General features: G+C 42.5%; 2 protein-coding genes and 1 long non-coding RNA gene across 7 annotated transcripts; all 3 read right to left on the reverse strand.

The window, feature by feature from the left end:
* Nucleotides 1-16,254: 16,254 nt before the first annotated feature.
* MEX3D (mex-3 RNA binding family member D) lies at nucleotides 16,255-30,465 on the reverse strand. The gene is made up of 2 exons (XM_081341316.1): nucleotides 29,646-30,465; nucleotides 16,255-19,225 (listed from the first exon to the last, which is right to left on the reverse strand). Exons 1-2 carry the CDS (start codon nucleotides 30,367-30,369, stop codon nucleotides 17,931-17,933), a joined length of 2,019 nt encoding a protein of 672 aa, XP_081197442.1. The 5' UTR covers nucleotides 30,370-30,465; the 3' UTR covers nucleotides 16,255-17,930.
* Nucleotides 30,466-39,359: 8,894 nt separating this feature from the next.
* On the reverse strand, nucleotides 39,360-60,149 carry MBD3 (methyl-CpG binding domain protein 3). 5 transcript variants are annotated; one of them, XM_081314981.1, is made up of 7 exons: nucleotides 57,901-58,338; nucleotides 50,055-50,214; nucleotides 46,744-46,881; nucleotides 44,095-44,185; nucleotides 42,776-42,953; nucleotides 41,088-41,273; nucleotides 39,360-39,645 (listed from the first exon to the last, which is right to left on the reverse strand). In XM_081314981.1, exons 1-6 carry the CDS (start codon nucleotides 58,008-58,010, stop codon nucleotides 41,093-41,095), a joined length of 858 nt encoding a protein of 285 aa, XP_081171107.1. In that variant the 5' UTR covers nucleotides 58,011-58,338; the 3' UTR covers nucleotides 39,360-39,645; nucleotides 41,088-41,092. The 5 variants fall into 5 exon arrangements, with proteins under 5 accessions (XP_081171107.1, XP_081171106.1, XP_081171108.1 ...); XM_081314980.1 differs by having other exon boundaries at nucleotides 39,360-40,185; XM_081314982.1 differs by lacking the exon at nucleotides 57,901-58,338 and adding an exon at nucleotides 60,031-60,149 and having other exon boundaries at nucleotides 39,360-41,273.
* A 5,812-nt stretch (nucleotides 60,150-65,961) lies between these two features.
* LOC308672055 lies at nucleotides 65,962-70,400 on the reverse strand. Its single transcript, XR_014027336.1, has 3 exons — nucleotides 70,252-70,400; nucleotides 68,718-68,857; nucleotides 65,962-66,301 (listed from the first exon to the last, which is right to left on the reverse strand). It is a non-coding gene; the product is annotated as an uncharacterized lncRNA (long non-coding RNA).
* Nucleotides 70,401-72,089: the final 1,689 nt, after the last annotated feature.

Consider the following 72,089-nt stretch of genomic DNA (forward strand, 5'->3'; position numbering starts at 1 on the left):
TATTAACCCATCTACTATACACCATCACATCCACACACAGCCGCACACATACACACCTGCAGTTTATCCCTTTTGTTTTGCTTACCAGCTACCCACTCCCCCAATCACATGAAAAGTCCACTGAATGAAACAATTCATGAAAAAAAGCTTTTTTCAGACTTACGTGCCTTTTAAGGACAAAATATTATTATTATTATTATTATTATTATTATTATTATTATTAATAATAATAATAATAATAATAATAATAATAATAATAATAATAATAATAATAATAATAATAATAATAATAATAATAATTTTATTTGTATACCGCCCTTCTCCCGAAGGACTCAGGGCGGTGAACAGGGCAGTGCATGTTAAAAGACAAAATACAAAAATTAAGAGATTAAACAAGATGCCCACAACTCTTACAATAAGTTAAAACACATTAAAAATAAGTTAAAACACATTAATAAAATATGTTACCCCAACTGCTGAAAAACCATTTGAATGGGTTTCGCTATTATGATTGTTGTTTTTTTTTAATCACATCTTTAAGCTGAATAAAAAGCATCCGCCTTTCAGATGAGTAGAAAATGGATCATGGATAAAGGGAGAATTGGAAGGTGAAGCACAAATGTTGGCACAGGATGTTGTACTGACTTTGATATAATAATTGCAGAATGGGGGCTAGATTGCACTATGCAAGCATACCCTTGATTTTTCACCTGCAAAATATCAGTGAAGATTGTTTAATAGCCTTGAATGTGTTACAAAAAGAAATAATCTGATAGAGCTGCGGTGGCTGCTGCTGCAATAGGGAACCCCCCCCCCTTTTCCTACATTCCTCTCAACAAATATGTGCCTTGACCTGATGCTCCACTTTGATTTATCTCGGCACCAATCACATCCTTTTCCTGTTTGCTGAAGATCAGACACTTGCGCCCACCCCAATTCCCATGGCGTTTTATTTATTCATTTATTTGCATACCGTCTTATAAAATCAAACTATACCCAAAGCAGCTTATAGAGGATTCTGAATTATTAAAAAGACGCGGCGATAGGAACAGAACGGGCTCTTCCCTCATGCAATGTTTTAACAGGCTTGAACGGCAGAGCCAGGAGGGCGGGTGGCAAGGAGCTTAGACGGCCTCAGAAGATTACGACCCGTGCTGTATTTCCCCCTGAATATTGCAAGCAGCTCAAGAGCTCTGGCCCGCATCTCCACCCTCATGTTGAGCCTGCAGTGCGGGAACTGGGAATGGTGGAAGGGACGGTGAAGGAAGCTCCTGTCAAAATTCATTAGGGCCTCCTGGCCTGGCACAAAAGCATGGTGCCCCTGCTGCTTTGCTGAGCTGGTTGGAGGGAGGTGGAGGAGCACTCTTCCCCAGCCAGGGCCAGTCAAAAGCAATCAGTTGATGGGAGGGAAAATCCAAAACCAAGCAAGGGCTGCCACCCACAGATCAGGGCAGAGGGCCATGATTGAGTGGGCTTTTCTGCTTGGCCCTGGGTGGAGGGCAGGTTTGGAGGTTGGGCCCCAAGGGAAAAAACAAGAAAGTGGAGACAAGAAATTTCCAACAAAGGCTTAGAAACCCCCTTTTTGGCAGAGCAAAGGGGAAATTTAGAGTAGAGAAATAAATCTCCCCAGGCAAAGGGACGGTTGCTCGGCCACCATCTTGCCAGGCTCCATGTCTCTTGATGGGTTCCTGGCAGCCATTTTCCACCAAAATCAGCAAAAGTTGCGGGGGGGGGGGGGAGAAAGCCAGCTGAAAAATGGGGGATCTGTCTGAAGGGATTTGTCTCCTGTGAACAGTCAGGCATGAACAGCAGAGATGATGAGGAAGTTCAGGTTAGGCCAGGATCTTTCTTCTAAGCATGGTCAGCACAGGGATTTCTAGAGGTTCACCAGCCATCACTGTAGTTGTCTTTCCCACTCTGTCAAAGAAGGTTTACTGCTCTTGAAGATGGAGGTTCCATCCTACTATTACATCTCGGATCTTTCCTTAGGAAGACACATTTATCCATGGAGCATATTTGGACTTTATCCTTAAAGATGTCACCGACAGGATACCGAGAGGACAAGGTCCAATTTGTTCCTGATGTGTGCACTTTCAACGAGGTGGACTGCCACTGAAGAGGGAACTTCCCACAAGGAAAAAACCAACAACCCTTAAAGCTTGTGTTGATTTATTCATTTGGCCTGACACACTTTCTACATGAAAGACATAAAACGTGCTCTACAAATTAAAGAAAAAGCACACTTACAGCATCTAATCCTTGGACCAATAAAAGATGCTGTTTTTGTTCTGCACTGCACTCCAACACTGGTGTGACGTTAAGTATCTGTTTTTCTTCTTCTCTGCAATCCACCCTCCTTCCCTGAGGGGGAAGCGGTACAACGGGGCCCTCATTCAGACCTCTATTATTTGGTTGCAAACTACAATTTCCTGGACAACAACAATGAAATTATATTTTTGTTGCTGTTTCTGTTGTTGCTGATGGCCTTTCCCCTCCCTTCCCCTTTTCTGGTGTGGTACAATCTGGGGGGGTGTGTGCTTCTATTCATCCATTGCCACGGCAACCAGACTCCATCAATGGCCATCAGTGGACAATTAGGGAGCTGCTGTGGAAAAAGGAAGTGGGAGGTGGGAGATGAGCAGCCCCCTCCCTCCATCCCATCTTCAACAAATGACTTCAATTATCCACATTATTTTTTCATTCCCCCTCCTCCCATTGCATTTACTGGCACCCCAGCTGCTTTGCTACTCAGTTTTGTTACATAAATGCACAGCAGGAACAAACACTGGTAGGCCAAGGCTTAACTGGACAACTGGGAGTGACCTCCAGCTGTGGGTGACTTGACAGCCTTTCCTGCCCAAAGCAGGTTACTGGAGCACCAGCAGGAATGGTCATGAAGAGAGGGAACTAGAGATGCCAGCAAGCTGCCATTGAGACCCCAATCCTCTCTCTCCCCACAGCCCTGTTTCCTGTTTTGCTGGAAAAAAAGCTTAACTATGCCCTTGGCTTGATCCTTGCTCTCACTGGAATTCTCTGAGCAGCAGTATGGAATTGATTTATTAGACTGCTTTCCCACTTTTATTTGATACAACTCAATGCCACCTTTATACAGGTAATCCTTGAGTCACGACCACAAATGAACCCCCAAATTCCACCGCTAAGCGAGAGTTCTTAAGTGAATTTTGCCCCATTTTACGACTTTCCTTGCCACAGTTGTTAAGTGAATCACTGCAGTTGTTAAGTTAGTAACGCGGTTGTTGATGGCTTCCCCATTAACTTTGCTGGTCAGAAGGTCACAAAAGGTGATCCCATGACCTGGGACACTGCAACTGTCATGAATACGTGAATACAAGTGGCTAGACTTTGATCACATAATCCCAGAGAAGCTGCAATGGTCCTAAGTGTGGAAAAATGGCCATAAATCACTTTTTCCCAGTGGCATTGTAACTCTGAATGCTCAATAAATGAATTGTTATAGGTTGAGGACTATCTGTAATATTCAGTTCTTACTTTTCCTACAACAACAACCTTGCAAGGTGTATTTTCCCTGCAACAGCTACCTTTCAAGGTGGGCTCAGCTGAGAGGGAGTAACCAGTTCAAAATCACTCAGTCGGCTTTCATGCTTAAGGGAAGACTAGAACTCAGATCTTTGTTCCTGATCCAGGACTTTAAACATTACATCCCACTGATTTGCTATGCCATCTTCTCTATCTTTGTTAAGTTTCCTAGAATTAAAGGAAATTTCTCAAGGCTTGAATGCCAGCTGTGACATTTCCTTGTGGTCTCTCATCCTTGTATTAGGCATCATTTTCAAGATCATGTTTAGTCACCTGTATGCTATCATCTCTCAAAGCTACATCTCCCAAACTGGCAGCAAAGACAAATGCAGGTAAGCAAAGCAATATTTTGTGCCATAAGGAAAGAATAGAGAAGTATCTTCTCTACTTCATCTATGACCACTGTGATGTATATATGCTGTGTGTGTGTGTGTGTGTGTGTGTGTGTGTATAGTAAAGGTAAAGTAAAGGTTCCCCCGCACATGCGTGCTAGTCGTTTCCGACTCTAGGGGCCGGTGCTCATCTCCGTTTCAAAGCCGAAGAGCCAGCGCTTGTCCAAGGACATCTCTGTGGTCATGTGGCCGGCATGACTAGACACCAAAGGCGCATGGAACGCTGTTACCTTCCCACCGTAGTGGTCCCTATTTTCTACTTGCATTTTTACGTGCTTTTGAACTGCTAGGTTGGCAGAAGCTGGGACGAGTAACAGGCGCTCACTCTGTTACACGGCACTCGGCATTCAACCCGCCAAACTGCCGACCTTCTGATCGACAAGCTCAGCCTCCTAACCCACTGAGCCACCGCGTCCCTTTTATGTGTTTGTATATATGTGTGTATATTTACACAATATATATATATGCTAATGAGCATATTTTGTGAATGTTTAATGGTGATGAAAGTGGAACCAAAAGATGGGAGAGGCAAACTGACTCTCTTGTGATGATTACTGTACCATACAGCACTGGAAGTCTTTAAGAAGAGATTGGACAGCCATTTGCCTGAAATGGTATAGGGTTTCCTGCCTGAGCAGGAGGTTGGATTAGATGACCTCCAAGGTCCCTTCCAACTTCTTCTTCTTCTTCTTCTTCTTCTTCTTCTTCTTCTTCTTCTTCTTCTTCTTCTTCTTCTTCTTCTTCTTCTTCTTCTTCTTCTTCTTCTTCTTCTTCTTCTTCTTATTATTATTATTATTATTATTATTATTATTATTATTATTATTATTATTATTATTAAACTTTTATTCATAACATATGAAACTCAGTCAACTGAACACTCAAATTAACTGGCATTAATGGCTGACACGGGTTGCTGCCAGCATCCTAGGTATCAACCAGGTATCTCCTTAAAATGTAAGATGTTCCGAGTAGCGCAGTTTTTTGTAGCTTTGCTGGAGTTATTGCAGGAAGCTGCAATTTCTTGATGTATTTTGCAAAGTTTTTGGACATAGTTCCCAGTGCCCCGGTGACAATGGGTATCACTGTTACACGTTTCATCCATAATCGTGCAGTTTCAATGGCCAGGTCGTGGTATTTCGTAATTTTTTCCAGTTGTTTTTCTTTGACTCTGGCATCTCCTGGTACAGCGATATCAATCAACTGTATGCTTCAGTTCTCTACGACTGCGCTATCTGGTGTGTTGTGTTCCAAATGGCAATCTATCTGTATTCGGAAGTCCCACAAGATCTTCACCCTCTCATTCTCGACAACTTTTTCCACCCTATGTTCCCACGACTTTTTGGACACAGGCAAGTTGTATTTTTTACACAATGCCCAGTGGATTATTAGTTTAGCAACTTGGTCATGTCTAGCTTTGTAATCAGTTTGCGTGATTTTGCTGCATTCACATATTAAATGTGAAACAGTTTCAACTTTGTCGTTGCAAAGTCGGCAATTTGGATTGTCAGTAGATTTTTGTATCTTCGCTTTCATGGCATTAGTCTGTAGTGCTTGTTCTTGAGCAGCCAGTATTAAGTCTTCTGTTTCTTTCTTGATGTTTCCCATCTTAAGCCATGCCCATGTCAAGTTGTTATCACATTTTCCTTCAATGTTTTTCAAATGCTGTCCATGCAAAGCTTTGGTTTTCCATCTATTTAATCTGTCATCCAACCATTTTTCCTTATATTCTGCCTTTGTTTCTGTTATTTTTATAATGCTCTCTGTTTTCACAGCCTGCAGCAATTTTTCTATACTTTGATTTACAGTCATTCAAACTTCTATTATTATTATTATTATTATTATTATTATTATTATTATTATTATTATTATTATTATTGTTGTTGTTGTTGTTGTTGTTGTTGTTGTTGTTGTTGTTGTTGTTGTTGTTGTTATATCTCTTAGTAGATTCTTTGCATTAATATGGCCAATTTATTGTTCTTCTCAAAGCCATTATCTGGATTCTTTTCTTTTTTTGTTTTTAGATTGCAATTTTCTTTGCCTGATCATTCTTGTAAGTGTGAAGTGTCCTAATCTTTCATATCTTGAATTGCGAGCTTAATATGGATTTTAAATTTTCCTTCTGTTGCCAGACAGCTTTATGAAAAGTTGATCGAAGTCCCGTTTGTTGTTGATTATTGCCACCTGCTGGTCAAAAATAAATCAGCTTTATCCTTATTTCCTAGATAAGAATGTACAGTATTGCCATCTCACCTTTTGTAATTCTCCAATTTTCTATCCACATTTTCCTTGTGGCAATATTTAGACACATTGCTTGTGTCAATGAATTTGTGATCTGTAGAAAACTTACAGCCCCAAGCATATTTAAATACCATATAAGACTTTCTTGGACCTCCAGTAATAATGCTTTTAGTATGAATACATACTATAAAAGGTACATGTTGGGCATTATAAGACAAGCTAGAAAGACCTACACATGGATTGGAGAACAAATGAAAGTATACAATATCATCAAAAGAGTAAAAGAATTGAAATGGAAATGGGCTGTTCACACAGCAAGAAGAACTGATGGCAGGTAGACCAAGGCAGTCATAGAATGGATTAATAATAATAATAATAATAATAATAATAATAATAATAATAATAATAATAATAATAATAATAATAATAATAAGAAGAAGAAGAAGAAGAAGAAGAAGAAGAAGAAGAAGTTGGAAGGGACCTTGGAGGTCATCTAGTCCAACCCCCTGCTCAGGCAGGAAACCCTATACCATTTCAGGCAAATGGCTGTCCAGTCTCTTCTTAAAAACTTCCAGTGTTGGAGCATTCACCACTTCTGGAGGCAGGTTGTTCCACTGGTTAATTGTTCTAACTGTCAGGGAGTTTCTCCTTAGTTCTAGGTTGCTTCTCTCCTTGACTAGTTTCCATCCGTTGCTTCTTGTCCTGCTTTAAGGTGCTTTGTAGAATAGCTTGACTCCCTCTTCTTTGTGGCAGCCCCTGAGATATTGGAACACTGCTATCATGTCACCCCTCACCCTTCTCTTTGTTAAACTACACATACCCAATTCCAGCAACCATTCCCTATATGTTTTAGCCTCCAGTCCCCCAATCATATTTGTTGCTCTTCTCTGTACCCTTTCTAGAGTCTCAACATCTTTTTTACATCATGGTGACCAAAACTGGATGCAGTATTCCAGGTGTGGCCTTACCAAAGCATTGTAAAGTGGTATTAGTACTTCACTTGATCTTGATTCTATCCCTCTGTTAATGCAGCCTAGCACTGTGTTGGCTTTTTTGGCAGCTGCAGCGCACTGCTGGCTCATATTGAAGTGATTGTCTACTAGGACTTCGAGATCCCTCTCACAGTTACTACTATTGAGCAAGGTACCACCTATACTATACCTGTGCATTTTATTTTTCCTGCCTAAATGTAGAACCTTACTTTTTTCACCATTCAATTTCATTTTGTTAGATAGCGCCCAGTGTTCGAGTCTGTCCAGATCCTCCTGTATTTTAAGCCTATCTTCTGGAGTATTGGCTATTCCTGCCAGCTTGGTGTCGTCTGCAAATTTGATGAGTTCCCCATCTATCCCCTCATCCAAATCATTAATGAAGATATTGAAGAGCACTGGGCCCAGAACAGAGCCCTGGGGCACCCCACTACACCCTTCCTTCCATGTAGATGCGGTTCCATTGAGGACCACACGCTGAGTACGGCCTGTCAGCCAGCTACGAATCCATCTGGTGGTAATGCTATCTAACCCACATTTTTCTATCTTATCAAGTAGTAGGTTGTGATCTACTTTATCGAATGCCTTACTGAAGTCCAAGTAAATTATATCTACAGCATTCCTCTGGTCCACTAGTTTTGTCACTTGGTCAAAGAATGTAATAAGATTTGTCTGGCATGATCTGTTTTTGACAAACCCATGTTGACTTTTAGTGATGACTTTGTTTGCATCAAGGTGTTCTCTGATTTGTGGTTTGATTATCTTTTCCAGAATCTTCCCAGGTATTGAGGTCAGGCTGATAGGTCTGTAGTTTCCTGGATCTATTTTTCCCCCTTTTTTGAATATGGGAACTACATCAGCTCTCTTCCAGTCCTCTGGTAGTTCCCCAGTGCACCAGGATCTTTGAAAAATATAGTTCAGTGGTTCTGAGATCACGTCTGCCAGTTCCTTGAGAACCTTGGGGTGTAATCCATCTGGTCCTGGTGATTTGAACTCGTCTAGGCTGGACAGGTGCTCACTTACCATTTTCTTGCCTATCTTAACTTGCGTTTCTATTCTGTTTTTTATGGCACTGGTTTTGGTAGGTTGGACTGTTTTTTCCCTTTGTGTAGAGACAGATGCAAAAAACGAGTTAAATAGTTCTGCTTTCTCCCTATTGCTTGTCACCTTCTTGCCACTTTCCCCCACTAATGGACCAATCATTTCCTTAACTTTTTTCTTGTTTTTTATATGTTGAAAGAAGCATTTTTTGTTATTTTTGACTTTGGTCACAAGCCTTAGTTCATTTTGAGCCTTAGCTTTCCTCACTTCCACAAAAGAGACCTAAAACAAGATGGATAGACGACATCAGTAAGTATTGCTGGCCCAATTGGCAAAAGAAAGGACTGTATTGGTTGGAAACATGCGGAAGAGGCCTTCATCCTGCAGTGGATAATGGCTAAAACAACGATGATGAAATGATTAATATATCTTTTTTATTCCTGAAATAGTGTTTCAAAAAGTTGATGCACTTAAAACTAGCTGAATTTCTTTAGCTTCAAAATTGACTGTTCAGTTTACTCCTTTTGTTATTTTTGGCTTTGATTTTCTAGCATCTTCTAAAATTTCACCTGTATTAAGGAGATTGGAGGGTTCACTGATGTACATAAAGTTTTTTTTTGCAATATGACAAAAAATACAAAATAAACTTTAATTTGTGTGACTTTAAACATTGCAGAAAATTGCTTTATTAGCAATGAAACAACTTCATCTGATTTAACTTGAGCTTATACTAGCAGACAGTTTATTTTTCATTAAATGGACACTTCAGATGATGTTTAATAAGGCTTATTACATCTTGCTGAAGATATACATAATTTGGGAGTTGGAAAATACCTCACATCATTTGGGTTTGAACTACAGGTAGTCCTTGACTTACAACCATGCCAGTTGCCAGGCGTTTGAGTTTTAATTACATGACCATGGGGATGCTGCAATGGTCATAAGTGCGAAAAATGGTCATCACTCCCGTTGTAACTTTGAATGATCACTAAATGAATGGTTGTAAGTCTAGGACTACCTGTACTGTAGTTTAAAGCTCATCAAATACAGATAGTCCTCAAACTATGACCATTTGCTTAGTGACTATTTGAAGTTAAGACGGACACCCTCTAAGGGTGGGGTGTCTGTCAACTTCAAATAATGCCCTCTAAAGGTATTTATGACTTGGTTTTGAAATTCCAATGGTGCCCCCCCTCAAAGGTCACATGATTGCATTTCAGGGGCTTGGCATCCAGCCCACATTTATAGCAGTTTGCAGTGTCCCATGGTCACATCATCATAATTTATAATGTTTTTGCTAAAAACCAGCCCTTACTACCAGTTTTCAGAAAAAAACAACCCTAGAGAACAACGGGTTCGCTTAACGACTGCAGCAAAAAATGGATATAAAATTGGGCAGGTCACAGGGTGACTTGCTTCTGCCCATCATGCCTTATGACTGTAATGGGCAGGCTATTTGTGTACAACACAATATTTAACACTTTATTTAAGATATATACACATCCATCATTTTATGCATGATACATTTTAGCTGTTGCGCAAGACCATTTTTGGGTTTGTGTACCTCTGAGTCAGTTTTGATTCCTGTTACAGCCTGGATTGGTCCCTGCAGTTTTCTTGGCACCGTGTTTTGGAAGTGTCTTGGGATTAACTTCCTCCTAGAGTGGAGAGTGAGTGGCCCAAGGTCACATAGCTGGGAGTTTCATGCTCAAGTCAGGACCAGAACTCATGGTCTCCAGTTACTAACCTGGTAGCCTTAGCCCAGTGCTTTTTTTGTAAAAGAAAAAGGTGCCGGAACTCACACATGTCATACAACCCACTTTGCCTACCCTACAAGGTTCCATCCAAAAAAGGTGCCGGAACTCCGTTCTGAGCGTTCTGTGAGGAAAAAAGCCCTGCCTTAGCCACTACGGGAGACGCGGTGGCTCAGTGGGTTAGGACGCTGAGCTTGTCGATTGGAAGGTCGGCAGTTTGGCGGGTCGAATCCCGAGTGCTGTGTAACAGAGTGAGCGCCTGTTACTCGTCCCAGCTTCTGCCAACCTAGCAGTTCGAAAGCACGTAAAAATGCGAGTAGAAAAATAGGGACCACTACGGTGGGAAGGTAACAGCGTTCCGTGCGCCTTTGGCGTCTAGTCATGCCGGCCACATGACCACGGAGACGTCCTCGGACAAGCGCTGGCTCTTCGGCTTTGAAACGGAGATGAGCACCGCCCCCTAGAGTCGGAAACGACTAGCACGCATGTGCGGGGGAACCTTTACCTTTACCTTTTTAGCCACTACACCAAACTGACTGGTGCCACATCATGGCCTCCTTTTATATCCACATTGCATTTTAATTTGGTTTTCTTTTGAATTAGCTTTATTATCTCCACACTGTTTTCTCTAAGCTTGTTTGTATTTTAGTTTGATAGAAGACAAGCAAAAAAAAATCTTCGAAAAAGCAAAGGCACTAAAATAAATCAATAATTTTATTTTTAGCTCTGCCAAGTGGGAATGACATAGCAGATTTTCTGAGTGAAAGTGGATTGGACTAAGTCCCACTAAAGGTCTCTTCCTCCTGTATGGTTCAAAAGCTCTGTATTTATACCACATTCTAACATGCAAGTAATTTAATCCTAGTTTATTGAACTAACCCACTTTAAAATATAACACACCAAATTTTAAACCACCCACCCCAATTAGAGCTACACAGTATAGGACCATGGTTCAGCTAACCCCAGTTTATTCCAACATATTGTGTGAACCTTCTTTAAGAGAGCCAAAAAACATGTGCACACAGCTCATAACTTAGTTCAGGCAATCCTCAACTTACAACCATTCGTTTAGTGACCGTTCAAAGTTACAATGGCACTGGAAAAAGTGATTTATGACCATTTTTCACATGACTTTTGCAGCATCCCTGTGGTCACATGATCAAACTTCAGATACTTGGCAACTGGTTCATACTTATGACCATTATAGCGTCCCGGAGTCATGTGATCCCCTTTTGCGACCTTCTGACAAGCAAAAATCAATGGGGAAGCCAGATTCACTTAACAGCCATGTTACTAACTTAACAACTGCAGTGATTCACTTAACAACTGTGGCAAGAAAGGTCATAAAATGGGGCAAAGCTCACCTAACAACTGTCTCACTTATCAACAGAAATTTTGGTCTTGGTTGTGGTCGTAAGTCAAGGACTACCTGTAATTGAATTAACCCACTTTTGGTTTTACGTAACATAGACAGTCACAGACAGGCTTTCAGGTTCAAAGACATGATCTTGTGCAGTTCATCTGTGGACAGAGAGATGACTGTGCGGTCCCAGTCTGGAAGTGTAGAGTCAGTGGGAGCACTGGAAATCCATTGTTGTAATAATTGTGGGCATTATTCTATGACACCACTCACAACTTTCAGGTTTTGTCTTTGGATCCCGTGAAAGCTTCGTAACATAGGTCTCTTGGCTGGATGTCACAGTGATGTAGGATTTCCTCACAGTACCTTGGTAGTCCTTGTGTGGATGACCTTGGAAGTCTCTTCCACAGTCTCTGGTATACAATAGAGCAGAGGTGGGACACTATGGCAGCTTTATGACTTGTGGACTTCAATTCCCAGAATTCTTGGGGATTCTGGAAGTTGAAGTCCACAAATCATAAGAGAGCCATAGTTCCCCACCCATGGCAAAGAGCAACTGGCAAGTTATCCATTTTGATGACAGGACCCACCTACCACATCTGGGCTCTGAAGATCAGGGATTCAATGCTGGTGGATTGCAATCCAGGACCTCCAGCGTATGGACATGGTCTTGCCAATAAATCCCAAGGATGGTGCTCCAGCGCATAATGACATAATATACTTACTATAATAATAAAAATCACATAATAAATATAAAACACACAACATATATTGTGTTGGTCACTTAACACCTAGCATGTTGAGTTTGGAGAAGACAATGTTGGGTGTAGACTTCTGAACTTGCTTTCATATTTCGGGGGGGGAGGTAAGTGAAATCAGAGAAGGATGTATGAAAAATGGTGGGTTTACCTTAGCAATCCAGCAGATTTCAAATGGCCATCAAGAATAAATTCCCAATAGAGCAGGGGTGTCAAACTGCCGGCCCACGGGCCGGTTGCATTTTACGGAGGCCGCACCCACCCCAGCTCTGGGAATGCAAAAAAAGTCACGATACATTGCAACTTGTCACGTGACACGCGAGTTTGACCACCATGTAATAATAGAGGGACCAGATCACGAGTGCCGTGCTTTTGGCAGGTAACACCTACCAAGAGCTGCCTGACAATAGAACAGCCCAACACAGCAGATGGTATACTTTGCAAACAATTGAGGACAGGCTGGATGGCCATCTGTCAGAGACGCTCCAATAGGGACAGGGAGTTGGGACAATTAATAACCAAGGTCCCTTTGTGTCCAAAATTCTCTGCAAATAATAAGCAGTGTTGGAGTTTTGCTATGTGCTATATGAACTCAACCACAGTAGGTTAGGCTTATGTTTTAGCACATAAACACACAAACACCCACATGTGTACATAGAAATTGTCCTTAACTTACAATCATTTTTTAGTGAATGAGTTACAACAGTCCGGAAAAAAGTGACTAATGGCCACACTTACAATCGCGGCATTATCCCCACAGTCATGTGATCAAAATTTGACTGCTTGGTAACCAGCATGTATTTATGATGGCTGCAGTGTCTTCGGGTCACATGATCACCATTTGTGACCTTCCCAACTGGCTTCTGTCAAGCAGTCAATGGGGAGACTAAATTTGCTTAATGACCATGTGATTTACTTAACAGCTAGTGATTCACTTCACAACCGTGGCAAAAAGGTCATAAAATTGGGTGTGAGTCACTTAACAAGTGCCTTGCTTAACAACAGAAACTCTGGCACCTTGCTAACTGCAGGTCCATTCTGCCTAAACCTGGTTCACTCAGTATATAGGGAACTTCGCATTCCTCACCATTTGTGGAGATTAATTTCTCAGAAACAATTTCTCAGTAGTGTCTTGTAGCCTTGTAGCCATGAGAAATAAGATTTGCTGCATCCCTTCCAATGTTTGGGATGCTATTTGCAATGGGACTCTCCCAATGAGTGTTGGTTGAATTGATTGCCACTTCCCTTCTTGATTTATTTCACTTTGTGTATCTTATTAACTTAACTGGTATTATTTAGATTGGCTTTTTAAGATCATTACTATTATCGGTATCCCTTTATTGTTATAACCTTGATTCATTTTTTTAATTATACTATGGTTAATAGGTTTTTTCCCAGTACTTTGCAAACAGTTCTTTCCTTGGATCTGGTAGTATCCAAACTGAATGAACAAACTGATTGCCTGGTTTTGCATCACAACCTCAGGCACAGAAGAATTTAAGCCAAAAGTGGATAGGAATATCCATCTGATGTTTGATACTCACCTTTTGTTCTCTCTGGGATATTTTTATTTCTCAAGCAGTAAGCTGCAAAAGGACACTGATCAGCTCCCTCCTGATAGAGCTGTATTAATTTAGGCCAAGAACTAAATGTGATCCTTGATATATCACTCACCTCTGGCTTATAGAAAACCTGTAGCAAATAGCAAGACAGCTTGCGAAGGCACTACATAAAGCACAAAATTAGGGTTGTATGGCTGTATGTCACTGTTGACAGCACAAAAAACAGTGTGCTCTCAAATTCAGGGCTTGAGGACCTACCGTTAAATAGCACAAATCAAGTTTCTGATCCCTAAGGTTGAAAGGATGTGCTTGGGGAAAAAATGTTCAGTTGCAAACTGGGTTAAGATGTCCAGGGGCTTCAGAAATGTATGTAGTTCCTTGCTCTGTCTTCCATGAATAAGAAAAAAGGTGATGGATCTCATCAGGGATCATGCACAATAGAGGGAAATATTCCTCTTTCACTTCTAAATGGCAGAGAAACCCTAATTAGAGGATGAGTGAAAAGCTTTAGAAGATGGACAGGAAGAGGCCACAGAATGTTCAAGGTTCTCTACCCAGGCCATCATCCCTTGCTGAAGTTAAAAGATGAGAAAGGGAAAGATTGGGCAACCATTTGTCTGAGATGGTGTAAGATTTTTTCACTGGGCAGGGAGGGTTGGACTAGAAGACCTCCACGGTCCCTAACAACCTTAGGATTCTGGGATTTATACAAAGGTAAGAAGCCAAAATATGCCAGTCAGGTACAGTAAAAGCCAGTAGGTGCAGGCAGAGAGGCTGTTTTAGAGATATGGGGAGGAAAACAGCTTTTTAAAAATACTGTACAGATGAAAAACTATTTACCTACATTTTTTAAGGAAATACCAAGTAGTCCTCCACTTATGACCGCAATTGAGCCTGGCAATTATGATTGTACAGTAATTTATTATGGTCATAAAGTGGGTCATCATATGACTGGACCTGATTATGACTTTTTGCAGTGGTTGTCAAGTAAACATAACGGTCATTAAGCAAATGTGGTGTTCGTTAAGCAGATCCCTTGTTTGCTATGGGCTGGTTTTTGCTGAAAACTGAAAGTAAACCCTGGTTTCCGGCAAAAATCCCATAAACCAGGGCTTTTCAACCAGTGGTACGGGTACCACCTGTGGTACATTGGTACCTGGCAGGTGGTACACAACCATCCTAGAAAAGTGGTAGTGGGGGAGGGGAATGAGCTGAACTGGTGGTAGCACCGCACAAGCCTGAGCGAGAGATGGCTGGAGCTGCAGGGCTGTCAGGGCTCAGCGGATGAGCCAGGATCAGGGCTTCTTCGGGGCTGTCAGGGCTCAGAGGAAGCGCCAGGATCAGCGCCAGGTTCCAGCTGGAGCTTGGCGCTGATCCTGGAGCCTCTGAGCCCAGAAGAAGCACCGATCAGTTGGAATGTTGCAGCATCTCCAGGGTCTCGTAATTTACATTCAGATGTTTGGCAACTGATTCATATTTATGATGGTCACAGTGTCCCAGGGTCATGTGAAGTGACCAAAACCTGCTGCAACTACCCAGTAGATGGGGGGAATAAAAACCAAACACACCCACCCCTACTGCCAATCCTCAACAGAAATGCTCACAACAATGAAAACCTCGGACAGGAGGAAGAGCACCGCCGGGTGGGCAGGCAGGTGTCTGCCTCGGCTGTGACTTGGGGGGCACTTTTTTCAGTGCCATTGTAACTTAGAACAGTCACTAAGTGAACTGTTGTAAGTCAAGGACTACCTGTACTTCATTACTTTCTTCCTTTTTTTTTGGTCATCATGTTTTTGACACCTTGCTAGGCGACTGGTGGTACTCAGATACTGCCATAACCTAAAAGTGGTACAATGGGTGAAAAGGTTGAAAATCCCATGGCATAAACTGCAACCACAAGAGCGTGGGATGCTGCAAACAGCTGTAAATGCAGACTGGCTGCCAAGTGTCCAAAATGCGGTCATGTGACGGGGGGGAGGGGGGAAGAATAGCCATTGGAACTTTGGGGAACCAGCTTGTCAGTTTTGATGGTCCTATCTTAAATTTGAATGGTTGATAAGCAACCAGTTGTAAGTTGAGGACTATCTGTAATGTGCTTACGGCAGGGGTCCCCAACCTTGGCAACTTTAAGACTTGTTAACTTCAACTCCCAGAATTCCCCAGCCTGGCTTACGGGAAGAATTCTATAAAACAACAGAACACAAGTGAGGGGTGGGAAAGCGCCAGAAAACTAGTGTGGTATACTGGTTTCAGTGCTCGACTGAAACTGGGGAGACCCAGGTTCAGTTTCCTCCTCAGCCACAGTGGCTCTCTGGAGGACTTGGGGCCAGACCCTCCCTCTCAGCCCAAGAACCAGGATACTTCAGGGATTAAGGTGATGGAGTAAGATCAGGGACAGCCAGTCCCGCCTTCTCAGCCCATGAACCAATAAGGTGTAGTGAGGAAGGGGCTGGACTAGGAGTAGGGAGACCGGGTTTAAGTTCCTTTTCAGCCTCAGAAGCTCATTGGCTGACTCTGGGCCAGCTCCTCCCTCTTGATGCAATCTACCTTGCTGAATTCTAAGCAAGCTATAAGACAAATAAAACTTTTGAATTATAATTCCCAAGAGTGACATTACTAGATTACCAGGACATATTGTCAGATAGTAAAAAGTCTTTTATTATTATTATTATTATTATTATTATCATCATCATCAGCATTATCATCATTATTATTATTAAGAAGGCTTTGAAGTTTAAAAAAAAAATAAAACTCTGGATACAATTTTCATAACTGTCAAGTCAGATCAACAAATATATATATATATATATTTATATGTATATATTTCAGAACTTTAGCCGTTGGATGGTTAAGGGTCTGCTCGCCCCCACCCAATGCCAAGCCCCTTTTCTTAAAAAATAAAATATATTTTAGTTCTTAAAATTTATTCAATAAAGTAACTATTTTCCTAGAAATTCCCTACATATACACAGAGGTAAAAAATAAACTTTAAAAAGTCCAACATAAAAAAGAGACTTTTTTGCGTGTGCGTATTATGCTGATATTTATTTTTCCTTCTTTGCCCTCCCTAAGGGAGCCTGCCCGACTTCTCCCTCCAGCTTATTGGTCCCCCTTGAGAGTTAATATCAATTTATATAATTTGGGGGACCAGCCAAATACAGATAACACTTGTCTTGCCAACAACGAAAAATCATGTTCACGCTTTCTCTCTTCAGAACTGCATACAAAAAAAGTAAAGGAATAATATTAAGAGGAAGGAAGGGAGGAAGGAAAGGAAAGGAAAGGAAAGGAAAGGAAGAAAGAAAGAAAGAAAAAGGAAGGAAGAAAGAAAGAAAGAAAGAAAGAAAGAAAGAAAGAAAGAAAGAAAGAAAGAAAGAAAGAAAGAAAGAAAGAAAGGAAGGAAGGAAGAAAGGAAGAAAGAAAGGAAAGAAAGGAAAGAAAGAAAGAAAGAAAGAAAGAAAGAAAGAAAGAAAGAAAGAAAGAAAGGAAGGAAGGAAGGAAGAAAGGAAGAAAGAAAGGAAAGAAAGAAAAGGAAAGGAAAGGAAAGGAAAGGAAAGGAAAGGAAAGAAAGAAAGAAAGAAAGAAAGAAAGAAAGAAAGAAAGAAAGAAAGAAAGAAAGAAAGAAAGAAAGAAAGAAAGAAAGAAAGACCTTAAAAGTGCACATGGACTTTTGCTTGATTTATCTTTGCAAAAAGAAATACTGTTTGGGGAAAAAGGGCATGAGGAACAGCAAACATTTAACCCAACCCGGCCTGTGCTTCTGGGGCTGAGAGTTAAAGCTATTCTGTAAACAATATTTGAACAGATTATTTTTTTTTGCCCAGCTCTGAAAGCTGGCTCTGTGTTTTGTCCTCTTACCAAGCACAAAATACAATTCAGCCCTTAGATGTGTGGTATTCAAGTCCCAGAATTCTCAGCAGTGCTCATGACAGGGAATTCTGGGAGTTGAAATTGACACATCTGAAAGCTGCCCTAAATGGTGAAGACTCTATCTAATCTTCCCCTCCCACCACCAATATTATTTTCCCTCTCTCTACCTCGACGTATCTCCTTTCACTAGGCAAGGTTCAAAAGACATATTCCACTTCCCTTCCCACCCCCTCCAGGTTCTTTCACAAGTTCTGATTTCCCAAAAAAGGTTGATATAAACAATTAGACGTTTGAAAAAAGCCATGTTCTTTGTTGTTCTTGTGGGTTCGTTTTGGAGGGAAAGGAAGTGTGTTTGTGTGTGTGTGTGGGGCGACAGGAAATGCATTGTGAGTCCCACCCACTCAGTGGCTATGAGAAAATATGGATGGCTTGCGTGGCTGGCGTGTGGCAGGCAGGGCACTGGGGCTCCACCCGGCCACAGATGCGCATGGCACACTCCATGCAGAAGAGGTTGTGGCCACAGGGCACGAGGGCAGCAATCACTTCGCTCTCAAAGCACACCATGCACTCGCGGGAATTCTTGCGAGCCCGTTCCGAACTGTTAGAATCAGTTGGCGAGCCGGAAGTGGCGGAGATGCTGCTTGGTAACGGAGAAGAGGAGGAGTAGCCGGTGCTGTTGGAGAAGGATGACATGGAGCCCTGGGCCGGCAGCCAGGACAGGGCACTGACTGGATCGCTCTGGATGCGCCGGGCCAAAGGATGCTCCAGAGCCACAGCAGGCTCCGGAAGGGTGGGGGAATGCCGAGGCGTGGCGGTGGTGCTGAGCATGCTGTTGCGTCTCTGAGCATTGCCGTTCACTGAGGAGGTGGAAGAACTGCTGAAGACCTGGAGGGGGTTGTTGGGAGCCTCAAAGGGGGACCAGATGGTGGTTGGTGTGGTGAGGTCCAAGGCCAAGAAGTCAAACCCAAAATCACCATCATCAGAGCCCAGTCCGGGGGCTGGGGGTTCGCTGAAAGAGTAACTGCCGTTGCTGGAAACAAAGGATCCCGTAGGGGGACTTTCAGCCACATGGCCCCCGAAGTAAGGCTCCGTGGCCGAGGTAGCACTACCCGAGGAACCAAGGCTATCGTTGCGTAAACTGGGCACAGTCCGTCGGGCAGGGTGAGGCGCTTTTGACCACAGGCTGGACGGATTGACCCCCATCAAGTCGAGGCAAACGTCGGTGCCGTTGGAATGAAAGTCGTTGTTGATGTTGATGTCGATGAAGGAGCCCGTCCTCATGGTAATGTGAGCCTCGATCTCCTCCCGCGCCCGGTCCACGTTTTCCGGCATGCCCGTCACCTCAAAGACCGGTTCCTTGTCCCGACTTGGGGTCACGATGTAGGTGTGTGTCTGTTGCTGGATGCGCTTGATGGTGGCTCCCTTTGGGCCCACCACTAGCCCAACCACACGGTAAGGGACCCTTACTTGGATGGTGGTCTGCCCGGGGAGGTTTGGAGGCGCCAGAACGGAGCCAGCCATGCCGTTGACTTTGTTGCGAGTGGCCCGGATCACAGAGAAGTGCTCGGCAGCCGAAAGGATCTCTCGCTTGGCCATCTCCACGTCCTCTTTCCGCCCTGTCACAATAAAAACAGGTTCCTCTCCTCTCACCGGTGTTTTGATATAAGTGTTAGTTTTCGCTCTCAGGGCTTTGATCTTGCATCCTGAAAGACAGAAATATCGAAGATGAGAAAAACAAAAGGGACAAGTCAGCTAGTGCAGAACTCTATTTATAAATCTTAGTCTTGCTTAGAAATATATCGCTGCATAAGAAATTGCACTGTCAAACAAAAACAGCTTTCCTAGATTTTCTATGACTTACCCCAACCTGGGCCTTTCATGTGTAATGCACCCCAACTCCCAGAATCTCCTCCAAATCCTGGAGGTCACATTTTCCCCTGCCCCAAAACACTCCATTTGTAGCTACAGGTAGTCCTCGGCTTACAACCATTTTTCACATGATGGCTGCAGCATCCCCGTGGTCACGTGATCAACATTCAGACACTTGGCAACTGGCATGTACTTATGATGGTTACAGTGTCCGGGGGTCATGTGAACAACTTTTACAACCTTCTGACAAGCAAAGTCAATGGGGAGGCCAGATCACCTAACAACCGTGTTACTAACTTAACAACTGCAGCGATTCACTTAACAACGGTGGCAAGAAATATTGTAAAATGGGCAATTAATGACTGTCTCAGCAACAGAAATTTGGGGGCCAGTTGTGGTTGTAAGTTGAGGACTACCTGTAGTGGGCCAAGCCGAAATCCAGAGCACAGGACACAGTGAGGTTTTGTTAGCAGAAGACTTCACCCCTTGAAGCCATAGACAAATGGATGAAACAAAGGTTCTGCTGATGTTCCCAGGGACACTGGACAGTGGAGGCAGCCCTTGGCCTCTATTCAGTGGTACAGGTAGTCCTTGACTCACAGTTATTCATTTAGCACCCACCTCTGGCTTCTTGAAAACTTGTAGCAAATAGCAAGACAGCTTGCGAAATCACTACAAAAAGCAGAAAGTTAAGGTTGTAGGGCTGTATGTCACTGTTGAGAGCACATAAAAAATAATAGTGTGCTCTCAAATTCAGGGCTTGAGGACCTACCGTTAAATAGCACAAATCAAGTTTCTGGTCCCTAAGGTTGAAAGGATGTGCTTGGAAAAAAAAAAGTTCAGTTGCAAACTGGGTTAAGATGTCCAGGGGCTTCAGAAATGTATGTAGTTCCTTGCTCCCTCTTCCATGAGTAAGAAAAAAGGTGATGGATGTCATCAGGGATCATGCCCAATAAGAGTGAAATGTTCCTCCCTCACTTGTAAATGGCAGAGAAACCCTAATTAGAGGATGAGCGAAAAGGTTTAGAAGATGAACAGGTTATGAAAAACTCACTTAACAACCGTCTCGCTTAGCAACATAAATTTTGGTCGTAAGTGAAGGACTATCTGTATTGCAATCCTCTGGAAGAGGTGGAACTACCTCTTTCTCCTCTTACTATTTTAAAATAACTAGAGAGCTTAAGGGAAAAATACAGATTTTTAAGGCACCTCTTAAGAACTCCTAATTCCACCCCCCCCCGACCATTTCTCCCCCATCTCTTTATTAACGGAGGGGAGAATCAAGAGGCAAAATGCTCCAGTTCCTCTTAAGATAGCGTTTCCAACATTGGCAAGTTTGAGATTGTGGACCTTAACTCCCAGAATGCCCCAGAATTCCATGAGGAATTCCGACTTCGTTTGTCAGAAGCCATCTGGGAAGGTTGCAAATGGCGATTGCATGACCCTGGTATGCTACAACTATTGTAAATAAATTTTGATCACATGGTTATGGGTATATTGCAATGGTCATAAATGCGATGACTAGTCAGAAGTCGCTTTTTTTTCAGTGCTGTTGTAACTTTGGTTGCTAAATGAGTGGTTCTAAGTCATGAACAACCTCTATGATAAGGACTAGAGACTTTTGGTTCTATTTTTAACAGAAGGGGAGATTCTTAGGGAAGGGAAGCAAGGCTTACACACAGGCCTTAAAACCAGGGACAAATTCAAATGCAAAATTGCCAACGTAAAAACCATAGGTTGTATGGAATGGAGTGAGGAATATGGGGTCCTATAGATTATGTTAAACGACAGCTCTAATGATCACAGTCAGTGGGAAAAATGTTGGATGCGATGGTTCAGTAGAGGTACATATTCCACCCCTAAAGAAACTAGATGTTCATTAACTTTAGTTTATTTTTAAAAGATTCCTGGATGGTTCAAGAAAGCATCTCAACTGCCTCTCCCCCTAGAATAGACTGTAGATCAGGGGTCCCCAACCTGTGGGCCACCGCCCATTACCGGGCTGTGGCCGCTTGGCCACTGGGCTGTGTGAAGGGATGACCAGTGCACGCACCTCCCCCACACTTGTACTAGTGCCGCCCCGAGCATCCCGCCGGCGCTAGCACCACCCTGACCTGAGCGTCCCACCAAAACTAGCGCTGTCCTCAGCATCCCACCGGCACTAGCGCCACCCCAAACGTCTCCGAGGTATATAGATACTCCTCAACTTATAACAATTATCTAACGACCATTTGAAATTGCCGTGGCCCTGAAAGAGACTTATAATCAGCCCTTGCACTTTATAACCACAGCAGTGTCGCCAAAATCACGTGATGAAAATTTGGGCACTGGACAACTGACAAGTATTTACAACAATGGCAGCATCCATTAGATCATGTGATCATAATTTGTGACCTTTGTTTCTGTCAAGCAAAGTCAGTGGCGGATCCTGGATTTGCTAAACAACTGTCTGACTCACTTAACAGCCACCTTCCTTAGCTACAGAAATTCTGCTCCCAAATGTGGCCACAATTTGAGGACTGCCTCTACTTCTCCTGTACACAGAAGCTCCACGCAACTGTCAATATGATGAACATTTACTGCTCATAAATAAAAACACAGACCCCCCCACATAAAATGCTGGGCCTCACAATGTTAATTTATCCTAAAAATCACCGCTGACACAAAAGCGTTATGAAGATGCACAGAGGGTACTTTTCAGCCATTCAGATTGGGAAAAACACTTTTGCAATCATTAAAGTGACCAGAAGCCTCTTTATTTTTGTGCTCTGCCTTCATAAAGCAGACTGAATCATTTTCCCATCCTGCGGATAGATCCCATCTATGATTCTCCTACGGGAAACAAAGATAATCAGCACAGGGATTAGCCATTCTTTCTCACAGAATTGATCTGGCCTCCTCTTATTGCTATCCAAGTTGGCAACCATTGTGCCCTGTTATGTAAATGAGCACCAAACTTTAGTTAAGAAAATTTACACAGTCCTCGGCTTACAACCACAATGGAGTCCTAAATTCCCATTGGTAAGCAGTTGATGAGCACCTGCCCCTAGAGTCGGAAACGACTAGCACGCATGTGCGGGGGAACCTTTACCTTTACTTTTTAAGCAGTTGTTAAGTGAATTGTGCCTCATTTTACGACTTTTTGCCACAGTTAAGTGAATCCCCACAGTTGTTAAGTGATTCACGTGGTCGTTAAGTGAATCTGGCTCCCCCCTCTGACTTTGCTTATCAGAAGCCGGATGGGAAGGTTACAAAGGGTGATCACAAGACCCTGAGACAGTGCAACCATCGCAAATTCATGCCGGTTGTCAAACGCCTGAAAGTATATGGGGATACTGTAATGGTTGTAAGTGGTTGTAAATAACCTTTTTCAGTCCTGTTGTAACTTTGAATGGTCACTAAATGAATAGTTGTAAACCGAGAACTACTTAGAATGAGTACAGAGAAGAGCAACAAAGATGATCAGGGGACTGGAGGCTAAAACATATAAGGAACGGTGGCTGGAATTGGGTATGTCTAGTTTAATGAAGAGAAGGACTAGGGGTGACATGATAGCAGTGTTCCAGTATCTCAGGGGCTGCCACAAAGAAGAGGAAGCCAAGCTATTCTCCAAAGTGCCCAAAGGCAGGACAAGAAGCAACAGATGGAAACCAATCAAGGAGAGAAGCAATCTAGAAGTAAGGAGAAATTTCCTGTTAGGACAATTAATCAGTGGAACAACCTTCCTCCAGAAGCGGTGAATGCTCCAACACTGGAAGTTTTTAAGAAGAGACTGGACAGCCATTTGCCTGAAATTGTATAGGGTTTCCTGCCTGAGCAGGGGATTGGACTAGATGACCTCCAAGGTCCCTTCCAACTTCATCATCATCATCATCATCACCATCATCATGATGTTATTGTTGTTATTATATGTTGCCAAATTCACTCTCACAGACTCCAGGCAGTTGACAAGGATTTATCCGCACTCTGCAAACTCCTTCATCTTATCTGCCCCTAATCATGCATCACTGTTGTGCTTCCCTGGATCATGGTTAGGGTTTCCATTATTATAATAAGCTTATTTGATTCATTTACTTACCACATGCCTAATTTCTATTTGATATCTTTTCCTCTCTTCTGAATCAATTGGCTAATACTTTATGGGGATGAAGTTTTATGGGGTCTGCCTTATCAAACAAAGTGATTCTAGCCTGCACTTCTCCAGTGAATCCACTGTGATCTTTGCCCTGTCCACATCCCCCCAAAAAAAACTCACACCAAAAAGGTATACCAGAAAAAAAAAGTGTGCAACACTAAACTGGCATTTTTAGGGAGTCTGGAGAGAAAAATCGGACAGAGGAGAATTAGGATTGAAAACATCTGATTGGGCCAGGAAATTGCTTGCCCTCCCTATCGCTATTTAATAAATGATCCTGAGGACAATCTTATGAAAAAGGAAATTTGCTCTTACCCATGTTGCAGGAGGGAACAACAGAAGAAAAGCTATTTTTTTAAAGAAAGAACACAATTTATGGAAAGCATAACTGCATAACCTAATTGTCCAGTTTCCTTCCCCCCCCCAGTCTGAAATGCTCAAGCTGCCGTTCTGAGGATTTCACAGGAACTTCCTATACTTAGACTAGTGTGGAAGGATTCTCTATGCAAGTACCTTGATATGCATGGAGATAGTCCTCAACTTACATACAGTGGCCAGTCAAAGTTACAACAGCGCTGAAAAAGGTGACTTATGATTGATCCCTGCACTTATGACTGTCGCAACATACCCAGTTACACAATCAAAATTCAGGTGCTTGGCAGTGAATTTGCACATATTTACGATAGCTGCAGCATCCTGGAGTCACATGATCGTCATTTGCGACCTTCCTGGCTGGCTTCTGACAAGCAAAGACAATGGGGGAAACCAAATTTACTTAACGACTGTGTGATTCACTTAACAACTTCAGTAATTCACTTAACCATGGCAAAAGAAGTCATAAAAGTGGGTGTGGCTCACTTAACAACTGCCTTGTTTAGCAGCAGAAATTCTGGTCCCAATTGTGATCGTAAGTCAAGGACCCCTGTATGCTTCTAGAGCCGCTTACACGTGTACAATTAAGAGCAAAGCATTCTTGGCTGGAATTTCCCTTTCCCTGCTGCTCACAAACCACAGGATTAATCTCTGAGGCAAATTGGTTAAATTCTGACTAGGTGGACTATTCCTGACCCTAGAAATACAATTCATTGAAATGTGGCTTGGTTGGGTGGGCATAGCCAAAACTGGGTGAGAGAGACAGCTTGGGAACTTGTAGTTGAATAGCAAAGCCTTTTTTATTTTTGCTTCTGAAAGTCCTAGGTTCAATTTTTGGAATCTTTCAATAGGATGCCAACGCACCAAGATATACCATATTGTCCTGCAAAAACACTTGGCCATTCTACCTTGCAAAGATCCAGGAATATTAAAAAATCCAGGAAGGAATGTTATCTTTTAGAGACGAAGTGGAGAATCATGGCCCTTTTATAACTTGTGGACCTCAGCTCAGGAATTCTGGGAGTTGAAGTCCACAAGTCATAAAAGGACCATTGTTCCCCACTCCTGTTTTAGAGGGAATGTAGCCCTTTATAGAACAAAGGCCAAATCTTTTATTGACCCATTGACCATTTTGGTGTAATGGTGTAGGTGCTGGCCTAGAAATCAGGAGACTTGAGTTCTAGTTCCACTTTCTCTCTCAGCCCAACCCACCTCCCAGGGTTGTTGTTGTGAGGAAAACAGGAGAGGAAGGAGTATTAGATACGTTTGCCACCTTGAATTATTTATAAAACTAATAAAGGGGGGATAAAAATCTAATACCCATCCATTTCAATTCAGTCAATGGCTTTATGCACCATCATGCAGTCCAGTAATGAATTTGAGCAAGGCTACTGAAAGCTCAACTGGACTTAAGTGGCAAAGAGTTCCACTGGCTTTCACCTAGGCTGACGAGCACAGTTAGAATTTGGATAGGGTGTTGTAGGCACTCTCACAAAATGGCTTCCATAGATGGTTGAAGATCATGTCTGGTGTTTTGCTTTGCAACCCGCTGGTCTTCCATTGATAAGATCTGAGGGGAAGGGAGAAGGTAGGCCTCTAGGTAGGTATCCCCATGCACCCTGCTGCTCACAGGTGTATGTTACCTGTATGCAGCACACAGTAATGGCCATGGTATTGTCTAGTATTCCTCGGGTATCATAGAGGTAAGTCTTCCACTTACAATTATTCGTTTAGTGACGGTTCAAAGTTACAACAGCACTGGGGAAAAATTGACTTAGGACCGTTTTTGACACTTACCACCACTGCAGCATCCCCATGGTCATGTGATCAAAATTTGAACACTTGGCAACTGGCATGTATTTATGATACCCTGAGCATCCTGAGGTCACTTTTTGTGACCCTCTGACAACTAAAGTCAGTGGGGAAGCCAGATTCACTTAACAATCGTGTTGCTAACTTAACAAGTGCAGTGATTCACTTAACCACTGTGGCAAGAGAGGTTGTACAATGGAGCAAAACTCACTTACCAACTGTCTTGCTTAGCAGAAGAAATTTTGGGCTCAATTTTGGTTGCATGTCCCTCAAAGGGGCTAAAGAAAGAACTTTCCAAGACAACATGCATTCTCCAAGACTCGCTTCCATCAGTCAGTCCAGAAGGACATCACAATCCACTGCACTAAAAATCATCAACGGATGCAGAAAGAAAAACAGGAATGGATCCATTTCTCCATGACACTCGTAGGAGAGATAATCCTTCAAAGTGAGAAAAAGCAACAAAGATGATTGGGGGACTGGAGGCTAAAACATATAGGGAACGGTTGCTGGAATTGGGTATGTGTAGTTTAACGAAGAGAAGGACGAGGGGTGACATGATAGCAGCGTTCCAATATCTCAGGGGCTGCCACAAAGAGGAGGGAGTCAAGCTATTCTCCAAAGCGCCTGAAGGCAGGACAAGAAGCAACGGATGGAGACTAGTCAACGAGAGAAGCAACCTAGAACTAAGGAGAAACTTCCTGGCAGTTAGAACAATTAACCAGTGGAACAACCTGCCTCCAGAAGTGGTGAATGCTCCAACACTGGAAGTTTTTAAGAAGAGACTGGACAGCCATTTGCCTGAAATAGTATAGGGTTTCCTGCCTGAGCAGGGGGTTGGACTAGATGACCTCCAAGGTCCCTTCCAACTTCTTCTTCTTCTTCTTCTTCTTCTTCTTCTTCTTCTTCTTCTTCTTCTTCTTCTTCTTCTTCTTCTTCTTCTTCTTCTTCTTCTTATTATTATTATTATTATTATTATTTATTATTCCTCCTATTATTTTTTGCCTGATTTCAATGGGTTCAGATTCAATCTTGGAAGGTCTTTTCAACAACCTTGGCTGAAAGTAATAAAAAAAATTGACCATTATATAGAAGATGCTTCATTCTCTCCAACAGTGGTCTTTTCTGGACTGACATGAGATGTTTAGGCCCTTCAGAAGAAAAGAAAAGAAAAAGCAAGATGCCATCTTTACAAATTAAAAGCAAACAGAGGAAAATGACCCTAATAGAATTTTTGGCCCAGTACCTATTCTGCAGGTGAAACTTTAGCAGGCATCAGCCTTTTTTTTCTTCCTAATTGCCTCCTCTTTAACAACAAAGCATGGTGGCTGAACAAATTTGGAGAATCTGGGTTCATAACTGAAGTGAAATTTGAATTTCAAGACAGATGGAAACACTGTTCCATGATGAGAGCTAGAAACTTGAAGGGGATCTATGTGCATTTTCAAGAAAGAAGAATGTGCTATTGTTCGCAAAACTCAGCTACCTGAGAAATCTTTTACCTAAGAAAATATACAAGGAAATGCAAAAACTGTATTGTTTAAATTGTATATTTTGCACTTCACAACTAAACTTTATCAGATAAATTTCCTCTATAACATTTGTTGTTGGATGTATGCTAGTAATAATTTTTTTTAAAAAAAGTTGCCTATGCACCAGAAAACATATTTTTCATGGAACTGCATAAACATTTCTAAAGATTTTTATCTTTTAAGGCAGACATGTCAAACACAAGGCCCGGGGGCCGGATCCGGCCCGCAAAGTGGTTTCATGTGGCCCGCGAAGCCATCCTGGAAACAGTGAGGGAACGGCCCCCACTGCCTTGGCCCTGGCCCAGAGACCCTCCTTCTGCCAGAGACCCTTAGATCTGTCCCACTCCTGCCCAGACCCCCATAGGCACCCTTGATGCCAACGATGTAGAGCTGGCCACGCCCACCCAGTAGGCCATATGCACTCTAGCCACGCCCACCCAGTAGGCCACGCCCACCCTGGCCATACCCACCTGGCCCCTTGAGGGCAACCGCAATGCTGATCCGGCCCTCAATGAAATTGAGTTTGACACCCCTGTTTTAAGGCAATACTGCTTTAATCAACATCTACTCGGTCAACATCACTATTTACAAGCAGTGCGAGACAGCACCAGATTTTCTAAAAAAGATATCTTTGAGCAAACACTGTGTTTTATCCACCACTAACCAATCACACTCTATGTGCTAGAGATAGTGAAAAGAGTTACCTGATTGGACAGTAAAAACCTCAGACTGCCTTTTTGAGAAATTAAACACTGACTTCTGCTAAGACAGGAGAAGCAAAAAAAAAGTTGGGAGGAGAGCTGTATGGCCTAATATAAATTGGGTGTGGCCAAAAAGGGGCGGGAGGGGAAGGGGGGGGTTACTTCCAGAATTATCCAATAGGATACAAGGAGCGTGATGTCACCGTGCTCAACACAGCATGGTCTCAGTTAACAAAGCGAACAATAGGGCAGATATGTGCCCCATTGACAAGGGGAAAAGACTGATACAGACCCCAAAATTACAAACTTTAAAAATAGAAAAATGTTATACAGCCACCTAGCCTGGTTATAAATGCAGAGGTAGAATAATTCCTATTTAGATGCTTGGAGAATGTCTTAAAATGTCCCAGCTTTGGAAAAATGGAAAGGTACATTTTCCTACAATATATTTTGGCATTTATTATGGTAGCTTTCAAATATAAAACCAGCAAAGGAAAACAGGGGAACATCAGTTCAAGATTCAGCCTACCATACGCTCACCTTTGCCCATTGAAACTTGCTTATTCTCTTTATACTTTTGCTGCTAAGAAAAACGGGTTTTATAAATCAAAATCTTAAAATGTATGGAAAGAAGGAAAGAATGTGAATAATTGAAATTATGCTGAGTGAGCAATTCACAAAAGGAACATGGGTCCAGAAAGAAGCGGGACCTGAAAAAAGGGGCAGAGGTGACACCCATTTTGCACGGATTCCAAAAGACGGGTCAAGTTTGCCAACTTCTTATAGCTTTTTCATCCAGAAAGAACAAAAAGCACCCAAACCTGTGCTCAAATGAATCTCCTCAATGTGTGTAGCACCTTGTCTTTTCAAAACAAGGATTATCTTTAAATGCAATTCATAAAAATGCTTACTCAGTTCTCTCAAAAGAAGGGAAAGTAGGTGGAAATGGAATATTGTTATTTCTGGAATAATTTTTCCAACTGTAAATGTCAAAAGTTTTTTAGTTTCCTTCCTTCCTTCCTCTTCACATTTCTATCACACGAAAGAACAAAGAAGCTTTTAAAGTCTCCCCAAAGCCAAATGGAACAGGCCCAGAAATTAGGCGTTCCTTGGCTTTCTGGATTTCGGTAAAGTTTGAATTAAGGAAGAGAAATACAGAGCCAAATATGGCTGGATTTAGCCACACAAAAGCTGGAAAAGTTGGTGTTGGGCATAGAGAGATGAAGTCTGCCAGCTTTCAGATTCAGAAAGCTACACCTGGGGGGAAATGCAGCATTTCTAAATGCTTACATAAAATAACTTAGATTGGGGTGTCCACATATATTGGTTGCCTCAGCAGGATCACACACCTTCCCTTCCAAAGTTTTGTTTTAAAAAAAAGAAAAAAAAACGACCAGCAGTTTGTTCTATTTCCTCCAAACATGGGATGGTACTATGGATGCTGCTAAAAAAAGAAAGAAAGCTCTTTTCATCCCCAAATAAATTAAAGAGAAAGATACAAACCCATATAAAAGGCAACCTTCCCAAGACTTTTAAAAAGCTATGTAGGAGATTGCTGAGTAATTGGGGAGTGGGGAAGAGGATCTAGGGGCAGGTGGGCGGTCAAAACTAAGGGTGGCGAACCCGCCCTTTCCTACTGATGGGCTTAACTTTATTATGGGCACAACCAACCAACTCTTCTTGCTTTCCTTGACGGTTTTACCTTGACGGCCCACGATTTCTGCCACATGTTCCGAGCTGGGCACCGAGACGCATTCTGTCATGTTGACACTCTTCTTGCGGCTGCCGATGATGCCCAGCTGCCCGGCCAGCAGGGGGTGCTGTGGCGGGGGAGGGTGTCCCAGATGGGGCGGGAAGGCCCCGAGGATCTCCACGGGGGAGACGGAGTTGGAGGCGGGGGGGCTGCCCTCGGCGTCCAGCAGGACCAGGCCCCCACCTCCGGGCGGCGCTGCTGCCAGGGGGGGCAGCCCATGGTAGCTGAAGGGGTCCAGCCCTCCCGGATCACCTGCCTCCATCAGGTCGTCCTCGGGTCGTGGTCCTCCTCCTCCTCCTCCATCCTCCTTGGCCGCCGCCTCCTCCTGCCGCTGCTGCCTCTCCTCCTCCGCTTCGTCTCTCCCGCCTTCTCCTTCCTCCTCTTCTTCTTCCTCCTCCTCCTCCTCCTCCTCCTCCGCCGCCAGCCCTAAGATGGAAAGCTGCTCCAAGGCCAGGGAAAGCTCCGCCACGGGGTCTCGGGGCGCCTCGGCTTCTTGCAGGAGAGGCGGGGAAGGCGGCTCCAGGCTGTGCTGCTCGGGGCCGGCCGGCAGGGCGAAGCCGCTGCCGGAACAAGCCGGCTGCTGTGCGATCTGGGGGGTCAGCAGCCCGCCCAAGCCAGGCGGGGGGCAGCAGCGGGAGGCTTCTCCATCCAGCTGGTAGATGGCGCTGGGCATGGCTGCCTGCAGCTCCCCCTCCGCCTCTTCCTCCTCCTGCTGCCCCCCCAGCCTGGGACGGGCTCTCTGCCTCCGGCTTCGGGTCGCTCTCTTGGGCTGCTGCCGCCGCCGCCGCCGCACCGCCCCCAGATCGGCTCCGCTCGCCTAGGATCCCGCCCCCCTGCCTCCTCCTCCTCCTCCTCCTCCTTTGTTTGCTGGCCCTGCCACCGCCTTCATCCAGCAGCCCGGCCCGGAGAGGGGGGGAAGGAGGGAGGGAGGGAGGGAGGTTGGACGGGGCGGGGAGTCCGAGCGGAGGCTGCCGGCAGCAACCGCCCCCCCCCACCCGATGGCGCCTCGCCGCGCCTCTGTCCCACCCAGAAAGAGCACGTCATCTCCAGCCCAACAATGAAAGCCTGGGGAGGGGGGGGGGAAGAGAAAAGGGGGAAGGCGCATGCGCGGGGAAAGCCTTTCTCCCCACCCTTCACCCCCTCCCGGGGTAGGCCCGCCTCCTCCCACGCACTGCGAAGGGGGTTGAAACCGCGGCCACGCCTTCCAACTTCTGGCTTGGGAAAAATGGGGTTGATTTGGGCCGGTAGGGACGCCTTCCCTCCCTAACCCGATTTCCTGCGCTGTCTTTGTAGTAGCTATGCTGACTGAATTCGCCTGGTGCAAGGGGGTGGGGAAGGGACTTTGGAAAAAAAAAGGTGCGCTTAAAAAAAAAGGAAAACACACACACACACACCCGCTCCCAGCCAAGGTTTTGGGGAGTATTCGAGTGCAAGAGCGGTTTACTTGGCCGCCTTTGGAAGAAATCGCTTTTTTTCCCCTAGCTTGCAACCCTGAAGTTTCCTCGTGGTCTACCATCCCAGCATTTCAGCCAAGTTCTCTTTAGGTGTCAGCTCCTGTGGACGTGGCATGTTTAGTTAGGTCAGTAAAGAGCCTAATTGGTGACTTTTAAAGAAAACGCCATGTTGGCTAATATTACCTCCTCCCCCCCCCCGTTAGGTTTAATAATTTTTCTTGATCTGAAAAACGAATCGATAAAGGAACTACAGTAAGAATATTGTGCGAACGCAGTTACTAAATTGACTTGCGAGGCCGGTGTGTTGTGCAATTAGTTCACATGGTGTAATAAGATGGAGGGTTTGTGTCACTGTAAACTGGGGGGTGGGGGCACGAAGGGAGGCTCAGCCAATCTCAATGTATACGTGGTTGTACTTTGACAATAAAGGTTCATTCATTCATAAATCTTATTTTAACCTAGCCTTGGGAACCAGTGAGAGTGGTCAGATTAGGATTTAGTGTATTGTGCAAAACTGTGGACTTGGGACAATAACCTCATTCCAGCATAGCTCCAAGTCCTGACCATCTTCTGCCTTCTCTGCAGAAAGAATCCGCTCTCAGTTCAGAGATAAACCTGCAGACGTCTTTGAATTCCATGCTTCTCTGTCCCACTATTCCCAAGTTTTTCCATAGCCAGGAATGCAGAATTATCAGCCTTAGCTCTGGCTGTGATTGATTAATGGCCATCAAATTGGTTTTAACTCTTGGTGACTTGTCCCCAAGTTGGTCCTTCAGTGGTGCACCTATTACAGTTGTAATTCATTTTTCTGTTGGCTGTCTTTTTTCCTTCCGCTCTCCCCAACTTTATGGACGTTCTCAAGGAGCTGGATCTTTGCATCCAAAATTGAGCTTGGTCATCATGTGGGAACTCCGAATTGATTTAGTGATTCATTTTATGTTCTTGGTTGTTCATGATATTCTCTGGAGTCTTCTTCAACAGCAAAGTTCAAAAGCATCTATACTCTTTTTTTTGCTTTTTCCAAGTCCAACTTTTGCTTCCATAGAAAACCACTGTATGCCTAATTCTGATCTTTTGATGCAAAATACAGTTCAGTGAATGAATGAAGCCATGTGCTTCTTCCTCAGTTGGAACGATTCGAATCTCCAATGTAAATAATCCCAAAGGTTTTATTGCTTTTCATCTCCCCCCCCCCTTAAATAATTTGGATGTCACTTGATTGCTTAATGGTTATTTTTTTAATTTTTTTAAAAAATAGTAACTGTGACAAATTATGGTAAAAATTCAAATGCAGACATTAAAAGACTTCAGAGAAAATAAACATAATTTACTGAACAAATTGAAGTACATTGTTCTGGCGTTTCATCTATAAAACCACTAACTACAATGAAAAATAAGCCTTTAGTAATAAAATGAAGGTTGCACAAATGTAAAAAATGGGAGTATGACTATCCTGTCCTTATTTTCTTACATCCCTTGTCCCTGTACATCACGGGTGTCAAACAGGTGGGCCGGATGCATCACGAGGAAACTGCACCCACTCCATTGCTGGCAATGGAGAAAAAGCTTGGATACGTCACGCGACATCATATGATGTCGCAAGTTTGACATGTCTGCTGTACATTGTAACATGATTATTGTACTGCTTTGGGTCTTATTGTAACTAGTTAAAACTAACGTACCAATACTGATATTCTGCCTACAAAGCTACTGATTTCCCCAAGGGTGTTTTACTCTTGTGATTATTAGTGACTCCAACTAATAATTGAAGGAAGATGCAATAATTGACTTTTTAGCTGAGAATACGTCCCTAGGGAAGTACTTTTGAATAGACATGGATGGTGTTGAATTGTAAATATTGTATTGCTGTAGTTTATGAAATGTATACACTGCCCAACTCAACAACTCTAAATTATGGCAAGCATAATGAAGTGAGGATTCTCAATCCTGGGTGAAGAATGGCTCTTCTAAACAACAGCAGGGTGGGTGCCATCCACACCTTGGGCAAAGCCTCATTCCAGAGGACAGGTGGTGCCACAAAGGTGTGATGCCAACTCTTTTGAGATTGAACCGGCTGGGAAATACCGCAGATGGTGCCTCAAGTAACCAGGCCCAATGCTATGTAGGATTTTCTAAGTACTGAGGCATGCCTGTCATTGCTCACACCATTGCATTCTGGACCAGTTGAACCTTCTGGGTTGTCTTCAAGTGTAACCCCACATAGAGCACATTGCAGTAGTCAAACCATGAGATAAGCTTGTATGCCCTGTATGTCGTATGGATAAGAGTTTACAAAACAAGTTGTAATATTTTGATATTCAGAGGAAATATTTAACAATGTTCAAGAACATCTGGAAGAACATTTCAGCAATAAAAGATAATCCCATGACATTTTTTTTCTCCCTTTAGAATTATAAAGTGCTTAATTTTGGCTTATCGTGTGCATCTAGTAAATATTTATACCTTCTATCTTCACTTGCAAAAATACACAGAATTTTCTGGATTTGCCCTAAAATGTGTAATTGTGCACAGAATTAAGTTTGTAAATGTTTCAGGGCCAGGTATGAATATATTTAATGTGAGTAGAAATTGTGCAATTCTGAACCCCAAACCCACTATAGCAAAGAAATTACTTTTTCATGGATTTAAATAAATTCCTATTTTTTCAGTATTCTTTTTCATTTGGTAAGTTTACTTGTACTACAGGTAACCCTCAACTTACCATCATTCATTTAGCAACTGTTTGAAGTTACAACAGCACTGAAAAAAGTGACTTACAACTGGTCCTTGCCCTTATGATCCCTACGGTCACGTGATCAAAACTTGCGTACTTTGGCAATCGCCATGTATTTGCAATGGTTGCAACGTCCTGGTGTCCCGTGATCACCATTTGCAACCTTCCCAGCTGGCTTCCAATGAGCAGAGTCAATGGGGAAAGCCAGATTACTTTGAGGACATGCATGATTTGCTTATCAAATGGAGTAATTTGCTTGGCAAAAAGGGTCATAACATTGGATGTAACTAACTTAACCACCACCTGACGTAGCAACAGAAATTCTGGTTCCACTTGTGTTCTTAACTCAAGGACGATAGTATATTATTTTACACAATGGGTGTAATTTGTTCAGTATTTTTGTCACCTTGATGCTTTGGAAGATGATTATAAGACGAGTGATGTTCATATAAATAACCTGATAAACTGGTTAAAAGTTTATCTGTGGCAAGCTGCATCTGTTCATGATCTTGATTGTATCCCCCCCCCCCAGTTCCTCTCCTCCCATGATGGAACAAAATATTTACAGACTAAGTATGAACATCAGCCTGCTTTAAGTCCAGTTTATAAGGAACGCAGCCTTGTTGTTTGTGGCCCCATGGACCATAGCACACCAAGCGCCCGTCCCCCATTGTCTCCCAGAGTTCATGTTCATTGCATCGATTACACTATCTAACCATCCCATCCTCTGTCATCCCCTTCTCCTTTTACCTTCCATCTTTCCCAACATCGGGGTCTTTTTCCAAGGAATTTTTTCTTCTCATTTGGTGGCCAAAGTATTTGAGCTTCAACTTCAGTCTCTGTCCTTCCAAAGAACAGTCAGGATTGATTTCTTTTAGGATTGACTGATTTGATCCCCTTGCAGTTCAAGGGACTCTCAAGGCTCTTCTCCAACATCACAATTCTGCAGCATCAATTTTTCGATGCTCTGCCTTCCTTATGGTCCAACTCTCACAACCATGCATCGCTACAGGGAAAACTATAGCTTTGACACTATGGATTGTCTGCAAGGTGATGTCTTTGCTTTTTAATATGCTGTCTGCAGTCCTCTTGGAAAATAAAATATGTTACTGCTTCTATTTCTTGCAGCCTTCCTACTGCCCTCCTTTGTTGAAATACAGCAGCTGAAAGGCAGAATCAGTTTCCAGATACAATGAGGGTCAGTATCTTCTCTGCCTAAGATATTGGAATAACTTTTTGTCAATGTCAGCTGATGGGGGTGGGGCAGTTGTATCTTTAAAAGGGTGAAATGGATGCTATAAGCATTTGCCAGCCTTCAGACACTCATTTTGTGAGGCCCACAGTCATAACCCAATATTAATGGTTTAGTACACGTCAACCCAAATATTGTCAGTACTTGACAAATTTTGATTTAACACAAGGTGTGGATTCTAACAAAGACTTCTCCAGTCTGGTGCTTCCTACAGGCTGGTCCCCATATTCTCCACTCAACATAGGGTAGTGTTTCTCAACCTTGGCAGCTTTAAGATATGTGGACTGCAAATCTCAGTATGCTGGCTGGGGAATTCTGGGAGAGGAAGTCCACATATCTCGAAGCTGCCAAAGTTGAGAAAGACTGGCTTCTGGGAAATGATAATGCAGGGTATCTCCTGCACCAAGGGGAAGGAAGCTTCATTGTTCAAAATCCTTTTGGACATATACTAGCAGGACCATCTGCTTTAGGTTATACTGTGGGTGACTTTACACATCCCTAAAATACGGAACACTTGTGCATGGTAAGCCACTGGCTGGTTATTAGGTATGAACGCTACTTCCTTACTATATACTTTATTACTAGTGGCCCCTTTTAAAAGATTAAATGTATCATCCAGAATCAGAAAAGCCGCCGTTTCCTCTTGAATAAATGGAAAGTATTAGCTGCTCAGGATTCAGGTACTTAACTGAGAAAAGGCACTGGATTGTGCCTAGGAACTATATAGGGGAGGGTCTGGCACAGGCATTTATGTTAAGCAAACAGGAGGGTTTAATGTGTCTCGACACTTGTGTGTGTAGCTCAGTGGTGTATGAACCCAACCATTGCAATTTTTTCAAAAGGGGAGTATGATTCAGCCGGATGCAACTTAATAAATGAGGTATTAATGCCATGCATGAACTTGTAGAGTTTGGGATGACAGATGTAACTCTTGCTTCCTGCCATATCCAACTGAGCATGTCCTTGGTCAGTGGGGTTAGTGCAGGGGTGTCAAACTGCCGCCCCGCGGGCCAGACACGTCATCTGGAAGACACACCCACCCTATTGCCGGCAATGGCAAAACTCTCCCGATATGCTGCGCAACATCACGAGCTTGACATGTCTGGATTAGTGGATCTAACTCTTATCCACAGCTGCTTGACCAAGCTGGGAGTTGCGTACACTGTAGATGTAGTGATCATTTACAGAGATTTTAGATGGATACAGGGCTATGAGCTTGTCATTATGACTAATCTTCCTCCCTCCCTAAACATTTTCGATACCGAAAAAAGTTCAGATTTTCCATTTTGTAATAATAGCTCTATAAAGGTTGGCACTTAGGTGGCACTGACTGCTCCAGTTATCAGGAAATGTTGATGTAAATCCAACCCTGAACGTTACCAAAACTTGCTCTTTTACAGTAGGCCCTTTTAACAGCAGAATGTATCAGCAATGAAGAGTATCTTCCTCTTTCTAAGTGAGGTACTTTAAACCTGAGAATGCTTTTTACCAATAAGCATCTTGTCCTTTTATTAATATTTTTGTGTCAGTTCATACGGACATATTTATAATTGGCATTCAAGCAGGAAAACCCATGTCACATATTATTTAATTTGCAGGATAGGAAAGCATCCCTTTAAGAAGTTACATCTTTTATCCCTGCTGTCCAGGATTTTCCACTGGGCAAGAGACACAACTTCAACCCTGTGTCTTATAGCAGTTGTCATAAACGGTTGTTTTTCTTGTACCTCAGCAATGCTGATCAGACTAGCAACCTATTAATTCCCAATTACTTCACTATGAGAAACCCTGAAACAGAATATGGTAATAAAATGGCTTCACCTAATTCAGGCTGCCCTGCAAATAATATTAGCGTGTTGAACCTGGAAATATATTTCCATCACAACTGGCCTCCATTCTGTCTGAACATTGGCAATCATTTTCATTTTACACATTAGTTGTGCTTTTTTGGGGTGCCGATTCCTGGTGACTGCAGTTTTCTATGCAAGTTTTTGAAAGTAGTTTACCAAATTTTTAAAAGCCTTTTTCCAAAGGCTGAGAAAGGGACTGGCCCATGGGGTCACTTAACTGGCTTTGTGACCGTGGCAGGACTAGAACTCATGTTTTCCTGGTTTCTATAGCCTGATACCTTAACCACTGGACTAAACTGACTCTCTTGTTCAGTTTTTATTTATATTTTGCTTTTTTTTAAAAAGCTAAACACAATTGTAATGTTGCCCTGTAGCAAAAGGTTTGACCGTTTGGGACTCTAAAGTACTGCCAAGTAGGGAATGAAAACCAAAACTTTCATCGGGGAGGACTGTGTGGAGAGAGTTTCCTCCTTTAAATTTCTGGGAGTCTACTACCTCTGTGAAGATCTGACCTGGAAAGTTAATACAACCCAGGTGGCTAGAAAGGCCCAACAGAGACTTCATTTTCTCAGGGTCTTGCGGAAGAACAGGGTAGAACAACGGCTAATGACCCTCTTTTACCGGTCTACTATAGAGAGCGTCCTCTCGTATGGTATTGTGGTTTGGTATGCTGGTCTGACAGCCATGGATAGGAAAGCATTACAGAGGGTGGTGAGCACAGCACAAGACATTGTGGGCTGTTCCCTGACACCACTGGATGACATCGCCAGGGCTCGCTGCCTTGGAAGAGTGAGGAAAATTCTCAGGGATGACTCACACCCTGGACGGTATCTTTACTCTCCTACCATCCGGTAGGAGATATAGGAGTATAGCCAGCCGCACCAACAGGCTGAAAAACAGCTTTTATCAGTGGGCTGTTAGGCTTTTGAATGAGAAATAACTTTTGTGAATTTTATGCAGAATTGACTTGGGAGGCCGGTGTGTGGTGTAGTTGGTTCACATGGTGTAGTAAGATGGAGGGTTTGTTGTCACTGTGTGTTGGGGGGTGGGAGCACAAAGGGAGGCTCAGCTAATCTCAATGTACACAGTTGTACTTTGACAATAAAAGTTCATTTCATTTCATTTCTCATGAACACACAAATACTAGATCTCAACCCGTCACCTGATCTAATGACTGTCATTACTCAATCCAGGAATTCTTAAACGGCCTATAGCATTCCTCTGCCTGCTTTGAATCTCTTTCATTATGTGACTGCTACGTACATTTTTTTTTAACCTTACCTCTTTTCCAGGTCTATGATTACTATGGGAATAACATTATTTGAAGAGTTACGCTATCCATACTTCACTATATTCCCTCAACAAACAGTAATACATGAAAAATTAAATGTATGAAAAACATTTTATTACAAAACTATTATTCCCCAACAAGACTGTACATTAAGATACTGTTACAATTAAGGTACATATTAGTGGTAAGGTGGCGATAGTGGTGATGAGTGTGTATTTGAAAGACAAAGGATCGAAGAATTTTCAAAATTCTTGTTAATGAACGCTACACTATCAAATCATTTGTTAAAAAGGAAAGAAATGCATCACTCTGGCTTGAAGACAACCAGACTGTATTTCCTTATCAACAGGGCTTTACACATTTGCGCGCTAGTTGCAGCTTCATCCTAGCACAACTGAAGCACGCAGCATGATTTTGCAGCATAAAAAGCTTAAAGCAATAATTTATGATATTTCCTAGGAATTATATGCTGAGAGGTTGCTCCAAATAAACGAAGAAAAGAAACCAATCAGGGACTAACTCTTATGTGCATGCAAGAGCAGAAGAGAAATATACATGATGGATTTCAACCAAATACTCAAAAATCTGAAAACAATTAAAGAGAGACTTCTGGACCAAAATCCTGAATATCTTTTATAAGTCCAAAATGAAAAGAGCTATATTAGGCCCAAGATCACATTTCTAATTTGGGAAATTAAGAAGGAATATGTAAAATCTAGCCAGGATTCATGAACAAGGTTTCCATCTAGCCCTGGCTTTTTTTTTTAAAAGAGAGATGTAGTATACTGTCATCTAATCCTGAAATTTAAAATCCAGCACTGAAAGTATCATGTCGATGACAATTTATTTAGAGACAGTAGGCATTAGGAAGCAAGCAAGAGCAAAGATGGTATTATTTGTGTTTCTAGTAATCTAATCCCAGCTGAGGTGGAACTCATTAAGGCAAATTCTGTGTCGTTTACAACTGGCCTGGTTTGTTTGCTTCTCCTCAATTATGTTAGCAATCTAATATTACTATTTGAAAAGCATTTAATTGTATGAGACAAAGGCAGCCCGCATCCCCCCGCAACCCCCCCCAGCGACTAATTCAATTATAGAACAAGAGGAGATCAATAGCACTAAGTAATCCTTTCTTTCAAATAGTTGCTAAAAACTCACACATCACCTTTTGGTTACATTTTCTCTGATTGGGTGATTATTGTCATCTTTTCATATTCTTTCCACAATGGTTTGTGCTCATAAAGTCCTACGTGAATTATAGTTCTATGCCATTTTATATTCATGCAGAAAAAGCGGACTTTGATCGAAACGTGGATCTGTATAGCTTTGGGGGCTCAAATTTCCCAGTCCACATGAAAGGCACGTTCTCTGTTGATGGGAGTTTTTTTTTAAAAAAAGCAAATAATACGAACCCAAATTAAACAATCAGGTAAGAAAACAAAGACCCCACAGCAAGATTTTACAAGTGGAATAGCTTACCTATACCACCAAAAATATTTTGTTACATGTAATTTCAAAATATGTAGAGAAAACTTTTTTTTTTAAAAAAAAAATTCTTTACGGCATCTCTGGGTTAAGCCAATTCGTTTAGGGCATGTGCAGACACTATTAGAAAGAGACTTGGGAAACCTGTTTCAATTATTAGTCTGGAAATTATGTTCCTATAACTTTTTTGATTCCTCTATTGCCCTGTGATACTTTTAAGAGAAAAATGAGGGGGCAGAGGAAAGAAAAAACTGAGCGTAGCAAGTCGTTCTTCAAACTGCTCAGTCTGACTGGTCCCTTCAGCTTCTTGCGAACTGAAGCCAAACGCGTTCACACACGCAGATACAGTTAATGCACGGCATTCTGAAGATGCACTTGCCTCCATGTGGACCAAGTGCAGGCTAGTTCTGGAGAAAAACAATCCTGAAGGAAAAGAGATACTTCATCAGCTACAAAGCATGGGAGATGTGGCTCCAAAAGGTACCCTGGGATGGGCTGGGATGGCATGGGAGAGAGAATAATAAGATTCCTAGCTTGGGCAGGGGCTGGACTAGATGTCCTTCAAGGCCCCTTCCAACCCTGTGATTCTGTGATAATCATGGTGAAGAAGACCTCTCTACATCATGCCACGTTAGCATGTAGCAAGATCAAAACCACCGCCTGTGGCTATGAATGGGTGGGTTTCCAAATAATCTCTATGTTCAAGAAATTGCTAAGCACATTGAGTTGTGCTTTAGATTGTAAGCCGCCCTGAGTCTTTGGAGAAGGGCGGGATATGAATGGGATTAATAAAAAAAAATGTTTTCCACGTGTACTTGCTATTCAACATTCAGGAGAGGTCAAGACTGTAGCCTCTCGAATTCAAAAAATAGGCCAAGCCAACTTGATTTCAGGATCAAGAACATACCAAGAATACGTCTATGGAGATTCTTAAGTTTTCCAAGTCATGGTTGCCCCAAAGGAGTTTTTCCCAAGAGGCAACTGGACTTTCTTTCAAGAAAGTCTAGTTTTGCCTCTTGAAAATGCACCTTTGGGACGTACAAAGAATACCATCTAATCCACCACTTCTTTGGGACATACCAAGAATACCATCTAATCTCCACTAAAAGTCCCTTCTAGTTAAAATGGAAATGGAAGAAATGATTGGAAAAGTTATTTTCTTAAAATCTTGAAAAATGCTATCCTTCATTGCAAATATCGAGCTTGATGATAAATATAAAGAAATATCAGAGCTTCTTCAAGCTTCTTGATGTTGGGAAAACATCAAAACGGCACTGCAAACCTATGCGTGACGGGGAAAAGGTATTAATGTGGAACTGAGCTACCTGGACTATACATTCTCCATCTCCTGGCCACGATCATCATCTTCCTCCTCCTCTTCCTCTTCGTCATTACCCTTTACTGCCGGTGTCTCACCATCCCTTGCTATCTCTTCCACGTGAGCAAGCATGTCAGCCATCAAGGCTTCCTCTAGCCTCTTCCTCACTTGCTGAACCAGCTCTTCTTGCTTCCTGGAGAGGAAAAAAATATACTTTAAATAAATCCCCCCAGCACACGTTGTATCTATTCCCTTGTTGCATGCAGCAGATATTAAGTGGAGGAATCCTGCTATCAGGGAAGAGGTAAATTATCAAAGCGTAACAGGATCACTTTTATATCCCACGTTTCATTCAGTAGTTCAAGGTTGAATATGCAGTCGTTCCTCTTTTAATTTCTCCACCACCATCACCACCACGAGACTGGAATGAGAGAGAACAGGCAAAAAGGCACAAAGTGAGCTTACTGGCTCTGTGCAGGTAATCGTCTAGCTCTGGAGACTTGTGAGATTCATGAACTGGGCAGCTGATCTAAAGAACTAATGTAAGTTGTCAATAGTGCAGACTTCTCCCCTGTGATGTGGGTTCTCTTTTGTATAAGGATGATACCCAGGGGGTTGTGTTTGGGGATTCTCTTCCCTACCAGTTAAATCTCAGATCTGACAATCTGTTTCCTATTCGACTGGTGGGGACGAAATCAGCTATTACGTATGTATTCTTGAGAACAACAATATAGGCTACAGTGGAACAGCAACAAGCATACCGTGGCTACAAGCAGTTTCTGGTTCCTGGCTGCCATAGCACTTTACCAGATTTCTTTGGCAGTCATGCAGTGTGTTGTCAGAGCATACTGTTGCACTGCTAGATGCTGGCATGCCTACTTGCCCTTGACACTTAAGAGAGTTCCTTCGCTGTGCCCCAAATGCTGTTGGTGAGCTTGCTGGTCATGAATCCCTTACCAAAATTATGAACACGCCCCCCCTGCCCCCCCAAAAAAGAAGCTTGGTATTTGATAGCTTCAAAAACTAGTCAAATTTACTATTCAACACATTTTGACATGAAAATGTCGTCCTGGTACTCGTTTGTTTGGTACTCGATGTGCTACAATAGGAAAAGGGGGACAGCTGCGGAGAACGGATAGGAAGTTAGCCTTGCTGGGAAGGTCGCTGCAAAAAGAGGAGGGGGATGGCCACAAAGGGCAGATAGGAAGTTGGCCACGCTGGGAAGGTCACTGACGCAGGAAAAGGGACAGACAGAAGTCCTTCCCGGCTGAAAACAAAGGATCATGTGGTAAAGGCTTTGTTTGGCATTTCCAATACTTGTCACGCCTCCTGGAACCAATTAATGATAAGTACTGAGGTACCATTGTAGGGGAAAAAAAGATCTCAATTGACCAAACTGTGGTCAGGCTGCAGTTGTGGTAGTCTTGTGTGCTTTCAAGAACAGGGGAGGACAGGAACTTGGCACAGAATCTATCTGCTCTTGCTGGAAACAACATTAAACGTTTGTAGCCTTGCCTGTGAATTAGACTGTGAGAGTGAATGCCCGGGCCAAATGTAAGCAGTTAATTGGATTTCACAACATTTTTTTTGGAGGACAGAAGCATAGATCTTTTTAAGCATCTAACAAATTCTGGCACTACATAAAATACCAGGGGGAGAAATTCACCTCCTGCCCTGGGAGTCAGGCTTTACTACCTGATGTCTTCATCAGTCACCATGAAGGCTTTGCAGAGAGGTTGAGAAGTATTCAGCCAGACTCCGGGGTTTTTCTCAACAGCAGCTGAGAGCTGCCCAGTGATGGGCATTGTGCTGGTATGCAAGGCACTGGCAATGGCTGAAAGGAGAGTCTCATCAGTACATCCAGGTCCCACACCTAAAGAGGTACAGCACGATAATAGTTAATAAATGATTATGTCTTTTTTTGCTGATGCTATTACAAAATTCCTACGGATCAGGACCGTCAGGTTTAAGCACAAATATACTCCGTGATAGGCTGACAGCAGTGTCGGGCACCAGCTAGAGTGGAGAGCTGAGATTCAGATTTAAATCCCTATTCCTAAAGCTAGAGCTTCTTCAAGACTTTATTTTTTTTCTAAAAAAATCTTCCTTCCTTTACTGCTTTTTAACCTCTTGGCCTAGAAACACAACTAAGGAGATAGAAATAAGCTCTTTCCTCCCTTTTCAGCAGACTGAAACTCAGCAAGCTTCTCTTCCTTTGCTCTGTTTTGATTTCCTGAGGATAAGGGGCAGAAAATGAGTGTGTATCTCATTTTATGCACGTCAGCAAACAGTGAGATTTTTAAAAAGGTACTTTGTCTTTTTAACTACGGTAATAGTTCAAGCAGCTGGTTACGATGAGACAAGTCATCCACAAGTCCACAAGTCATAAAAGAGCCAAGGTTGCCTACCCCTGTTCTAGCCAGAAACTTCACGAGGCGTCCCTGGTGGTCTGTGAGCTTGGCTGTTTTGCTTCCAGACATTTGGAGGATGAAATGTCTTCAAGAAAACAACCAAGCTCAGAAAGCACCAAGGACCCCTCATTTCAATCCTGAGCTACAAATATTCTCCTTTATTAGAAACTCTTGAAAACAATTCAAGGATTGTGAACGAGGGAGATTTAAAGCTTTCATTACTGAACTGAATATATGGATAGACATAAAATATTTACCTTCTATGTGATGGAACAATAGCTTAGGAATTTTTTTTGACTTGCATCTAGCATATATAGATATATTTATGGCATTGTGCTAAGAATGCTCTTATTCATTCAACCTATCTGGACGTTTGTTTTTATGACTCAATTATTTATTTGTTTGATAGCAACACTCTTACAAATTCATGCTTACTATAAAAATCATTATTTTCATCATAACGGTCAAATAGTCTGAAGAATTTTTGATAGTGGAGAAGTGGAATGTAAAATATTTCCAATTAAATAATCAGCTTCATGATCTGAGGAACTTGGTCACTGCCATCAGCAGTTCAGTTCTCTTGTCAACAGTTGTTGAAAGTACCTTGCAAACCCTTTGGAAGGTCCATTGTTTTCACCAACTCCTCTGCAATGTCAAAGGCATTTAAGCCACTTAGTTTCTTTTCCCAGAAGAGCTAAAAAGAGAAAAATAATTAATTTTTGTAAAAAAAAAAAAAAGGGGGGGGGGGTCAGTGGGGAGAAAGGGGAAAGAAAAGTTATGAGTCTCTTACACGTCTTTAAAAACCCTGCAGTATGTCATTTTTCCATCTAATTCTAGTGTTTCCCAGTATAATAATAATAATAATAATAATAATAATAATAATAATAATAATAATAATAATAATAATAATAATAATAATTTTATTTGTATACCGCCCTTCTCCCGAAGGACTCAGGGCGGTGAACAGGGCAAACATATAAAAATACAAGGATACAAATATTAAAAAAGATTAAACAAGGTGCCCAGAACTAACAACAATAAGTTAAAATGCACTAAAACAATATTAAAATCCAAACCCATCACCCATCAGGCCAGGCCGGCTTGTTCGAACAAGTAGGTCTTCAGATCGCGTCGGAAGAAGCGAAGGTCGGGCGCCATCCGGAGCTCAACCGGCAAACGGTTCCACAAATCCGGCGCGCCCACAGAGAAGGACCTCCCCCTGCATCCCTCTTAATGTTATTTAGCCTAACAGCATTTTAGCTCACTGTGTCCTTGAAGATTCCTGAATGGTGTATACATAATGCCCCATTCCCAGATTTATCAACTAAAAAGACGTGTTACAAAGCGACGAAGGGAGAAAAGTCTGGGTAGGAAGTTGACTCGGGAACAAGGTCTTACAGTGACTAACTATAATGCAGGAAAGCAAACAATTCAGAGAGGGGAAACAAATAACTTCCAACTTGAGCAAATGTAATGGCCCAGCTTCCATTCTTTACATTTCTGTAACTGAGTAGATCAGCTGCTGGTCAAGAACTGAGGGAGGCAGATTCTGGAGGATTTTTGCTTTGGATTACAACTCCCATCAGCACAAGCCGGCATGAATAATGATTGAAAATGATGTACTCCAAGTTACTGGGAGGATACCACGTTGTGAAACATTGGATTTTACTCTGATACTGTCTTCCCATGCAAGATGTTTTTAAATCTCTAGAATAGGGGTGTGCAAAAATTGTCAATTTGCAAATTCAACATTCCAGACATTCAGAATGTTGTTTCCCTCCAGACTTTTGGGGTTGGGATGGGAGAGTTCAGTAACTTCCAGAATTAGCTTCTGAACTGGAATTGATTTAAGACTTATGGATGAACACCAGACCTATTTTGTCCATGGCATCTTGAATCATTCCCAGTTTGGAGAGAAATGGACTTTTTCTAGAATTTACCAGAATGGCCAATTCCCAGATTGATGAATTTTGCAGCTCTCTATTGGTCAAGATATATCAGGGATTCAACCTTCTAATGCAACATATTTCCCCAAATATTTTTGTTGAATATTTCACTTGAAGATTGGCATTCACACACACACACACACACACACACACACACACACACACACACACACACACAAAAGACAATGACTATACGTAATATACCTTCCTCCTCCTATTTTCCTAACTACAACAACTCAACCAACTAGCTTTCCTGGCTAAGGTGGGTCTTGAACTTGTGGTCTCTTCCTTTCTAGCCTGGTGCCTTAACCACTAGACCAGACATGTCAAACACAAGGCCTGGGGCCCGGATCCAGCCCGCGAAGTGGTTTCATGTGGCCCGCAAAGCCATCCTGGAAACAGTGAGGGAACGGCCCCCACTGCCTTGGCCCTGGCCCAGAGACCCTCCTTCTGCCAGAGACCCTCAGATCTGTCCCACTCCTGCCCAGGCCCCCATAGGCACCCTTGATGCGAACGATGTAGAGCTGGTCACGCCCACCCAGTAGGCCATACGCACTCTAGCCACGCCCACCCTGGCCATACCCACCCGGCCCCCTGAGGGCAACTGCAATGCTGATGCGGCCCTCAATGAAATTGAGTTTGACACCCCTGCACTAGACCATAGAGGTTATCAAGGATTCCCCCCTTTTAAACTCTACTCAAAATACCAAAATATGTAAAAACGGGCCAACAGTGGCCCCATCCACCTGGGAGAAGGTGCTCTGCATGCTAGCAACCTGCATGCAGCCCCAAAGTCTAGAGTTTCAGATTTTACTTCATATTAATCTGAAAAGGGAGAAAAAACTATTATGAGCAATCTTTTCCTGCCTCAGTTAGGTTTTTTCATGCAACTCATGATCATGGGATATACTTGGAAATAATCAAAAGCTCATAAAAGTGCTGGTAAGGTGGAACTTCTCAGTATTCAGAAATGTTAATTTCCAGTTCAGAGCTAGTCTAAAGCTGCTAGAGATTGGGGGAGTAGGCTGGCAATTTATATTCCTTGCAGACATTCTTGCAACATCTGGCTAACCACTCCCGAATGAAATAAGATGCTGGATTAGGTGGATTTAATAGGAGTCTTTTTACAATATTACAATAACTTAATGTGGTATAATGGATAAAGCAGACTGACTTCAACGCAGAGATCAAAGTTCATATTGCTGCTCAGCTTTGATTAAGCCTCGGCTTCTCAGTCTAGCTTTCTATGAGATCATTTGGAAAATATTTCAAATCAAACCTCCCACCTCTCAGTCACACCCCTTACCTGTCGGGGTTGATCAACTGCTTTTTGGGGGTCTGTCTTCACTTTGTTGCTGGGATGATTGGTGATCTTAGTGACTGGTTGTTTAAAAATTGAAGCTGTCTGCCTCACAGGAAGCGTGGTGTTTAAATCAGGTTTACCCTAAAGATTCGAGAGGATAGGAAGTGAGCAATAAAAAAAAATCTTCCAAAATTAAGTTCAAGATGATGCAAAAACATTTTGAATCAAATTGTTTCTAATCATGTTTCAAATGCGAGTCAGCTGTGAACAGGCTGAGCATTTTTAGCCAGAAACAGCTATGTTCTAACCACAAAGACTTGATTTTGAATTGGAAGCGTTTCAAAATGGTTCAAACTGAAAATTTTGCAATTGAAGTGGTTTGATTCTAAACATTTTCAAGACTCCTTGAAAACTTAAAAGTCTACTGGAAGTTAAATATGTCTTTATAAATAACAGGTTTTTTTTAAAAGATACACGATAAGAAAAATAATCACATTGTGATTCTGGAGAAATCACTTGATAAAAGAAACCTCTTTTTTTTGGCTACAATGAATTCTCTCCATTGGCAGCAAGAGGATTTTCTTGTCAGGAATGACAGAAGGACAGAGTTGCTTTCCCTTCATATCTATCTTGATCATGAATTATCAGTTTTTCCTCCCAAAGCCACACAGCTTTTTAAACAGTATCCAGACTGCTCTTTAGCCCCATCTTAGTTCAAGTGTTAGATCAACAGCTTGTCTTCTTCATGTAAGGCAACTTTAGGAGTCTAAGTATGTATGTACAGTAAGCCATATCAACATTGTGATGTACTTTAGAGTGATAAAAAGCTAAAAATTAGTACAGGTAGTCCTTGACCTAAAACCATTTCTTTAGTGACCATTCAAAGTTACAACAGCACTGAAAAAGTGACTTACGTTCTTTTTTTCACACTTACGTAAGTTGTGACATCCCCATGGTCACACAATAAAAATTCAGATGCTTGGCAACCAAGATTTATTTATGACGATTACAGTGACCTGGGGCCGCGTGATCACTTTTTGCGACCTTCTGACAAGCAGAGTCAATGGGAAAGCCAGATTCATCGAATAACCGTGTTACTGTGGTGATTCACCTAACTGCGGCAAGGAAGATTGTAAAATGGGACAAAACTCACTTAACTGTCTCACTTATCAACAGAAAGTTTGGGCTGAATTGTGGTTGTAAGTCAAGGACTACCTGTATAGGTCTGTGAGCATAAGGCTACTGCGCTAATGGATCCTACACTGAATAGAAGGTTAGAGCAGATGACTTCTAAGATTCAATTCTGATTTTCTAACTGGAGATCCAATCAGTCATACTTTCAACTGTGATCAGAAAGGCCTTAAAATAATTTTATTTCAGCAAGCTTTGAGCTCTAGGGTGATTATAAGCAGTTATCTGTTTTTGTTACTGCCGTTATGATGATGATTTGTGGGGTAGATTTTTAAAATAATTTTAATTGATCAGATATTCCATATCAGTTTGCTTGTATGCATCATACAGAGGTGGGAGGTCTATAGATGGTGCTAAATGAACATTAAAAAAATAAATAATAGGACCCTTAATTCATAATATCTGAAGTCAACAAAGTTTACTGCAGTTAATTAAATCTACAACTGCCAGCCATTCATGTCTATGTAAAAAAACATAGCGTACACACAATGCAGCTTGACTGACGACTGAGGGCAAAGTCTGCCCTCTTAGACAAGGAGGAAAAGGCCCTTTCTTAGCATTTACTTAGCGTAAAGAGGGCTCTAGGTTCAATTCCCAATATCTACAGCTAATGTCCACTTCTATTCCGGGAATATGTAAGATGGATCCCAGACCCTCATTTTCCCTTCATGCTTTGTCATAAAATAGTAACTTGGTCAGGAATAGTAAACTACAGAAAAGATCGAAAAATGGAGTTCCCCAATCCACCCCTTTTTGTTCATAGCTTGTTATGTTTTTAAGATCATTTAGTTCTCTTGAGGCCTTTGAGCTATGGTGCTGGAGAAGACTCCTGCGAGTCCCTTGGACTGCAAGACGATCAAACCGGTCAGGAGATCAACCCTGACTGCTCTTTAGAAGGCCAGATCCTGAAGTTGAAACTCAAATACTTTGGCCACCTAATGAGAAGGAAGGACTCACTGGAGAAGAGCCTAATGCTGGGAAAGGTTGAGGGCAAGAGAAGAAAGGGACGACAGAGAATGAGGTGGCTGGATGGAGTCACTGAAGCAGTAGGCGTGAGCCTAAATGGACTCCAGAAGATGGTAGAGGACAGGAAGGCCTGGAGGAACGTTGTCCATGGGGTCGTGATCGGTCGGACACGACTTAGCAAGATCAGCAGCCAGACAGTAATTTCAGACCAGTCAAATCTCTCTGGATAAAGGAGAGATTGTGATATAGCCCATGTGCATTCCGGACAGCCACTCCTCATAACTAATGGCTTGTGAGTTAAACAGTTGAGAATCAAGGGATTCCACCAAGCTCACAGCCACAATGTAGTCTTATGGACACAAAGTTCTACTAAACCTCATTTTCTAATCACGTTTGGTTCTTAGCTGATTTTCAACTATTAAGAACCTTTTGACCAACAAGTTTTATAACATACACCAGATTTTTCCTTTAATTCTTAGCTGTAGAACTTTTTAAAGATGTTTTAAAGGTATAAAAAGCCTTTTAGAATAAATAGCAAAAAGGATAACTAGGAACATTGATTTTAGAAAGTCATAAATGGACTAAGATGGATTTGAAATTAGATTTTAAAATTAATCACAAGAATCCTTCCCATGGGAAAATGCTGCTATGTGGGCTCATGGGTCCTCCATGCAAGGCTACACAGCCAGGTTCTGACCCCTTTGCAGAAGGCCAAAAGATTGGAAGGTTCCCTAAAGCAGGGCAGGGCAGAAAACACCCTCTTCCTTGACCTCACCATTTTTCTCTCTTATGTTTTTTGCAACTTTTTTTCTAGTTTGTATTTTTAATCTGTTTAACTGCAATGTTTAATAAAACATACACATATACAAATAAGATCATTTGATTCAACCAGACATTTTGTTTAGAATCAAGAACCTTGGATATGTTTTTGGCTCCCTTTTGCTGAGATGCACTTTAGAATTTTTTAATGTGAAATCTATTTTAAATGCCATCTGCTTCAAGTACAAGTTATTAAAGAAAGAGCATTAATGACAAAAGTAAATGGAGTTAATAAGGCATATCACTGTGCGCATTTAGAATTCAATTGTAATTCTCTCCCTACAGCCAGTAGGGTATCCAATTTTTTTAAAAAGAGAGGAAAAGAAGATCAGCCTCACCTTGGTTTGGCTTGAACAGTCATACCGCATCCTTTGCCGGTTTTTGTTCACCTTGCTCATTAGCATCTTCCCCGTTCGGAAGTCAAATGTGCTCAGGTCCATGGAGTTACCCAAGTAACGGGCCAGCTGAGGTTTACTGCGGAATTTCTTCCCACTTGGACTGAGAAATGGACAGAATTTGGAGGGGGAAGGGTGGAAAGAAGAAAGGACAAATTTAGCTTTTGAATTCTGGGCAGCATGTGTTAGAATTATAGCCCAAATACAGCAATTAGTTTTGGGCTGTTTACACTTATCCCTGCAAAACTATAATGGCTTTGTTCTGGCAGTAACAGACATCCCCCCCTTCAGTTCAGTAACTACAGATGCAACAAAGCTAGTTAGCAGTAAGTCACTTTCATCACTGCTGTGGACACTGTGGACAATACAATGTACATAGAAGATCAATGGTGAAGTTAAGCTTTGTAAAGGGGAGGGGTTAAGAGCTTTAAATTAAAATTAAGAAAATACATGCTTCTCTAGATATATGAGACTTGTGCAACTGCTCAATACAAACAGAAATAATTCCAAAACTACCATTTTAGCAGTATGATACAAACATGCAAAGAAAAGGCTTTAGTCAGTGGGCATGAAGTCCTCCTGATTTAAGGCTTGCAAGTCATTTGTGATGAAAGTGTCCCATGTGGATTATTATGCTTTTTTACTAAAAAAAAAACAACGAATGCAGAAAGCATTTCTGATCCTCTATTGTTCAAAGATAAAAAAAGCAGCTGCAAAGCAATGGAGCCAATTCTCCACGCTTGCCTGTCTTAAAGGTATGCTGGCATTGTAAAGTTTTGCATGGTATCCTTCTGACACTGTTTACAAAAAAAAAAGCTGTCTGCTTTTCTTTCACTCCTTTATTTAGCGTTACTTGAAATTCACAGACTTTTGAGAACCTACATGGGCTGCAGGGGGGAAGAAAAGGGGAGAACTTAAAATGAATACATTGCAGCCTATTCAAACTGGGTTGAACAGCCTCCAGATGTCGACTCTGCACAGAGAACCTGGACTCTTTGTTCTTTTATATTCCGATTTGCAAGGGAAAATGTATCTTTGTCCCAGTTACAAGCAAATTCATTTCCATCACCAATTATTTAGTTTCAGGAACGCACACACAGACATTTCGAGGGGTTTAATTAAAACAAAAGCAAAAGTGTAACATCAAGCAGTAGTTTTTGACCAAGTGGGTAATATACAGCAGTAGTTTTGAACTTTCTCTTTTCAGAGATCACCCTTTCCCACCAAGTCATCTGCTAGGTAAGCAGTGTGAGGTAGAAAATCACTGTAACGCTATTATTTTAAGCACAATCAAAATGAAAGCTTCCCTAAACCAATGCAACTTCCTATTCAAAATAGCTTCAATTAAACGTATTTAGGATCTGTTAGGAAGGTAGGATATTTATTCAAATAGGACCTTTACAAAAAGCTTTGTTTTTTTAATTAATCAGATGATCCATACAAATGTCCGTAGGGGAAAATACTGTACCCTTAGCTTAGATTTAGAGCTCAAGAGTTTAGTAGCAACACTTCAAATAGGGGCAGGAAGTGAATAGGTTTTAAAATTGGATGAATGCACTCTTATTATCTAGCACCAGCAAGCATACAAGCAGCTGTCCTATATGCTATCTAAAGCATCCATACTATATGCAAGGACCTATATTTCATTTGGGGAAGTTTTAATGTTGAAAAGCGGGTAAATGTTTTATAAAGAAATAAAGTAAGTTGTAAACAAATATTTCATAAACAAAGAGCTTAGTTATAAATAGCATATCCAAAGGCAATGAAAGACACTTTTAAGCTCTAGTGCCACTTTATGTGCTTCCACACAGATTACAAAATCCAGTGTGTGTGAAAACCACAAACTTTGGACAATTCCACAAGTTTATCTGCCTTGCCCACCAGTATTGTATCCTATCAGTCCCCACTGAAATTCATTTTGTTTATTCTCATATTTTAAAGAAACTGCATCCAGACACCAATGCAAGAACTCTCAGTCTACATGGGATAGTAAGAAATAGGAGGCAGTTGTTTGCCAACTGTATACATCCTCATTATGCTTTAGCCCAGTCTCCAAATTGCTCTTCAGGTTAATTTAAAACAACAACAACAAACAACAGAAGAGGAAATGGATCTATCTAATACTGTATAGAAAATATTAAGTGGTAGACAAATCTCTCATCACTATAGAGTGTGGCTTACTTTAAAGGACTGGTGCTACTGCCTATCAGTCTCAATCCTACTAACTAGACAAAAGTACGATGAGCAGCTACAACTGAGAATTAGGGTGAAGATTCGTTCTCCGAGTTTGAGGGATGATTTCTGAACGTTTCGTTACCAGGCTAGGTAACATCTTCAGCGGTGTTGAGTTAAAGCACATTATGAATTTGGTTAATTGTATATTATGCATCTTAGGTATCAGCGAACTAAAATGGACAGGAATGGGTGAATTTAATTCAGATGACCATCAGGTATACTACTGCGGGCAAGAATCCCTCAGAAGAAATGGAGTAGCCTTCATAGTTAATAAAAGAGTAGGAAAATCAATACTGGGATACAATCCTCAAAATGACAGAATGATCTCAGTTCGAATCCAAGGGAAACCATTCAATATCACAGTAGTCCAAGTCTATGCCCCAACCACCAGTGCTGAAGAGGATGAAATTGACCGGTTCTATGAAGCCCTACAGCACCTTATAGAAGTAACACCAAAAAATGATGTCCTTATCATCATGGGGGATTGGAATGCTAAAGTAGGAAGCCAAAAGATAACTGGAACAACAGGCAAGTTTGGCCTTGGAGTACAAAATGAAGCAGGGCACAGGCTGATAGAATTTTGTCAAGAGAATACGATGGTCATAGCAAACACTCTTTTCCAACAACCCAAGAGACGGCTCTACACATGGACATCACCAGATGGTCAACACAGAAATCAGATTGACTATATGCTCTGCAGCCAAAGATGGAGAAGCTCTATACAGTCGGTAAAAACAAGACCAGGAGCTGACTGTGGCTCAGACCATGAGCTTCTCCTTGCAAAGTTTAGGCTTAAACTGAAGAAAGTAGGGAAAAGCACTAGGCCACTCAGGTACGAATTAAATCATATCCCTGTTGAATATACAGTAGAGGTGACAAATAGATTTAAGGAATTAGATCTGATAGACAGAGTGCCTGAAGAACTATGGACAGAGGTTCGCGACATTGTACAACAGGTAGCAACCAAAACCATCCCAAAGAAAAAGAAATGCAAGAAAGCAAAATGGCTGTCTGAGGAAGCTTTGCAAATAGCTGAGGAAAGGAGGAAAGCGAAAGGCAAGGGAGAAAAACATAGATATGCCCAATTGAATGCAGAATTCCAGAGAATAGCTAGAAGAGATAAGAATGCCTTCTTAAATGAACAGTGCAAAGAAATAGAAGAAAACAATAGAATAGGGAGGACCAGAGATCTTTTCAAGAAAATTGGAGAGATGAAGGGAACATTCCATGCAAAAATGGGCATGATAAAGGACCAAAATGGTAGGGACCTAACAGAGGCAGAAGAGATTAAGAAGAGGTGGCAAAATTACACAGAAGAACTATACAAGAATGAGCTTAATGTCCCAGATAATCACAATGAGGTGGTCACTGACCTCGAGCCGGACATCCTAGAATGTGAAGTGAAGTGGGCCTTAGAAAAGCTGAGCAACAACAAAGCTAGTGGAGGTGACAGTATTCCAGCTGAGCTATTCAAAATCTTAAAAGACAGTGCAGTAAAAGTGCTACACTCAATTTGCCAGCAAATTTGGAAAACTCAACAGTGGCCACAGGATTGGAAAAGATCAGTTTACATTCCAATTCCAAAGAAAGGCAGTGCCAAAGAATGTTCAAACTATCGCACCATTGCACTCATTTCTCATGCTAGTAAAGTCATGCTTAAAATCCTACAAGCTAGACTTCAGCAGTATGTGGATCGAGAACTACCAGAAGTACAGGCAGGATTTCGAAGAGGCAGAGGAACTAGAGATCAAATTGCTAACATACGCTGGATCATGGAGAAAGCTAGGGAGTTCCAGAAAAACATCTACTTCTGCTTCATTGACTATGCTAAAGCCTTTGATTGTGTGGATCATAACAAACTGTGGCAAGTTCTTAAAGAGATGGGAGTACCAGACCATCTTATTTGTCTCTTGAGAAACCTATATGCGGGTCAAGAAGCAACAGTGAGAACTGGACACGGAACCACTGATTGGTTCAAAATTGGGAAAGGAGTCCGGCAAGGCTGTATACTGTCACCCTGCCTATTTAACTTATATGCAGAGCACATCATGAGAAAGGCAGGGCTAGATGAATCAAAAGTTGGAATTAAGATTGCTGGAAGAAATATCAACAACCTAAGATACGCAGATGATACCACTCTAATGGCAGAAAGTGAAGAAGAACTAAAGAGCCTCTTGTTGCGGGTGAAGAAGGAGAGTGCAAAACTTGGGTTGAAACTTAACATTAAGAAAACCAAGATCATGGCCTCTGGCCCTCTCAATTCCTGGCAAATAGATGGGGAAGAAATGGAGGTAGTGACAGATTTTGTTTTCCTGGGCTCCAAGATCACTGCAGATGGGGACTGTAGCCAAGAAATTAAAAGACGCTTGCTCCTTGGGAGGAAAGCCATGGCAAATCTAGACAGCACACTAAAAAGCAGAGACATCACCCTGTCAACAAAAGTGCGTATAGTCAAGGCTATGGTCTTCCCAGTTGCAATGTATGGCAGTGAAAGCTGGACCATAAGAAAGGCTGAGCGCCAAAGAATTGAAGCCTTTGAGCTATGGTGCTGGAGAAGACTCCTGCGAGTCCCTTGGACTGCAAGGCGATCAAACCGGTCAGTCCTAGAGGAGATCAACCCTGACTGCTCTTTAGAAGGCCAGATCCTGAAGCTAAAACTCAAATACTTTGGCCACCTAATGAGAAGGAAGGACTCACTGGAGAAGAGCCTAATGCTGGGAAAGATTGAGGGCAATAGAAGAAGGGGACGACAGAGAATGAGGTGGTTGGATGGAGTCACTGAAACAGTAGGCGTGAGCTTAGATGGACTCCAGAAGATGGTAGAGGACAGGAAGGCCTGGAGGAACATTGTCCATAGGGTCGCGATGGGTCGGACACGACTTCGCAACTAACAACAACAAATATTATGCATAATTTTTATTTAGAATATGATTATTATAACTATAATCCTGTATTTAGCTCTGGGAAGTGGGGGGGGAAGTGGGCGGGTTTGGGGTGGGGTGGGGATTTGGGGATATATTGTAAAATCTTGTTTTTGTAAAACTCTTTAATTAAAAAAAACATCTTCAGCGGTGTTTAGGGGATGTCTGTGTCAGTGTTCTTCTTATATATGGGCTTCAGGCGTGGGAATGTCATGTTCTGCCTTTATTTTCCTCTTTTCAATTCATGTGAATTGCTATTGAAGGATACAATTTATAAGATTATAAACATACAATAACTGTGCTGGGTTCCTCTGTACTGCAGTCCCGAATCCCACCTATACAGCTTCCCGAATGACCAAGCAGAAGATGTCACCTCACATCCTTTTCCATGAGGTTAAAAGACTGAAGACTTTTCATGCATTGGCAGTCTGGCATAATTTGATATGCCGCCAGCAGCACACTGACAATTTTAACAGCCACAATGCAATTTGTTTAGTTCTTGCTCAGTGTGATGTGTAAACCCAGGCTTATTTAACAAATCATCATTAGGAAAATATGTGAACATTGTTACTAGTATCTTTATGCAACAGACTGTATCTTCTCTGCCCCCCCCAATAATTTAACATGAGCTTATTACTAGAAATACTGTAACTATGCTCAAGAGGTTGGGGGGGGAGCTGTTTTGTATTAGACAGACTTACAACTTCCACCAACTCATCTTCTGCAATCTTTCTGTTCCCCATACACCCACACAGAAGCATTGTGAGAACATCTCACTGTTGTCTACGTAACCAAGCTAAAGGAAACCAAGGTGGCAACAGCAACAGTACTACTCTGTTATTTTTTTTGCCTACACACATCCTTAAAAGTGGCTTTTTTTACCCTGCTCCCTCCATCTTTTCTTGATTGGTTTTCTACAATGTTTCTAGTTTAGCGGTACAGCAAAGAGAGAGGAGCTATATACCTGTTCTGCAAATTGGGGTGTCCACTCATTTGCAAAGAAACTCAGTTCTCTTGCCTCCTTCCTAAAGACTCTCTCTTGCACTTAGGATAACACTTGTGACAGTTTGGTTATCATCCACTACTGATTCCAATGGAATTTAGACTATAAATTTAAATTTATTTAAATCAAATTTAAATTATCAACCTGCCTTAGCCTTGAAAGCTGGCTGGCTGACTTTGGGGTAGTCGCTCTCTCCCAGCCCAACTCACGTCACAAGATTGTTGTGCAGAAAATAGGAAGACAAAGGAGTATTAGGTATGTTCACTGAGTTATTTACAAAAAATTGTGGAGGGGGGGAGAAACTAAAATCAACTCATACATTCTCCACCTGATCTGCTGCCCTTCCATGTGCCTCCCACAGCACCTGTTTCTTCTGTATTTTAAAGCCTCACTTTAAAGGTCTCTCTGTGCCACTCTTTCACAAACTCTCAGCAAATCTGAACCATTTAATAAATGTTAGAAAAACTCAAGCAAGATCTTCATCTCCGAAAGCACTTTTCAGCAAGTTATTATTGCATCCATGTTATATTCTGATACACACACATCTTCATTCCATTTTAAAAGGGCCCTTCAGGTAAGTTTTGAACCAAAACATGAAAACTGAAATTAAGAATTTATTTACCACTTGAAATGGCCGGTAGACTCCATGTGGTTAATGTGGGGATGCTGTGGCAGACCAGCTGGCCTGTGCAGACCAGTTTGAGAACCACTGCTCTCTCTATTCAATATAAAAGTCTATTTCTCTCCAGAGAACCCCCATCAATGTATCTCAAAATCCAGATGCAAAGTCACTAGAAAGGGGTATATTTTCATAACCCCAAAGGAACAAAAAGCAGACAGCAACTTAGCTCCTCCACCTTGAAATAACAGCGTAAACTTCCACAAGAATATCCTGCAATGGCAACAGGATTGTAATTTCTTAGCATGTAGATCAGGGGTGTCAAACTGCTGGCCCGCGGGCCAGATGCATCGTGATGAAACTGCACCCACCCCATTGCCGGCAATGAGGAAAAAGCTCCGATACGTCACGCGACGTCGCGAGTTTGACATGTCTGATGCAGATACTAAGAGACTAACCTGCCCACAATTCACTGGGGGAGGATATATAACAAGTGACTGGACTTTTAAGATGTGAAATTGTCATTTGTAGTTTACTCCACTGCTAACCCAGAGAAAGCCATTGGCAACCTTCCTTTCAAGCGATTCTTTAGCTAAATACAAAATAAGGAACATCTGTAGCTTTCAAAAATGCTAAAGATGCCACTCTCGGCTCTGAAATGGACAGGACCTCTAGCACAGTACACATGCAAAGGTTGGAAATAATCATTCATTCCTTTCCCGACATGCGGAAACCAGTTTTCCCCACTCCCCACCGAACTAGACTTTCCACAGTAGCTGCAAACAGGGGACAGGAAAGACCAGCTATATCTCCTCCATGCAGTAAATGCAGATCGAGCAGTCTCCCCTCTTTGTATGCATACATTTAAAATGACAGTCTTACAGCAGCAAGCCTGTAAAGATAGATAGGTGGCGGCGGCCACAGCAGCCCCATCATCCCCTCCGTCTTCCTCCCTTCCCACCCCCACCCCTCCCTTCCCTACCCAAGGCCCCTCCGCCGTGGCACATTCACCTATAATAATAGACATCACTCTTGCCAGCAGAGAGCCCCGATTTCCTGGTCACTTCTTCCCTTTTCCATCCCTGCGGGAGAGCTGAGCACTCCCACCTCTTCCGATCCATTGCTTCCACGATGCCTGGGTCTGGATCTGGTTCGAGCCAGCCTCCTCCTTCTCCTCTGGCTCCTGCCTGCCTGCTTGCTCCAAGGTCCCTCCCAGCCAGGACTGCGGTGGTTTGCTTGCTGCTACTTGCTGACTAGCTTCTGTTGCAGCTGGTGGCGACTGCAACCTCCACTCTGGCTTCCAGGGCCAAGCTCTTCCAGAGTGCCTCCCTCGGCTGGGACTGGAACGTTCACAGTGGCTGTTCCTTTCAGTAGCTGTCAATCGCACCTCCCACCCCTCACTTCTCCTCCTGGATGGGGGCGCTGTTCCTTTTACCCAACCGCTGAGCTTTTTTGCTTGCATCATCAGCTCTTCTCAGGAGCACCCTTCCCTCCCGCTGCTGTCTCTCTCATTCATTCCTTTTGCCTTTTCCCTTACCACACACGTGCGCCTCCCCTCCGCGGCTGTTCCATTCACTCATGTTCCTCCCGCCGTATGAAGGAATGAGGTAGTGAGCGCAGGCAGCCGTTGGTGAAAAGCCAAAAGAAAAAAAGAAGTCCACTTCCCCATCCCGCCAAATTAAAGAAAAGGCGCCCAAATGGTATCCCTCCGCTTTGGCAAGAATATAGTCCCCCTCAGAGATTTTTTTTTAGCCACATACATGTGAACGGGCGTAATAAGCACGCCTACTCCGAAAAGCACCGACAGGACTGTGGGGTGTGTGGTTCTACGCTCAGTCTCTCCCATTGAACCCCGCAGCCAGACAGCTGCGTACGTGTGAACGCTGCCTCGCATGCTCAACCCAGGCCACTTCCCCAAACATCACCCTTTCTCTAGGTTCCTATGAATCTTCTCCTGGACCCCCGACTTTCGGCAGATCCCAGCTCTGCGATCACCTCCCCAGAATTGTGGGCTCTGCAAACCGCCTTGAGTTCATGCCCGAAAAGGCGGGATCCAAACCGAATACGGATCCACATTCACACGAGTTCCATGTGCCCGGCTTTTGCACCGTCCACCACACATCCAGGCTCTTGGCGGGAAGCTCTTCGCCCACCCCATCTGCCAATGGCCCCCCGTTGCTCCCCACAGGGGTTTCACCGCCTGCCCTGCACCCCGCTTGCACAGGCCCCACGGGTCTCCCCGCCGCTTCTCCCCATTTTCTCGCTCCCCCTCCTCTCACACACGTGTCTTCAGCGCCTCCGCCCCCCCCCCCAGCGCCTCTCACAGGCTGCCTCGCCCGCCCGCCCGCCCGCTCGTTCGTAATTATCGACGGGCACTTAATGGCATCTAATGCAGCGTTTCCCAACCTTAGGAACTTGAAGATGCGTGGACTTCAACTCCCAGAATTCCCCAGCCAGCATAGCTGGCTGGGGAATTCTGGGAGTTGAAGTCCACGCATCTTCAAGTTCCTAAGGTTGGGAAACGCTGATCTAATGTTCCACCACCCGCGGGGCGGAGAGGGCCGTTCCCCGACAGGGGCTTCCCGCTCGCCCCCCCCAGGGACCCCCAGCCCCTCCGCCGCCAGCAAGGCCCTCCTTCCCTCCCTCCCTCCCCGCCGGCAACCCGTCCCCTTCCTCCACCCCACAGCTCAGCCCTCCCCGTTCTTCAAAACTCCCGCCCCGCAGCGCGCGCCTCGTCCACCCGCTTTCTTCGGCAGCCCCACGGGCGGCGCTCCGAGGACCTCCGGGCTGACCCCAGGCCGCCTTCCCGCGCCCGTTCCCCGCGCTTCCCCTCCCTGGGTCGCCCGAGGCTGGCGGAGGGCCCTCTGCGCCCCGCCCCGCCCCCCGCCAGCCGCCCTCCAAGGACTCGAGCGCGTCCATTTCCCGCATAGCCTGGACGCACCAAACCGCCCCCCCCCTCGTGCGCCCCCTCCTCAGTCTGCCCCGGGGCTCTCCGTGCGCCCAGACTTTCCACGAGAGCCCCTGCTCCGTGTGCCCAGCTTCTAGCCTGCTGACCGGCTCGGCTCATACCCTGAGCCTTGTTCGTGTTTGCGGCCCCCCGTGGCGGGCACACCCCTTCCCCTCGCTCGCCTTGGCGCTCACCCCAAAGGAAGACAGCGCGGGCTCCCTCTCGGACCCCCGGGTGCCCCCGGCGCCTTGGCCATCTTCCTCTTCCCCGGGCGGTGCAGCGGCCGCCACGTGGTCCCAAAGCCCAGGACCCCCGCTCCTTTCGACCCCAGAAGCCCCGCCCTGCCGGGCCAGCCCGCAGGGGACGGAGGCGAGGGGGGGTGGCGGCGGCGGCCGCGAGCACGTGAAAGGCGCCTCCGCTTCACCCCCGCGGCCTTTGGCGCCGAATTTCGGCTTCCTCCCTCGCTCAGCGCCTGTGACCCTCGCGTGGGATCCGTCGCGCTTGTTCCTCTTTTTAAGGTGCCTTTAAATCGGGATGGAGCTCAACAGGTGAGGCCTCCAACGCTTCCTTCGCAAGCTGCTGCCCGTGCTGCCCACGATCGTCTACGTAGGCCCAGCCGTTCCTAGGAATCGTCTCCTGGACCCCAAGATATTTGGGGCTTCCCAATTTATATATACCTTGAAATTATATATATATATATATATATATATATATATATATATATATATATATATATATGTATATATATATATATATATATATATATATATATATATATATATATATATATATATATATATATATATATATATATATATATATATATATATATATATATATATATATATATATATATACACACATACACACACACACATACACATATACATATACATACACACATATACATATACATATATATATACATATATACACACATATACATATACATATACATACACACATATACATATACATATACATATACATATATATATATATAATGATTGGTGTGTAGCCTAAACATTTTCGAGAGGTTTCAAAAACAACGTTGTACCTCGCCAGCAGGTTAATAATCTTATGAACACGAAAGAGCAGAGCAAGTGCGAAAAGAACCAGTGTTATTGATATTCTTTTTTTTTGCTCATAGAAGCAATGCTAGTTTACAATAAATATAAAGCAACATGACATAATTAAAATCAGTTAACAATTGAAACCCTAGTGGTAGTGACTCATCTTGCTGCGTTCCTAAATTCTGGGAGAGTGGGGGAGGGCAAATGGTTCTCCCTGGGAAGAGCTTTCCATATCTTTAGAAGGTGCACAAGAGAAGGGCCATCACCAATAGTTAATATAATTTATTCAGAAGAACCCTCTCCTAAAGAGCTCATTAATTAGGCAGCTTTGTTATGGACAATACACTGAAGCCAGCCTTGAGCTGGAAGCTGCAAATACCCCAGGTGGGCCTTCATTTTTTTAAAAAATTCTGGTCATGACTTGCTATAGTAGTTGGATGTTATATATCCATCCAGCCAGTGGATGGACAGTGAATTGGAGCAGGATGACAAGCAGATGTGCCAGACAATGCATAATAACTAGAGGGGGGGTCTTCAAACTTGGCCCTATTATGACTTGTGGATTTCAACTCCCAGAATTCCTCAGCCAGCCTGGCTGAGGATTTCTGGGAGTTGAAGTCCACAAGTCATAAAAGGGTCAAGTTTGAAGACCCCTGAACTAGAGTGACCAGAAGATGTCATCAGAATTTCAGAAAATTCCCAACTCCTTGCTGCCATCTGCAGGTCATCCAAGCGTTTGCACCATTGCTGAGAGTTCTAATACTGGGAAAAGCAGCTGTCACCATTTCAGGTATCTGCTCAGAGTATTCTTCCAGCTGCTGCTTTTTTGGTAAAAGGATCCTGTCTGTACAAGCCCAGGCTCCGGAACAGATTTGCTCTCTCAAATGTAGCAGCTGCTAAGGGGGAATAGGGAGCTCCATTTGAAAGATCTGCTTGCCCTTCAGCCTTCTAAGGCTTTAAATGACACCTGGCAAGTAAGTGCAAGTCTTTCAGTGTAGTTGTGATGTGGTCCTTGTACTTTGCATCAGTTGTTTGGCTGCTGGCTTTTGAACCAGTTGTAGCTTCTGAATTATGTTTCAACCATGACCCCCCCATTGCAGTAGTCAATTTTTTAAAATAAAATTCCTTAGCTCATATGGACAGAATGACATTGTACCCTCTTACAACTTTTAAGCTCAGGTGAAAGGAAGCAAGGCATTAGCCATCCACTCTGATGCAAATTTGATTACTATCGTGAATCCAAAGTTCATTTTCCTAACATTTGCATGAGCGTGGGGTTTGCATTGCTTTATGATTAGGTGCCATCAAGTTGGTATCAACACATATTCTGCATGATGATCTGCCCCAACCGATTCAAGTTTTCCAACTGTGCACTCATTGCTACCCTATATAAGCCCATCCACCTTGCTGCTGGTTGTCCTCGTCTTTCCTTTCTCAGCATTAAAGCCTTCTCCAGAGAGCTGAGCCTTCACATAATGTGTCTGAAGTGGGATAATTTGAGACTGATCAATTGTGCCTCTAACAAGAACTGTAGGTTGATTTGTTCACTGATCCATTGGCTTGTTTTCTTGGCTGTCCACAGGATTCTCAGGAGTCTCTTCTCTAACACCAAAATTCAAAGCTGTGAATACTCTGCCATCATCTTTTGAAGTGAAATTGCTTTATAAGAATTACCTGATTTAGCAGGTCAATGGGGGAGGGAAGCAACTTTTAGGCTGCTGAAATGACCAATGAAGAATTGGATACAAACTAAAATACTGTGTCCTTACAGTTCTCTTTTACCCTTTCTACTGGCTTCTTAATGATTTGAACAACTATACAAAAATAATTTTGAAGCAATTTGCAGTTTTAATACTTGCATATTAACAAATTTAATTGGTAAAAAAATTACTGATAAATAGTATTTTAATCATTGTAGCTATTGTTAGTTTCTCAGAATGCTGAGAAAAAATGTTTGAGATTTCTTAATCTCAAATGGCTTCTGACACACACATATTGCACAAAAGAGGTAAATCATATACTTTAAATACTAAGACTGCCATGTGATTACAAATTAGTATGAGGCACTTACAAAACTGGTTTCAACAAATGACATCAGCAGCCAGAAAAGCCCAGTTTCTCGATATTTCATACAATGTTTTCCTGCCTTTACTCCAAGGAAATTATGAAAATTTTACTTTTTAAAAAAAATTGTACTGCCTTATTTTCTGCTTTAGTACATGGAGGTTTTGGGAGCTCTCTTGATAAGAAAATTATTTGACCTGATTCAAATAAAATTGAATATCTAATGAATTTAGACAAGGACACGCTATGGAAATGAGCAAGCTCTGCTAAACGTATTATATCCAGTTTTCTTGTTTCTTTTCAATATTTGCTGTAATAACTGTTTTTACAAATGTTTGTACATTTCAATGTATTTTGTTAATCTTTCGCCATTTTCAAGCCTGTTTTATTTTTACAAGCAGTGGCCAAAACAATAATTTGATACAAATTAGTTGGTCATTTTTCTTCAATTATTAAGAATTTAGATAACAAAAGATTTAAGCTGATCATTCCCCGTAGAAGTCAGATTTCTGCCCTCTTTTAACTGAATAAAAATGCATTACTAAAGGCATTACTTATTTTCCCCAAATTGCCTAGTGGTAATAACTAGCAGTGTTAGTGCTGATACTTATAATACTTATAACATATTGGCTTAGATACAGGGGTATCAAACTGCCAGCCCGTGGGCTGGTTTCATCATACCAAAACTGCGCCCACCCCATTGCCGGCAATGCAAAAAGAGTTGCAACACGTCACGTGACATGGCAAGTTTGACAGCCACGGCTTAGAACTAAATGTCAAAATAATTTTGCCTATTTAAAATCCATCTCAAAGAACATTTAGTTTTGGGTACTGAAAGTTTTTAAGAGGAAGTCAACAGGCTGAATGGAAGCAGGCAACGGAATTTAGTTGCCTTCCAATCTGGATCACTTAAACAACCATTACATATTATCAGCAGAATACTGCTATCGTTGTCCCTCTCTTATATCTTCCTTTTCATGGAATTGTAACATTGAAGCCATATGCCCTTGTTTATTACAAGAAGTTTGTATAATTAATAATTTTATATACACAACACACCCAGAAAGAGAGAGCGCAAACTCATTTTTCTGGTTCACTTGAGGCAGCATTTCTCCAAATCTTCAAAAAGGTAAAAGCTAAAAGAGTCACACGTGCAGAGATGCTACAGGGAATTGCCTGTAGGGATATTAGGAGCCCTGGTGGTACATGATTGATAGCGGTGCCCTGTAACAGAATACAAGGAGCCCTGATGGCACAGTGGTTAAGAGCAGTATTGCAGGCAAACTGCCCACCTCCTGAAGTGCGATCCTGATGGGGCTCAAATTGACTCAGTCTTTCCTCCTTCTGAGATTGGTAAAATGAGGACTCAGATTGTTGGGGAAAATATACAAATAATGCTTCTACATTAAACCACCCAGATAGCACTGTGGAGCAGTATATAAGCCTAAATGCTACTGCTATATTTGTTGGGCTTGCAAGGAAGGTTCAAGTTAACATTCTCTTAGTAGCTTATATATCTGAATTTATAATCTGGAAGCTGCCATATCCAAACAATTTGTAAAAATATTTGTCAGAAGATGTTTCAGCATCCAACAATAAGCAAGGTCTCTAAAGTTCTTAAAAGGAATATGGAAGTTATAGTCTAACATGGGAGGAGGAAGAACTGAAAAGGGACACAATGCTGACTGGAAAACAATACTGAAATGCTGTCAGAATCTATTTATATCATATTCATAAATGGAATGTTTCAAACATTATTCCATGGATTCTGCCATCTCCCGAAGAGAAGAGATGTGTATTGAACCGGCAATAGGCATTTCAAAGGAAAGGAGAAGCCTTTTGAACTGGGGAAACAAAAGGGGGGGCTAGCATCTGGTTTTTGTCACGGAAGACAGCAATAAACAGGAAGAGTCCTAAGTTCCTTTTTCCCACGAGATGGATGATACGAGAGAAAGGATGGGGGACTGACCAAATGGGGGTTAAGGGGGGGTTAAACCGGGAACTCTTTATAAGGGTTTACTTCGTGGAGTAATATTAAGTCCTGTCTCGTTCCTACAACCAAGCATGTCATAGTAAAGATTCTTTTTGGAATAGATTTGACTCCCAAGAATTTTGTCTTCCTAAGACGTGGTTTGGGGTGGGTCCTGACAAATGCTCTGTTACATAGGAAATGCAATGATGTAGAATAGCTATTTTTTTCAACAATTATGCTAGAAGGAAAATCAGGCATGCCTTTTTCTGGGTTTCAAACTCATTGATGTAAATACTTTTCTAATACAAAACCAAGATAGGTAATGTCAAGGTAGTAATTTAACAGCTAAATAGCTTATGTAATAATAGAAGGTGTAATGTAAGGTGGATGATGCAATGATAGGAATGACTCAGCAGGGTGTGTATCCCTTTAAGAGCCTGAGTATAAAAGGGAAGGCTTTGCTGGAGTGTCTCTCTTTCTCTTTTCCGTTTGTCTGCTGTAACTGCAGTGTGTTGGATTCTGCTGTATTACCACGTATAATAATAATAATAATAATAATAATAATAATAATAATAATAATAATAATAATAATAAAAAATAATTAATAATTAATAATAATAAATAATAATAATAAAGTTGGAAGGGACCTTGGAGGTCATCTAGTCCAACCCCCTGCTCAGGCAGGAAACCTTATATCATTTCAGGCAAATGGCTGTCCAGTCTCTTCTTAAAAACCTCCAGTGTTGGAGCATTCACCACCTCTGGAGGCAGGTTGTTCCACTGGTTAATTGTTCTAACTGTCAGGAAGTTTCTCCTTAGTTCTAGGTTGCTTCTCTCCTTGACTAGTTTCCATCCGTTGCTTCTTGTCCTGCTTTCAGGTGCTTTGGAGAATAGCTTGACTCCCTCTTCTTTGTGGTAGCCCCTGAGATATTGGAACACTGCTATCATGTCACTGCTATCATATTGTTCCTGGTGTATGATATTGTAGATAGTGTTAGATAAACCACCATTTAATATAGAACACTGTTTACTGTATTTACTCCTAGGTTATCTCAGTGCAATAAGACAGGTAAATATTCACATATGCATATAGATCTGTTCAATATTAATCAAACTTTTGAAAATATACATTTGGTTGCATTAATTCATACAATGAATATTCACAGAAGGAGAAACAAAATACATTCCTGTGTAGACCCCATGAGCTGAGACATTTATTGGTTATACAGGACATTATGTGGCAACTGGCTCATTGAGAATAAAATGAAGCTGTTGTGCACTTTCATGGAAGGTGACATCAGAGATCCAGACCAGGAACAGTAGAGAAGCAGTTTCCCCAAGTCAAAATAGCCTGGCCTGCAGGAGGAGGAGAAGGGAGAAGAGTAGTGAGTGTTGAATAAATGCAAACTGAACGAAAAACAAAATACAGAATGTCAATGTTAAATAGCAATGAATGCAAAGAAAATAAATGAGAACTGAATCAGAACAAGTATGTGGAAGAAATCTGAATGGGTTAAGAGGAAGGTGGACGTTAAGAAAGTCTTGGAGGGAATGAAAGATCCTAAAAAAAAAGAGATGATTACCTATAATTTAACAAACAAAAGACAATGTACAAGGCAATATATCTGGCAGTGAGGTATATAGAAAATAGGAGTAATGATGGATAGCAAAGACAGGTATTGAAGTACAATGGATAGCACTGATGTAAACTGGATTTGGCTTTCTTTTTCTAAGTTCATACTTTACTTTGCTTACTGCAAGTGGTCCTTGATTTATGATAACCGAGTCTCACAACTATAAGTCATGATGGTTGTAAAGCAATCACCACGTGACCAGTGGTCATAAAGTGAATACCTCAGTCACTAAACAAATGCTGTGATCATTAAGCAAACCCATTGTTCATTATGGAGCGGTTGTTGAAAGAAATGCTGGTTTCCAGCAAAAATGTCATACATTGCAGTCATGTGATCACAGGGCATTGCAAATGGCCATACATGCGAGTCAGTTGCTAAGTGCCCAAAATGTGGTCATACGGCCATGGGAGGCAGATGGAGGAATTTCAAATTTAGTTCAAAATTCCACACCATATCCTTTTTACTCATTCCATTCCATTTCTAAGCATAATTTATTTATGTATATTAATCCACCATCATCCTCCCAAAGCACTGGGAGGAAAAATATATATAAATGAATAGACTCTGTATTTTGACAACCAACACATATAAAAAAAAACCAGCAGCCTAATCACATCTCACATAACCAATAACAAGAATCATACTCAAAGGTCTAAACTCTCTTCACAGCTCTGCATAACATCAGTAAGGTGTACCTCGGGAGGTGGCAGCACGGTGGAGGCCATTACAGCAGACTGCCTTTGGATTCAGGTCCCAGTAATTTTTCATAAGGATGGGACTCTACATCCACCACATAACTCAAATGTTTAATCTTGCTAGATTCTGGATTCCAAAACGTAGAAGTGCTTTGAAAAGGAAGCTGGCAACACCGTGTCTATCTTGCTTCGTATTAACTATCCAGACTCTATTTGTGTCAAACAGATGGCAAGAGCACAACGTACGCAAGTGGCTTTGACAAAAATACTTTCCAGTATCTCAATCAGCATCTTTAGCTTTCTCATCACTTGTTTGGATCCCTTACTGGCTGTAATAAAGACTGAATGTGCTTCCTTCTATAACGATGGGAGAGCATGGAACACCAACAGCTGAAAGTGTGATTGCAATGCAGAAATCTGAGGGATTAAATGTCTCTCTTAAAAGGAAATTAATAACGAGGGTGAGATGCATTCAAACAAAGCCTAGAGAAAAGACAATGTGAGATTAACACAATGTGTTTGTGATATGGAAGAGAAGGAAGCACACAAGATAAATAGAGGAACACAAGAGAAGATAGCTGAGGGAGCGAAGCAGGTAATAATAATAAAGTAGGAAGGGACCTTGGAGGTCATCTAGTCCAAGTTTCCTGCTCAGGCAGGAAACCCTATACCATTTCAGACTAATGGCTGTCCAGTGTCTTCTTAAAAACTTCCAGTGTTAGAGCATTCACAACTTCTGGAGGCAGGTTGTTCCACTGATTACATATGAAATATTTTGTGTATTAATTCAATAAAGTTATCCATGCTTCTGGTTGCAGGAATTCATAGCAATATTCATAAGTTTAGTGATTGAGGATTCAATAAAAAATCTTGATGGCCTTGCTGTCAAAACAAAAAATTATGCTTGCCAGGAGGTGTGACTTTTCAACTACTGGATCTTGGAGCTCTTCATGTCAAACTTTGAAACTGGGGAAGGTACAGGTAATCCTCAACTTGCAACATTTCATTTAGTGACCGTTCAAAGTTGCAACGGCACTGAAAAAGTGACATGATAGTTTTCACACTTAAGACCATCGCAACAGTTATGTGATCAAAATTTGGGTGCTGGGCAATTGGTATGTGTTTATGACAGTTGCAATGTCCCATGGCTGTGTGATCCCCTTTTGCAACTTTCTGACAAGCAAAGTCAATGGGGGAGCCAGATTCACTTAACAACCGTGCTACTAACTTAACTGCAGTGATTCACTTAACAGCCGTGGCAAGAAAAGGGTGTAAAATGGGGCAAAATAACTGTCTTGCTTAGCAACAGAAATTTTGGGCTCAATTGTGGTTGTAAGTCGAGGACTATCTGCATACAAAAATTTTTGGGAGAAGAAAGCCAAATCAAGGATGATGTTGCCAGAAAGGCATAATTTTAAGAAGGGAAGCCTCACACAGTCTTACCTAATAGTACAAGATTTGCTCACTCATCTTTCTTAAACTTGCCGTTGATCCATGGGACATAACCAAGGATCACCTTCCAGTCTGTGAGCCACACACCACCTATGATGACACTGGTGGCCCAGAGCGAATATACACCCTTCCTGCAAAATGGAGAAAATGAGTAACTTGAACAGCAATATTTTAAGTTTGAGAATATTTCTTGTTATGAAAACTTTTACATTTGATAGGTCCTTTTTGCAAAGAGCTTTCAATCACTTGTAAGACCTGTGGAACCGCTTACCGGTTGAGCTCCAGATGGCCCCCGACCTTCGCTCCTTCCGACGTGATCTAAAAACTTATTTATTTGAACAATCCGGCCTGGTATGATGGGTTTGGGGTCTGGGGTTTTAACATGGATTTTAACCAATGTACTACATCGGGCATAATTATTTAATGTTTTTTAACTTTTGTATTTCGTATTTTGGTATTTATTGCCCTGTACACCGCCCTGAGTCCTTCGGGAGAAGGGCGGTATAAAAATTTAATAAATAAAATAAATAAATAAATAATTGCCACGAACCTTTAAAGGTCAGCTACACACACTTATTGAAACTGCAAATAGGTCATTTTGAAATACTGTTTTCTTCTCATGTTATGCGTGCTTTTTATTTAAGTATATTTTTAAAGAGAGAGAGGAGAGTGGGAGAGAGAGATAATGAACCATTTCAGGTTAGAATGTGCTAACAAAATGGGAATCCCAGAACGTTTCGTTGTTCTCATATGAATCCTACACACAAGTCAGGAAGCCAGATTGGAAAGGGCATGGCGAAATGGACAAACTCTAGGTTGGCAAAGTCATGAGATAAGGTTGCATACTCTTCCCCTTATTTATTCAACCTACATGCGGAATACTCCTTAAACAAAGCCGAATTGGAAGCAGTCGAGCATGGTTTTAAAACTGGAGAAACAGGACTATCTTTTATAATGCCGTAAGCTTACAACACACCTTTCAGAAAGCTGTCCTTTATTATTTTGAAATAAAGAAATGTCCTTTACAACAAAGGGTACACCTTTATTTCAGAAAGCTATCTTTTATTAGAATAGGCGTTTTTCTAAAGCTATTGTTGGCTTTGCTGGTGGTTTTATAACAAAGGAGACATTGTCACTGTAGTTTGATTGGACCGTTCTTAATTTTTGAGGTATCTCGGTTTTGTTGATAGGAGTCTCCCAAGGAAACGATGTAGGGGTTAAGTTTGGGAGGATATTATTTTACTGCTGTTTTACGTTTGCATTTTTAAAACATTAATGTATGGCTTTGCGGGGTGGGGGTGGGTGGGGGCTGAAGCCACCCTTCCTCAACTTGTTACCCCTCCCCCCGCCCTTGACAACTAGGATAACGTGGCCAAAGTTGCTCGAAAGGCTGGGATATGTAGTCCTCGCACGCCTGCAGGGCAACAAGGAAAGCTGCTTGGAACTGGAGGGCTGGGGGGGACTAACTGCAGGAGCAACGATCCCAGCACACCAAACAGCAGAACCGCATCCCAGCCCGACTCACTTTTTCCGCAGATGCTCCACCAGGCTGGGCTTCAGCCCAAAGAGCGCCATGCCTGCCTAGCTGAAGGTCGCCAGTGCGGCTCGCCCGCGCCCAGCTCCTCTCTCCTTTCGACCCCCGGGGCGCATGCGCAACGCCGCTCGAGCTGCTCACCGGTTTATAGACCTAAGATAAATGGCAGAGCGCTGCGCTCGCTGCTCTCGTTTTTTGAGTAGGAATGCGGAAATTTTTTTCTAGACGAGTAGTTTTTTTTTCTTTTTTTAAAGGAAAACTCAGTGAAATAGCAGAACAGACAGATGAAACATACAAGAAAGCCACGGTAGGCAAGAGTGTACAGGTAGTCCTCGACTTACAACAGTTCATTAGTGACTGCTCAATGTTACAATGGCACCAAAAAAAGGGACTTATGACTGTTTTTCACACTTATGACCATTGCTGCATCCCTGTGGTCACCTGATCAAAATTCAGATGCTTGCTAACTGGCTCATATTTATGACGGTTGCAGTGTGTGTGTCTGGGTCATGTGATCCCCTTTTGCGGCCTTCTGACAAGCAAAATCAATGGGGAAGCTCGATTCACTTAACAGCCACGTTACTAACTTAAGAACTGCAGTGATTCATTTAACAATGGTGGTAAGAAAGGTTGTAAAACTGGGGCAAAATTCACTTAACAACTGTCTCATTTAGCAACAGAAATTTTGGGCTCAATAATGGTTGTAAGTTGAGGACTACTTGTATCTTGTTCTGTGATTTTTGATTGGTTGTTTCCAAAATTTCCCTCTGTGATCTGTGAATTGATCCTGCAAATGAAACAGTGGGGGTGTTAAGGTTAGTTGGGATTCCCAGTGAACAAAATAATGCCATTGCTGAAAGTAACTGCCTTTAAAGAGGTTCACTTTTCACGCTCAGCTTCGTTGCACCCAAATACTTTAGTTTTTCTCAACCTTGGGGGCTTGAAGATGTGTTGACTCCAGAATTCCCCAGCTAGAAATTCTGGGGAATTCTGGGAATTGAAGTCCACACATCTTCAAGTTCCTGAAGTTGAGAAACACTACTTCAAATGATCCATTGATATAAAAATAGTAAGGTAAAGGTTCCCCCACACATGCGTGCTAGTTGTTTCCAACTCTAAGGGCCAGTGCTCATCTTTGTTTCAAAGCCGAAGAGCCAGCGCTTGTCCGAGGACGTCTCTGTGGTCATGTGGCCAGCATGACTAGACGCCAAAGGCGCACGAAACGCTGTTACCTTCCCACTGTAGTGGTCCCTATTTTTCTACTTGCATTTTTTTAACGTGCTTTCGAACTGCTAGGTTGGCAGAAGCTGGGACGAGTAACAGGCGCTCACTCTGTTACGCGGCACTCGGGATTCGACCCGCCAAACTGCCGACCTTCTGATGGACAAGCTCAGCGTCCTAACCCACCGCGTCCCTTGATATAAAAATACGCCTTGTAAATTCTACACATACACAACAAAGCCCACACCACTCCACAAAAATTAAACGATGGAGTCCTAAGGGCGTAAAGCCTCTGAGCTTTTTTTTTTTATCTTGGCAAAACACAATAGCTCATTTAAAAAAACCTCTCGTCAATCTGAATAGAATTAGCTGACTGCGAGTCTATACAAAAGTCTATGTTCAATGTTATCTCGCTTTCCCTCTCTTCTTTGTGACGCATGAAAGTGCGCGGCGCTCGCGAACTACCCTCTCCAGGAAGGACCCTACAAGGTTGTATTTAGTGGAAAAGGAGCAACGGGCGTCCCTCGCAATGCCTTGTGAACGTGTGCATTCAAGATAATAAATACTGCAAAGGGTTCCGTTCTGAAATTCAGTCTCTTGCAGCAATC

The sequence above is a fragment of the Vipera berus genome (assembly GCF_964194415.1).
Source record: "Vipera berus genome assembly, chromosome: 1".
Lineage (NCBI taxonomy): Eukaryota > Metazoa > Chordata > Lepidosauria > Squamata > Viperidae > Vipera > Vipera berus.

Coding starts and splice junctions, on each gene's coding strand:
- MBD3 (XM_081314981.1), bottom strand. CDS start 58,010: ATGGATCGGAAGAGGTGGGAGTGCTCAGCTCTCCCGCAGGGATGGAAA. Junction 44,186..46,743: donor CAGTTGATCAACCCCGACAG/GTAAGGGGTGTG, acceptor TTCTCTTTTTAG/CTCTTCTGGGAAAAGAAACT. Junction 42,954..44,094: donor CCTTCCAAAGGGTTTGCAAG/GTACTTTCAACA, acceptor GTACCTCTTTAG/GTGTGGGACCTGGATGTACT.
- MEX3D (XM_081341316.1), bottom strand. CDS start 30,369: ATGCCCAGCGCCATCTACCAGCTGGATGGAGAAGCCTCCCGCTGCTGC. Junction 19,226..29,645: donor AGAAATCGTGGGCCGTCAAG/GTAAAACCGTCA, acceptor TCTGTCTTTCAG/GATGCAAGATCAAAGCCCTG.